The 71,686-nt window shown below is 38.3% G+C and overlaps 6 protein-coding genes across 14 annotated transcripts in view; 3 read left to right on the top strand and 3 right to left on the bottom strand.

The window, feature by feature from the left end:
* The first annotated feature begins 3,635 nt into the window (after window positions 1–3,635).
* LOC121054557 (osteocalcin 2-like) lies at window positions 3,636–4,813 on the top strand. Its single transcript, XM_040524644.1, has one exon. It carries the CDS (start codon window positions 3,814–3,816, stop codon window positions 4,510–4,512), a length of 699 nt encoding a protein of 232 aa, XP_040380578.1. The 5' UTR covers window positions 3,636–3,813; the 3' UTR covers window positions 4,513–4,813.
* A 5,143-nt stretch (window positions 4,814–9,956) lies between these two features.
* LOC102700900 (protein NRT1/ PTR FAMILY 5.1) lies at window positions 9,957–19,056 on the bottom strand. Of its 2 annotated transcripts, none has more exons than XM_015837065.2 (3): window positions 18,708–19,056; window positions 18,422–18,639; window positions 9,957–11,748 (listed from the first exon to the last, which is right to left on the bottom strand). In XM_015837065.2, the coding sequence occupies exons 1-3, from the start codon at window positions 18,823–18,825 to the stop codon at window positions 10,240–10,242; spliced, it is 1,845 nt and encodes a 614-aa protein (XP_015692551.2). In that variant the 5' UTR covers window positions 18,826–19,056; the 3' UTR covers window positions 9,957–10,239. The 2 variants fall into 2 exon arrangements, with proteins under 2 accessions (XP_015692551.2, XP_040380598.1); XM_040524664.1 differs by having other exon boundaries at window positions 18,422–18,646; window positions 18,708–18,797.
* Window positions 19,057–22,891: 3,835 nt separating this feature from the next.
* Window positions 22,892–31,801, top strand: LOC107304254. Of its 7 annotated transcripts, none has more exons than XM_040524418.1 (14): window positions 22,892–23,199; window positions 23,803–23,870; window positions 24,337–24,435; window positions 28,470–28,651; window positions 28,769–28,967; window positions 29,053–29,303; window positions 29,416–29,619; window positions 29,680–29,772; window positions 29,855–29,953; window positions 30,025–30,474; window positions 30,579–30,626; window positions 30,739–30,978; window positions 31,062–31,165; window positions 31,455–31,801. In XM_040524418.1, the coding sequence occupies exons 7-12, from the start codon at window positions 29,428–29,430 to the stop codon at window positions 30,856–30,858; spliced, it is 1,002 nt and encodes a 333-aa protein (XP_040380352.1). In that variant the 5' UTR covers window positions 22,892–23,199; window positions 23,803–23,870; window positions 24,337–24,435; window positions 28,470–28,651; window positions 28,769–28,967; window positions 29,053–29,303; window positions 29,416–29,427; the 3' UTR covers window positions 30,859–30,978; window positions 31,062–31,165; window positions 31,455–31,801. The 7 variants fall into 7 exon arrangements, with proteins under 7 accessions (XP_040380352.1, XP_040380354.1, XP_040380353.1 ...); XM_040524420.1 differs by having other exon boundaries at window positions 31,062–31,126; XM_040524419.1 differs by having other exon boundaries at window positions 31,062–31,107.
* Window positions 31,802–34,734: 2,933 nt separating this feature from the next.
* Window positions 34,735–36,756, bottom strand: LOC102713630. Of its 2 annotated transcripts, none has more exons than XM_006654208.3 (4): window positions 36,611–36,756; window positions 35,834–35,974; window positions 35,261–35,434; window positions 34,735–35,157 (listed from the first exon to the last, which is right to left on the bottom strand). In XM_006654208.3, the coding sequence occupies exons 1-4, from the start codon at window positions 36,686–36,688 to the stop codon at window positions 35,080–35,082; spliced, it is 471 nt and encodes a 156-aa protein (XP_006654271.1). In that variant the 5' UTR covers window positions 36,689–36,756; the 3' UTR covers window positions 34,735–35,079. The 2 variants fall into 2 exon arrangements, with proteins under 2 accessions (XP_006654271.1, XP_006654270.1); XM_006654207.3 differs by having other exon boundaries at window positions 34,735–35,160.
* A 15,273-nt stretch (window positions 36,757–52,029) lies between these two features.
* LOC102701174 lies at window positions 52,030–54,366 on the bottom strand. The gene is made up of 3 exons (XM_006655142.3): window positions 54,131–54,366; window positions 53,932–53,991; window positions 52,030–52,398 (listed from the first exon to the last, which is right to left on the bottom strand). The coding sequence occupies exons 1-3, from the start codon at window positions 54,353–54,355 to the stop codon at window positions 52,234–52,236; spliced, it is 450 nt and encodes a 149-aa protein (XP_006655205.3). The 5' UTR covers window positions 54,356–54,366; the 3' UTR covers window positions 52,030–52,233.
* A 16,900-nt stretch (window positions 54,367–71,266) lies between these two features.
* The window catches only part of LOC102701451 (protein NRT1/ PTR FAMILY 2.3-like), a 5,508-nt gene continuing 5,088 nt past the window's right edge, over window positions 71,267–71,686 (top strand). The window contains exon 1 of the mRNA XM_040523879.1: window positions 71,267–71,686. This exon is cut by the window's right edge and continues 127 nt beyond it. Coding sequence (XP_040379813.1) covers window positions 71,463–71,686 — 224 coding nt within the window. The 5' untranslated portion in view covers window positions 71,267–71,462.

Here is a 71,686-nt window from a genome sequence, read left to right on the forward strand (position 1 = left end):
TATTTTTATTTAAAATAATTCATGTTAGTTTTTATCTGATTTATTTATACCAGTTTTTGTATCCATCTAATAATATAAAAGGAAATAACATAGCAACATCATCCATCATAGTTTTCGTATGTACTTTTACATGGATTTATCCTCGACTTTTGTGTACACACTTTTGAACCGCTAAACGATGTGTTTTTTAAAATTACATATAGAAGTGTATCATCTCACATTTCTAATGTAGTTTTTTAACTTTACATAAATTAATTCTATCATTTGCAATATTAAATAGTTATAAAAATAAAAAAAAATCTTTTATCCTCGTGTTCATCTGAAAAAGAACCCAACACTTAAGATAATAGATGAAGTTGACCTCAGAGAAGTTTGTCCAATTAATTAATATTCTTAATGTAAATCTATTATATATTTTACACTTGTGCATTAGTTGCATATATAGCAAGAAAGAAAAGATTTAGTAGTACCAAGGACGACGAGACCACATTTTTTTAATTAGGATATCTCCGAACCGTCTGAAAACATTAATTGAGTTAATATCTTATCACCCGTTGCGGAGCGATGATTTTTTTCAAGTTCATTATCAGTACAAGATTTTATTGTGCAGTTTCAATAGTATCATATCATCAAAACATATTTGATTAATTAGGTATATGAAACAAATGCTCTCGTTATTCTAAAATTTCACCTCACGATTTTATAGGATAAAATATCTCCCTTAAATGTTGCATCCAAGTGATCAATAGGAGTTAATTTAAATACATTGAGATGAAATAAATTACTCTCGGTGGATGTTTGAATCTAGTTTTATGGTCTATGTAGTTGTGGACACCAAATTTTATCCCACGAAACTCAACTCTTTCTTTCGCTAGAAATTTTACGCCACACCAATGTTTTTATCTATGTGATGATATATGTATCATTTAATAATATTGTAACTCCTATAAAACCCCTAGGGACACCATCCTTACCCAAGAGCGATGGTTAAATAAATATATTGTTCAATGAAAAACTGTAACATTTATCTCACCGTTTTACTACCATCAGCCACACATTCACCGAGTTCATAGGTCAGTAGCAATAATGTTTTATGGAGATATCATACATATTAAATAGAGTGTAACATCGACAAAATTGCTTACCTGGTAGAGTTATTAAATGTGGGAGTTTCATGAGATGAGAGAGGAGTTTCATTCTCATAAAACTTATTACTAGTTTACATTCTTAGAAAGTATGTCATAAAACTATACATTGAGACTAGTCTTATGTCAATGCACATGAAACACATTCTGATGGATGCCGTGTCGGTGCGTAGAACGATGCTACATTAATTACCACCGCCACACTGGGAGTTATGTATTCTGGTTAGATCTCTGGTATATATGGTCAAGATAGATCTTTGTGATACAAACATATTACATTAAGTTTAATACTGGGGCTAATAATTACTAGAATATTAACTCAGTTAGTTCGCGGGCAATTTATATTCGACTCTTCAACTTGAACTATTTATGGTGATACTAAAAATAAAGTTTAATTTATTTAAGTTTAATTTGGAGCCGGTTTGACCCATGCCTATCCTTAGCTATAAGCTCATCTAAAAATAAGTATTAGAGTTAACACATACATAGGCATTTTTAGATTGTTTAGCGTTGGATTAAGGTTGAGTTGAGAAAAAAATATAGTGCCATTTAATAATGAGAGTGAATAAGGGTGAAATGTAGGTGGGAGATAAAATAACAAGAATCTTAATAAAAAGTAATTTGTGGGATAAATAGTAATATGGATAATGCTATAAATGATTATATTTTGTAACCATATTCATATACCGGAAATGATTACATTTTAAGACCGATAGAGTAATGACTTAGCTACAAGGTTGTCTTCACTATTGTTTTTCTCTCTTTCTCTCAATTATATATTTAAACCATCCGTCTTAAAACTCACCTAAAGGTAAAGGTAGCTCTTACACAAGAGTCAACACTTCTATTTTTTTAATTCTCCCATATATGCTTTGCTTGCTATAATTCCCTACATGCAAGTAGCTTTGTGGGATTTATGCTTAAAATTGGGAGGGAGGGAAAAAATGATTTGTGCGCGCGTGTGGTAAGTACATAATTTTGCTCAACATATTAAGTAACATGGCAAAATCATCTGGGTCTTCTACTTATACATTGTATTTAAGATGGTATCCAGTAGCCAGTACAATGGTAAAAATATAGGTTAGTGCATGGTCAGCATCGACAATTTCCTCACTACTTCTAGCCAGCTTTACACGTTGACACGTCTTACTTTTGGAAGAATCTCATGTATGTATGTGTTGTATATTCAACCGCATTCTTCCTAGTGTTTACATTAGTGTTTAGATTGAGAAAATTTTTAGAAGAAGTGTCACGTCAAATGTTTGACCGGATGTCGAAAGGGGTTTTCGGACACAAATGAAAAAACGAATCTCACGGCTAGCCTAGAAACCGCGAGAAGAATCTTTTGAGCCGAATTAATCCGTCATTAGCACATGTTGGTTACTGTAGCACTTATGGCTAATCATGGGCTAATTAGGCTCAAAAGATTCATCTCAAGATTTCTTTCATAACTGTGTAATTAGTTTTTTGGTTTATCTACGTTTAGTGCTTTATTTAGGTGTCCAAAAATTCGATGTGATGTTTTTGAAAAAATATTTTGGGAACTAAACAAGGCCTTATACTAGCAAGTCAAACTCCACCTTAACCAACCCACTTAATTTGCCAACCCAGACTTCGCCAGCAGGTTACATAACATCGTATATACTGTCTTCGATATTTTTTATTTCACAATATTAACTTTTAAATATATATTTGATCATTCATCTTATTTAAAAAAATATATAATTATTAATTATTTTGTTATGATTGGTATTATCATCAAAAGTACTTTAAGTATGACCTATAATTTTGTATATTTGTACAAAGTTTTTTAAAAAGATAGATAATCAAATGATCAAGAATCAACACTGTCAAATAGAAAAACAGAGGGAATGTCATATATGTATTAATTTATCAAATTTGAAGTGCAGAGTATGGTGTATTTGTGGACTACTTTTAATGTGGACTACTATAGCTAACTGTCATGTTACTTGAGAATTGTCCAACAGCTAACAAATTAGGGGAACATGCATGTTAACATGACCAAGCATTGACAATTTGATTTTATATAGTGTCGATGCGAGAGCATGTGGGTAGCTCATTGTTTGTAAGTGGATTATGATTGAAAAAAATGAAAATAAAACAGAGAATGCAATGATTCTCATCTCTCTCTACTGATCACAATAGTTGATATTAAAAACTAATCAAAAACTAACATCGATCAGGGGGTGTATACTGTACAGTAGCAGTAGCTAGGAAACTAATCCATGTACCATCATCACCAAGTGCAACCAGGTTTTGATAAATTAATTCCCAAAGTCAGAGACAGCCCTAATTCATGCATGTGCCATTTGTTCCATCTGGACCACATCATGCCTTGCCCTTAATTGCCTGCCTCTAATTATCTCTCTAATTTTTTTCTCTCCAGTTAATCACTCTCTAAATCTGATATTAATCAAAGTGCCAAACCCCACAGTGCTAAAGGCCACAAACCACAACCAGGTGAGAGGCCAAAACTGAATCTGCTACATCTATCAAAGCCATAGCCTCTCTCTCATAGAATGATAGCTAACAAAAGCTAGAAGCTCACACAGCTCTATCTCCTCTCTCTCCAGAAGTCCAAAAATCTGATCGATCTCTAATCCTGTATCGATCAAGAAGATCATCCCAGCTAAACATTTGGGTCAGGATGCTTCCGAAGATGAGCTCGAGCCAGAAGACGCTCCGAGCGGCCATGATGGAGGAGAGGGCGTCGGCGGGGACGACGAGCACGATGGCCAGCCGCCTCCTCCTCGCGGCCCCGGACGTCGCCGTCTCCAACCCGTCCTTCCGCGTCTACTACGGCGTCGCCTCCGCCGGCTCGGTGCCGTTCCTCTGGGAGTCGGCGCCCGGCACGCCCAAGAACGACGCCATCTCCGACGCCGCCCTGCCGCCGCTCACGCCGCCGCCGTCCTACTTCAGCGGCAAGAAGGGCCCCGCCGCCAACGGGAGGAAGCTCGCCAAGTCCTCGTCGTCCAAGCGGCTGCTCTCCTCCTCCAGGCAGGCGGCCAGCTTCGTCCACAGCATCATCCCCAAGCTACGCCGGAGCCACACCATGCCGTCCCCGAACTCCTCCTCGTCCTCGTCCTCGTCCTCTTCCTCGTCGTCGTCAAAGGAGACCACCGCCGGCGAGCAGGTGCAGTGCAGCGCAGGCTGGAGGAAGAGGCTGGTGACGACGGCGAGCCCGCGGTCGTCGTTCTCGTCCACGTCGAGGGGCGAGGACGACGACGGCGACGTGGCCTCGCCGACGTCCACCCTGTGCTTCCGGACGCGGCACTCCACCGGAGGCGGCGGCGGCGCCGCCCGGAGGCTGCACGGCCTCATGGCGTCCGTGGTTGGAGGTAACTAGGGTTTCCATTGATTTTTCCCGTCCATGGCGACGTCTCATTGCAAGTTTGGTAACGTTGCTGCGGCGCCACGCCATCGTCTCAGTTACACGAAAAGAAATACGTTTCTATCTCCAAAGAAGTAGAACGGATCAACGATTATCTACTGAGTGATGATTCACTCCTCTTTGTGTCCCAAACCATAAGAGATAAAATTAATAGTTGTAATGGTTACATGATATTTTTTGAGAACATGTTACATGATATATATGGGTACGAACAATGTATTAGTGTGTCGATCTAGTGTTGTACTAGGGTTTTACTCGGAGGATGCTGTGATTGTCAATGAAACAAATCAACAATAACGTGTTTGATATATACTGATCAGTTGGTGCTCATTATATTGTCTTATAATTATTCGTGGATATCACAATCCTTGGTAGGTGTTTCTTCACTTCGATTCGGATCATTTGCTCCTCCTGATAATGTTACAATAAACCCATACATGTGAACATAACTTTCTATCAATTTTTTGTATATCAAAGATATGTCGCAATAAATTGTTTGTTTCTGCAGAATTTCGATAATAATGTTCCATCAAATTAGAGATTTGCTCCGGTCCATCAAAAAGTACCTTAAGGTACCAAATCATTTCCCACCATTGAATATAGCTGAGTAGGACGTGCACTGTTAGATTCAACGATCAGAAATAATTTGGTACCGCGATGTACCGATACCTCGAGATACTTTTGTTACTTTTTATTGGACCGAAACAAATCAAATCAAATTAACGTACGACCACTTAATTGCCCCTGCACGTCTGCACCTTCACATCGTAAACCGTCGAGAGAACTTGGTAGTTGGCACAGTGCGTCATGAGACAGATTAATTATCAGGAATATGTTTATAGTTTCACACGCATACACTCTTGATCAGGTTGCTATCTGTCACGACTCATGAGCGCCTTATTTCCTACGTAAAAGAGAAATGCATCCTTGTCCATATATATATGTATGTCGCACGTATCTACATGCGGAGCTACATAGGCTGAGTATGTGGCTAGAATCTAGTTCACAAAAGGTTTTCAATATAGTTCATCTATTTTTATCATATTAATATGAGATTTGCTCTGGTCTATCTCGAGGCACTAAGTCGTTTTTCATCATTGAATCTAGCTGAGCAGGATAGATATTGTTAGATCGAACGATCAGAAACGATTTGGTACCGTGAGATACCAGTATCTCGAGTTACTCTTTGTTGGATCGGAGCAAATCTCTATTAATATCCCTAATCTAGTACTTAGACGCACCTGTAGCGATTAAACTTAGTGAAAAGCGAAGTAAAGTAAGTGAGTGGCAGTTCTCTCTATTTTATTTTAGCTCGGTCCCATATAAATATAGTGGCCGTGTTCGCAACTATAGGTTGCAGTATTAGTTATTAAAAACTTAAAAAATATATTAATCTGATTTTTTAAAAGAAACTTTGTATATGTATATGTATATATATATATATATATATATATACACACACACACACACACACACACACACACACACACACACACACACACACAACGTTAGTTTGGTAAGGGTGCGCCTCAATGGATATTTGAGAACGCCCCCTACATGGTCTCCCCCTGTCACTGCTATTTATTTCACATGTAAAGGTTGCTGCTGACGTCTCTGTGCATGCTTAAATGTTTGGTTGCAGAGTCTTCAAACTGAAGCACATGAAAACTTTCTGCCACATGCATGCATGGGTACATATAACCTCCTGAATAAGTAAGCATACTAAGTTGCCAAAATTACACTCAGAGAAGAATATTAAGTACACCAGCATACACATGTCTGAACCTTTCTAAGAAACTAAAATCCATCTTTTCCAACAAGACAAGAATCAATTGACCAATTCTCGTCAGGCTAGCATAGATAGACAGGTTGAGTAATCGATGGTTAACTTTTACTTACTAATCAGGCAGTTAATTATTATAGCTGTTTGGTGGAATCTCTCCTCTCTCTCTCTCACGCTCTCTCTCTGTATATATATATTGACCTTAAGCTGGTATGAGATGCAGTGTAAGTTAATGAACTAAGCAGATGGGATCAGATCATATGCAAGCAGGACCACGACTGCACTCATCATTTAATAATGGGGGTGATGAGTACTCCTCCATCTCTCTGCTTGCCTGTTAAGCTGTTAATGTTAATGTACTGTTTATCATTCAGAGGCCGGCTGGCCTGGTCTGAATCTGATCAGTGAAAATTTGTCCCCTCCCTGAAAAACCATTGACCAACAACACGTTGAAAATAAAAAGATTCGGTCAGTAGCTTTAAGTGCGTATGTACGTACGTATCTATGGCCTCAGGTCAGCTCTTAAATAAGGCCCTGTTTAGTTCGCGAAAAGAAAATTTTTTAGTGTCACGTTAAACGTTTGATCGGATGTTGGAAGGGGTTTTCGAACAGGAATGAAAAAAACGAATTTTATAGCTCGCCTAGAAACCGCGAGACGAATCTTTTGAGCTTAATTAATTCGCCATTACCACATGTTGGTTACTGTAGCACTTATGGCTAATCATTGACTAATTAGGCTCAAAAGATTTATCTCACAATTTCTTCTCTAACTATGCAATTAGTTTTTTCATCTATATTTAATATTTTATTTAGGTGTCTAAAGATTTGACGTGATGTTTTTGAGAAAAAATTTAGAAACTAAACAGGCCAAGTTGAAACTTTCAATCGGTTTGGAATCTTCCGTGATCGATCGGATGTTTCATATTAGTTCTTGACAAGTTTAATTGATTCCTTCTTGTTAGAGAATTGAAATTGTTCGCTGGAAAAACTTACTAGTTTTGTGATAAGAAATTGTTCACTAGAAACTTATTAGTTTTGTGGTAAAAAAAAACTATATGCCTGATTTGCCTCAAATGGAAGGATTAAATGATCTCTTATTTTGTTTCTAGCTAATGTTCATGCCTGGAGTCAATTCTTTTCTCTTTTCTCTAGATGCACAAATTTATTTTTGGAGTTACCCTTTTTGTTCTCGTCGTGCATAAGAGGACGCAATAATGGCTCTTTCGTGCAAATATTTTGATGATGGGTCCAAATGCCTTGCGAGTAGGAGCAAGTAGAATAGAAAACTCTAAATCATCTCTATAAGCACATGTATAGCAAAGAAAAATGAAAAATGAGAATGTTAGCTCACAGAGCGAGTAAAATAGGATGATGTAAGTGGACTATAAGAATTGAAGCATCATATTAGTGCTTACGTGCATAAGAGAGAAGGAAAGAGAAGAAAAATTGGCTACATATTTGTAGGCAATTGTAACCCCGGTCTTAAGAAATTGTGTGAGAGAGATGAACCATATACGTACTAATATTGTAGTACCAATATATAGTCAATTATTTTACAAATTGACTATTATATTGGCTATTGATGATGTGTTAATTTTTAGAGCTAGCTAATTAATTGGTTATATAATTGATCTTGCTTTCATGCAAGATTCTATACGTGCCCGGGTCCAAGATAAATAATTAAACATATGACTGAGAGATAAAGAGATAAGAGAGAAATAACTGAGTCAACCTTCTAGCTAATTTATTATATACCATCATCATCTTTTCGTTTTTGCTTATACTTATAAATCAAAACTTAAATTTCTAATTTTAAATTTAGAGTTAATTTTGGTGTTTTTCATCGTACTTTATCTTTAGCCTTTGTTTTTACATCTCTAAGAAAATTTACAAATTATTCTTGGTTTGCAAACATACCGAGAAAAACAATAATAACCCCCTATATGTTCAGCAACCTCCAATTACTGGCTATTTGCGAAATGAACGTTCAGCAACCACCAATTGCATGCTGATGCATATATAGGGGCCCATACATAGCAGGGATCATCTAGCAGAGAGAACCATTTGCATGCATGATTAGTCTTTAACTTTAAGACGTTGTCTCGAGCGTGTAGAGCATACATAGCAGCTAGCCCAGCAGAGAACAATCCATGATTAGTCTTTTGCTTTAAGACCGTGTTTAATTTTGGCTTGATGCTTAATGCTTTCATGCATGCTTTGGACAGAACCTAGTTAGCATTTGATTCATAGATGATGTGGTTGGTTTCAGCCAGCCAGCTTCATGCACTCACAACTTGTAGGAGCTAATACTTAATTTGGACCAGCTAATGCTTCATAGGGTACTTGAATTGAACATGACCTCATAACAGAATCCACGATCCAATGCCTCATAATTAATTAGCAAGGGTTGTTACAGGGCTTACACCTGCTTGCAACCACCATTTAATTTGGATTGTAGAATGACGAGGAAATGCATCCGGTATTATCGTAAACGTATTCCAACAAAGATGATGTGACAAAAATTGTAACAAGAACGGAAAGAAAAAAAAAGAAGCCAAACATGGATTGAACCAATTTACTCACTCAAAACGAGCTAAGTTACTATCAGTCTATCACATAATTAATTTTATACTTGGAATAAATTCTATACAAATGTTTAAACCTTAAATAAACCTTATTTTTCATTTAAGATAACTAATACGCAATTAATCGTCCACTAACTCTTAAGTAACCAATGCGACGACCTTTGTCATTTTTGACAAGTTAGGAGTGAATGTCGTATATGGTCAATTTGGATGGCACTATATACGTATACTACGTTCGTCTTTTATGGAAACTTTCAAAAAAAAAGCTACATATAACTAAAGTTTAAATACATTTTAACAATACTGTATTACGATCGATTGTGTTCTTCTCTCGTATTATTCTCAAATTATTTCTCGACATTCGTACGTACATTTCTCGAACAGCTAAATGAAAAGTTTCTATATAGAAGTTACTATCTCATCTCATAGTTATATAGTATATTTTTAACTTTTATGCTAGTTAATTTTATTATTTATACTATTAAATAACTCTTAAAATTAGATAACATTTTATTTTTTTTATCAGCAAAAGAACAGAAATCAAGGTAGTTTATAGGTAAGCCATCCATATCTATAATTACTCAGAAAGCGTCTGCGAGTTGGTGGTTAGCGGCGTGTGCTCTCACTGTTCATGTCATGAGTTCCTTCCATCTCCCGTTGCTCATGTGGATTTGTCCTATACCTCCACACAATCGTTAACTCAAGGTGATCCAACGGTCACGGATTCTTGGGAATTTGAAAATGTCAACAAATCTTTCGTATATCCGATTTGGGTTGTATAGTTATAGCTGCCCCATAAATACGTATGTAGTGGACGGTGAATCTGTCATCCTACGTACTTAGTATTATATATTTTATAAATTGCCACTTAAATTTCTTACTAAGAAATAGTGAAATCTAAATACATAACCGCATATATAATCAAATAAGGCGAATATCCCCGTAGAAACAGACGGGCATCATGTTTTATGGAAAAAAAGGTAAGTTCATTTGCTTTAGAAAATATCATATTATATTTTCTTTTACCCTTGAGGAAGCACGGACAAGTTCATGATATTTCGTTGCACTATTAAAAGATTTGCCAGACAAAGACAAATACAAAAAGTAGAAGAACAAAGAGAAAATACGGCCCAACTTATCCCGGCTGACAGCCCATCAAAACATAGTCTGGTGGCCCAATCTCAATTAATTGCGATTTGGGCCTTATCGCCAATCCTCCACGGCCTGCTCCTTCGCCTACTTAATCTCGGCCCATTATACGTATTCTCTTACATATACGTATATACTGATCTATACGAAGGTATCAATCGAAAATTATACGGCACGCGCGCCTTCCACTTCCACCTCGTCGATCACCTTGCTCCTCTCCACCACCTTCCCCTTGCCGCCGGCCATCTCCGTCTCCGGCGGCGCCGTCCCGACGACGGCGTCGTCCGACAAGTACTCCTTCTTGTACTCGTACCTCGTCGCCACCCACACGAACACCGCCAGGTTGAGCACCGCGAGCAGCAGCAGGAAGATGTAGTAGTAGTCGAGGTGCGAGTCGTTGAGGTTGTCGCCGATCCAGCTCTTCCCGCCGCCGTCGCCGCCCCTGGTGACCCGGTCGACGACGGTGACGAGCAGGCTGTTGAGGAAGTTGCCGACGCCGAGGCCGCTGGTGAAGAAGGTGGTGCCGAGGCTCTGCATCCCCTGCGGCGACTGCTCGTAGAAGAACTCGAGGATGCCGACGGAGCTGAACACGTCGCCGACGCCGATGAGGACGTACTGCGGCAGCATCCAGAAGATGCTCATCGGCACCGTGTCGTGCGCGCCGTGGGCGGAGCGGGCGCGGATCACGCGCATGCGGCGGAGCTCCACGAGGTAGGCGCACGCCACCGCCGCCGCCTGGAGCGCGCACCCGACGCCGAGGCGCTGCAGGAGGGTGATGCCGCGCGGGTCGCCGGTGCGGCGGCGGGCGAGCGGCACCAGCACGCGGTCGTACACCGGGATGGAGAGGAGCATGGAGATGGTGATGGAGCTGCCGAGGGAGGCCGCCGGGATGCGGACGCCGCCGACGGCGCGGTCCAGGGTGGTGCCCTGCTTCACGAACAGGGTGTTCACCTGCGCCCAGATGGTGCAGGGCACCAGCGTCGTCAGCCACACCACGATCATGCCGGCGATCAGCTTCACCTCCTCCACCTCCGTCACCGTGCACGCCGCCGACGGCGCTCCGACCAGCGCCGCCTTGTCCAAGAACCTGTACCCGCGCGTGCGGTGCAGCCGCCGCTTCGTCCCGGCGGCGGCGTACCACGCCGCGTCATGCTCGTGCAGCTCACCGGCGACGTCGTCGTCATGCACCTGCTGCAGCTGGCGCCTCCGGTTCGCGAACGCCGCCCGGAGCACCCTCGCTACGAGCCTCGCCGGTCCGGCGGCCGTGTCCTTGCGGACAGGCTTGTGCCGGTAGAACGGCGTGCCGACGTAGAAGAGCAGCAGCGAGAGGGCGAGCCCCACGGTGGGGATGGTGTAGCCGACCCCCCAGCCGACGTTCTCCTGGACGTAGACGAGGACGAGCACGGCGACGAGGCCGCCGGTGAAGGAGCTGAACATCCACCAGTTGAAGAAGGAGGCCTTGGTCTTGCGCTCCCGCGCGTCGAAGTCGTCGAACTGGTCCGCCCCGAACGTGGAGATGTTGGGCTTGGTGCCCCCGGCGCCGATGGCCATGGTGTAGAGCGCCGCGTAGAAGAAGGTCACCTGCGACCTCGTCGCCGGCGCGCAGCCGCCGTCGGGCGTGCACTGTGGGTGCAGCGCCTTGAGGGAGACGGACAACGTTGTCAGGACCATGCCCTGCATGTCACCCGATCGGCTTGCTGTTAGATTCGCCAAAGAGGAAAAATTGAATTCGAATTTTAAATCAAGTGTATATGGGAGCATCTGTAGGCTGAATTTGAAATGTTAAAGCTTGACGATCGACATTCGAAGAATTTTTGTAAAATGACAGTTTCGCCATCAAAAGATTCAAAATTACTAATTACCTGCATGTTCTGTTTTACATTGTACAGCCAACATGTACAGCCAATCTAAACATTACCCTTTACGATCCTCACCTTTACCCTTTGCAAGTTATCTAAATGTTTTACATAAAAGAAATATCTAGAAAATGCCGAGAACGAAATCCAGATACCAAATGATACCAATTATCTGGTATCAGATAATATATGCCAACTGATATTATCATCGTGAGGCAACACGAAGGACACGAGTGAACGAAGGGAAGAGCACCAGTGACAAAAGAGCACAGAGTAGTGGCGCCACGCACGCGAAGGAACTACATTGGAGCCTGCACAAAAAAGACTCTACAGGATTGAAGTCTGTTGTGTTGTTTTTAAGGGTAATCAAAACGCAGTTTCTCTAACCGCATGAAAAAGATGCACACTATCATCCTTAATATTCATGCAACCATGAGTACCACCTATAGGCTATGACACACATTTAAAGACAGAGAGACAATCAGAATATTCATGACTTACTAAGGTGGTGTTTGAGAAGGACTAAAGTTTAAAGTTTTTTAAGTCCCTGTCACATCGGATGTTTAGACACTAATTTGTAGTATTAAACGTAGACTATTAATAAACCCATCCATAATCTTGGGCTAATTCGCGAGACGAATCTATTGAGCCTAATTAATCCATAATTAACCTATGTGATGCTACAGTAAACATTTGCTAATTATATATTAATTAGGCTTAAAAAATTCGTCTCACGGATTAGCTCTCATTTATGAAATTAGTTTTTTATTAGTATATGTTTAATACTTTAAATTAGTGTTGAAATATCCGATGTGACATGGGGCTAAAAAGTTTAGCCCCATCTAAACCACTCCTAAATTTCTGTTAAAAGCTTACGCTCTTATGTTTTCGCTTCTGCTTATGCATATACATGAAAATTGAATTTTCAATTTTACATTTGGTGTTAATTTTAAGAATTTTTTCACAAAAGTTTGTCTTTTAGCCTTGGCTTTGGATCACTAAGAATTCATATACAAAATTTTTATTTATAAATTATTTTTCGTTTGCAAATATATCATTTGACTTTTTCCATGAAAAAGGTAAATAATCAAGCTCTTATCCTCACGTGCATATTAATATTTGTTGACATCAAGATCTAGGTCCTACTGAATGGAGCTATACAACCATGATTCTATCACTACACTCCGGTGTGTTTTTTCCTGAGGCATGCCACAAATTATGGCATCGTATATCACTCGGCATATTATTGGCAAAATCTGATATACATAGTGCTACATCCGTCTCTAAATATTTGACGTCGTTTACTTTTTTATAAATATTTGACTATTTATCTTATTCAAAAAATGTAAATCTATATATATGCATAAAAGTATTTTAATAATAAATGAAATGATATAAAAATAACTAAACCACTGATTCACCCACCATGTTAGCCCTAATTTCTTATGTTTCATGAGATCGATAAAGCCTTGAAGTGATTCTAACTTTGGGATGTGCTAATGATCCTCGTGATTGTTGAGCCATTTGAGATTTGTACCTAATACTCTTATTTGAGATGCAGAAAAAATGTAACCAACGCCGCGGATCCAGATCGAAGATAAAGTAGGGGCTAAATATCTCTCATTCAATTTTAGAAGGAACTTGAGCCATTTTTTCTATCGATGTACATATGGCATAAAATCTAGTAAGGGCTTAGAAGGGTCTCTTTAGGGCTATGGGTAAGTGCGCCATGGTAGATGCCACTGATTATATTGCATGTATGTCAACTCTTTTTTAGAGGAGTTTTGAGCAACGCATGTGTAATGTGTGAACTCCCCGCTTTCTCATAGATGTTAGAATACTTTTTAGAAATGACTTTTTGAGATAGAGTACAATCAACTGTCGAACTGCAATAATTAAAAAAAAGAGAAATTGGGTGTACTTTGGTTATAATTGATGTGGTCGATCCCTGAAAACTGCCAAATACGCTGTCACAATGCCTGTTGACTGTGGTTAGTGTGCATACCTATTGTTTCCACTGCACCATATCTATGCATTCATCTAAATTAAAGTCAGAGAGACGTTGAGACTGGCATGTGGATCTCACCGTGTATGGATTTATATACCAGCGACACGAGTTCCCCTGACTTAAAAGTTAGAGGAACCCGATCCGCATGCATACACCCATAACTATACCCTTAACCCAAGTTTAAGAAGATGGAGACCAATGGTAAATCTATACCATTAGTAAATTTCTATGAAAACTTATGCACCCAGCACCCATAATATTGATGAAGACTGCATCGAACCCTGTGTCTATGTCATACAACCATGATTTTACCGTCACAATAGCAATCCCTTTTCCTTGAATTTTTGTAATTGGACAATGGAATTTAGTAAGGAAATTTCGTAATTGGCAGGGCCAATATACAGAAGATCAATTTGAGTTAGGATAATGTCCAAGTACAATTCGTAGTCTTACGGGGCTATCTTTTAGCTTTTAAAACAAAAAGTCAAACGATATATTTACAAACAAAAAATAATTTATAAATAAAACTTTTATATACGTGTTCATAACGATATAAAAGCCACCACCGAAAAATAAACTATGATAAAAATCTCAAAATCAACTTTAAATTAAAGATTAAAATTCAAATTTTGGCTTATAAGCATAAGCAAAATAAAAAAGATGGAGGGTGTATGTTTGCCCTTTCGATCAAATCCTCCTAGCCATGATCAACCGCATTAATTCTCTCCAATAAGAATGCCCGTATTGTGACAATTCTACCTAAGACTCTAGAAGGTAATGGGTCAATTTTATGACATGTCTTTATATCATGTCAAAACTCTACACAATGAGTAGGAGGAGCAACTTTTATTTGTTGTTTCTACATCTACCACCATAGTATCTGCCTCCTCCTCCTCACAATGTAGCCACTGCCATCCTCCTCTTCCACCATAGAGGCGGTGCCATTGGTGCCTCACCACCCTACCACGGCGAATGAGCATCACTTCTTTAGATACATATGACACATGTTTAAGTTGTAATACAAGATGTTATTTTTAGAGCTTGTGCACGGCAATTCAATTTACAAGTAATCTTATTTCTAAGTATTTTTTATGTGATTTTGAGATTAGATTGTTTACTAGTGATTTAATTATGATTAGAAATCTTGGAGAGGACCATAAAGTACATGGAGTAAAGATTAAAGAAAGAGAAAACTGGTATATGCGTTCAAGTGAAAATAGAAGCCCAAGTTATCTCGAGTTTGGATCTCCTAAAGATCTAAAGGTATCTCCCACTAGATCATTTGACTAGGTTGCGTATGAACTCCGTTTTTAACATTCTACCTATTTAAGGAAAGCTAACGAGACCATCTTTCTAATGGATCTAATGCCATGTCAAAACTTCATCCGAGTCAATAGGAATCATAAAAATAAGAGAACATCCATAATCTGTCAAAGTGTTGTGTCACTGTTTTTGGGACGTAGCTTTATATTGTATTGGAGTCTCATAGAGACTTGTTGAGGGTCCTTGGCTGATCGTAAATCATTATACTCCCTCTGTTTTTTATTTGATATTGTTAACTTCTAGATTTACATTTGACTATTCGTCTTATTAAAAAATATGAGTTAATTTATTAGTATATGAACTTTAAGCATGCCTTAAAATTTTGCATATTTAGATAAAAAATTTGAATAAAACTAAAAGTCAAATGTAGATCAAAATATGACGTGAAATAAAAAAAACCAGAGAACGTATACACTGTAGCCTTTGTCGATTTAGGATTGGATTTTCTTAGATTATTTTCCCAACATAATTTCTCTGCTAGATTAGTTTGTGGACCAAAAAAATCATGAGATTAATCTTTCATATGTAATTCAGACCATGTTTTCTTCTTCTATGTGTATTTCTACGATTGTTTGCCGAAGCAAAACCTTCGTGACGAGGCATGAGTGGGAGAATGGTTTATAATGACTACACTTGCAGGTGCACTGTTGCGAGATCGCTCACCAATCGGAAGCCTTAGAACGTAAACGTCTTCATGTCGCCAAATCAAACCCCCGGTGACCTCCTCCCTAAAACCATCAACTCCACCCAATCCCTCTAACTTAATCTCTTATTCTCGCTTACCATATCTTTTCTGCTTCTACTTATTTTTAATCATAATATTTGAAGTTGATTTTGAGGTCTTTTAATTTCACCGAACTTTATTTTTCAGTCTTATCTTCTAGACGCTAAGACTACGTATATAAAAAAATTATTTATAAATAATTTTTCGTTTATAAATATGTCAATTGGCTCTTCCATAAAAAGCCATATCCCTTGGTTGAAGATTGAAGACGACTCGCTAGTTAGCAAAGGCCGGCGAATTCAATCACGTACGTCAGCGTTCCGTTTCGCCATCTGTTTTGCTTCTTGCTACGCCGGCGCTGGACGTCGTTTTCGCATCTTAAAGACCAAAATAGATCGAGTTCATACACTCGTACGCGCGGAGAACGGCGTTCAACACTAGGAGCCTCGTATATTTTCGCATTTACTCATGTTTATAAATTAAAATTTATTTTTTTTTAAACTTTAAATTTAGAGTTTACAGCTGACGTTGAGTTCTTTGGTTTATTTTGTTAGCTTTTGCATGCTTTTAAAATAATTAAGAACATTTACCTAAATGTTTTAGTCACAAATTATTTTCTGTCTATAGATACTTCATTTTGATTTTTTTTACGAGCAGCCAAAAGAGATATACAGCCACATGTATGCTGAGACAAATACGCTGTTTTGTTTTTTTTTCTGATCGATCGATCGATCTGCATGCGCACGCCAAACATCCATCAAGCCATTATTAAAGATTCCGATCGAAATAATGCTGCTGCTAACGATCGATCTGCTTTGCTTTGCGTCTTGCCGTTGCTTTCTTCTTTCTCCCTCCCAACTGAGCGGACCAGTTTTTTCCGCATGGGTCGCCGTCCTCATCCCAACTCAATCACCACGGGTCCTGTTTGGCGGCTACCAAGTGTTTTTTGAATTATCTGATTTTTCTCGTAGCTATTTAAACTTAGTAATTTAGTATTTAGAAATGTTCGAGGTGTTGATGAGAAGTTGTTATATAGATATGTTTCATGCGAGATATATCGTTTAGATGTCCGATAAACATGTAAATAGAAATCTATAATTTATAATCTATCTCAAACACAACTGAAGAGGTGCAGTGGCGAAGCTGTATACAAGAAGGGGTTCCCAAAAACCCTTCTTCGAAAAAAATTTTAACTAAAGTTTATGAATTTTTATCATATATTCATTCACCCGATTCAATTTAAATATCCATGGCACTCCTCTATTTCGCTATAGCTTTCCTCCTGACGAGCTGTAGTGGGTCTGAATTGGATGTGAATCAAAGGTGGTGCGTAGTAAAGCTACGTGACTGTGGTGGTGGCGGGGTTTGACCATTTTGTCACGTTACGCACGCGCCCCACGTAGCTAGCTTGGCCACTAGTTCCCTGCATTATTGTGCTTAACAGTAAAACTTTTGCCGACGCGCGCCAGGCAATGATGAGAGATAGCAGGTTAATTACTCCTCCACTGATGATATCTCCAATTTGGTCATGAGATTGAACTTCTCCGACTTTGTCGGTGTACGTAGAACTAGATGGACTAATTAATTAATTTGGTCTCGTGAACAGCTGTTTATTCTAGTTTTGCTATCGATCGATCCATGAGACCGTTAAAAAAAGAAAAATAATTTATAAATAAACTTATTATAACTCAGTGGTAAAAAGTACCACCCCTATTTCATAACGTATGATGTTTGACTTGTTTGGTTGTAACGTTTGACCATTCGTCTTATTCAAAATTTTAGTACAAATATAAAAATAATCTAAAAAATACCATTGATAAATGTCTAAGTCTAAGAAATACCATTGACGAATACGAGTTCTAAGAAATATCATCTTACAAATAAATTTGTCTGAGAAATACCATTGCCATTAGAGTTCCGTCCGTTTTTACCGTTAAATACATTGTTCATACTATAGCACTTAACGGAAAATTTGGACGGAACTCTAACGGCAATGGCATTTTTCAAACAAATTTATTTGTACGATGATATTTTTTAGAACTCGCATTCATCGATGGCATTTCTTAGAATTAAGTGTTTGTCAATGAATTTTTTAGTTTTTCTCATATAAAAAATGATAAGTCATGCTTAAAGTTCTTTTAATAATAATGTAAGTTACAAGCAAAATAAATGTTATTTCTATAATTTTTTCAATAAAAAAAATGACCAAAGATTGCACACGAAAAAGTCAAATATCTTAATTACGTTAGAAAACAGAGGGAATAAAAGCTAAAAAAGCAAAATACGATGAAAAATAAATAGCAAAGTCAACTGAAACTTGACGTGAAAATTAAAATTTTGATTAAAAAATAAGCGAGAAGATGATTTAGAGGCAAATAAGGCAGAGCAATCAAGAAAGGGGAGGAATTAAGGAGGACCGATAGATGCAGTACGTACGGTGAGGTAGAGGAGGGAGGAGAAGGTGAAGGTCCAGAAGCGGCCGAGGAAGGCGTCGGCGAGGTAGGCGCCGGCGATGGGGGTCATCCAGACGGAGCCCGTCCAGTTGTTGACGTTGCGCACCGACGCCACCGTCTCCTCCCGCAGCACCGTCGTCAGGTACACCACCAGGTTCGCCGCCACCCCGTAGAACGCCATCCGCTCGAACGCCTCGTACCCTGCACACTATAATCCAATCAATCCCTCTCCTCAGTTCCATTCCATCTCGAGCGAGCCAAGTACTTACCCACTAAGAAGGAGCACGCCTTCCAGCGGCCGGTGCGCGCGGCGACGGCCGGCCGGCCGCGGAGGTCGACGGAGCCGTCCTTGGTGAACTCCTGCGCGCTGCCTTCGTCTTCTTCCATCGATCTCTAGCTAGCTACCTACCTGAACCTTGCGTCAGTGAGAGCCGTGCTGTGTTTGTCTCCAGATGAACGGGGCTTTAATTTCTCGCCGGAGCAGACCAAGATTCAAGGGGAGACGATGGATCGAGCTAGATAGATCGATGCATATATATATACGGCGCGCGATGCAAGTACTACTGCTAGCTAGCTGGCTGGCCGCCTGGCCCTAGTGATGTGTATCAAGCTTTTGCGGCCACAATTGAGCTGATATGGACATGCACTATTTGGAATTGGACCTCGCTCTTGTGCTGCAATGTGGTTTATAGTACTATAGTTTAAGAGTCTGAGGAAAATAAAGGGTTGATTCGTTATGGATTATGGATGTTGGTGATTATTGTGCGCATTTTTTTATGCTTCTAATAAACGGTACATTTCTTTGTGTAAAAAAATCATCAGTGTTTCTTAAGGACATTTTAAAATCAAATTATTGACATTCTAACATTAACTTATTAGTATGTAGCCTTAAATAGTTATCGTACTCTCAGCGTTTATCCACCGTTTGTTAGCACTTAATATCACACTACTATAGTACGAATCCAATCATCAATTGTTTAGCCTGTCGGATCATTTCCCTATTTTTATCCCTACATACCACAATAGACGGTGCAAGTTTTCATATCAATATATGACAGGAACAAACTTACAAGATTACAACTCTAGGAGAGGCTATGCCTGACCGGTCACCATAAGGTCTACTGAGCACTCAGCCCAACCCTTGTTGCAACCAAAACACTATTTATATGTTACCGATCATTTGGGAGAGGGTGATAAAGAATAATATCCAGTTGCCACTCACATAAACCTGATGGTAACTCCCAAGAACATCACTAAATGCCCTATAGCTTGAAGGTCAGAAGAGGCAAGGACATAACCTACAATGATAACGTCTCTAGGTAGGTTGTGACGCTAGGAGCTAGCGCCACCACTATACCTCCCACCATACAGCTTCCGCCGGCATGTGAACTTCACCACACCATCACCCCTTTCCTAGCAGGCACCCACACGACACTTTTGTTGTGCCTATGCTCCTTCAGTGACTTCTTCACTATAATTACACCTCCGTTGGCTATGTTGGTGCTATGAAGCCCCTTGCCACCCCCTTGTTGCGGGGTCGCGTAGCTATGATGATGGGCACCTCTCCATGTCAAGGGCACCCATTGCTTATTGATGTTGTTGGCTGCTAGCACTACCAACCCCGCTAGTTGTCCATGCTACTTGTTTTAAGCACCTACCCTACACATTGATGAAGTTGCCGGTGCCTTAGACTGATGTGTTGCCATCACGGCGACCAGGTGGGGTCCCCGCTTCATTGTTGTCGCTAGCTCTTGGAATGGATTCTGGCATAGAGGTGCTACTTTCAGTTGTATCCTTCCCTTCAGCGGCATGGAGATCGCGCACAGCCATTTACACTCCAAACAACCACCACGTCGTGGCTCCTAGATCTAGTCCCTCAATACGTGAACCTGGTAGCCAATGGTTTCGTTTGGTCAACACAACATACCCTCATCATTGGTCGTGGGCTTCTTCCTCAAAGCCACCAGAGGTTTAGTAAATAAGCGAAAATACGAGCATTACAATATAGGTCATGGGCTTCTTCCTCAAAGACACCCGAGGTAAAAGGGAAAGGCACCGCTGCCGCTGTCCAGCTAGGGTTTAAATTGGTTCGGATACTTTTCGTTCGATTGGAATATTTTTTGGATTTGGATAGTTTCGGTCGGAAAGAATCAAATTTGGATATTTTTCTTCGGATACGGAAACGAATATAATTTGAGTGATATCCATTGGAAACTATCCGCTATTATATCATGTGGATATCCGAGCAATACATAAACCACTCAAAATCAGCCAATCCAAATAACCCATGCCCAACTCTATCTAGCCGAACTAGTGTACTCCAGGTCCTTAAATTTTAGTTTAAGGGGTTTCTATGTTTCGATTAATATTCATCACAATATTTGTTTTGATTCGTATTCACTCCGTATTTATATTTGATAATATTTAATTCTGTTTTTATATCTACGTTTCTAATTCCGATTTCGATTCCAGAAAAAAAAGATAACTAATATGATAGAGCTAGTTTTTTACCGTACGTATTCGATCCGTTTTCAATCCTATAGCAGCCGCACGCCTAATTTCCGTCGGCTCGTGGGACGGTAGGAGAGGGAGGGCCAGGGAGGACATATATACGGTGTCGTCGCCCCAGCTCCATGGCGACGCGGAACAGGCAGCTAATGTAAGATCATATTGCCATTTTGACCTGCAGGGCTAGCTGGTTGGTGACTGTGTTGGAAAATCGTCCCGAGTCGGTAGGTAGGCGGACAACAAATCGTCACGTACTACAGAATCGGAACTGCATTTTCTTTTGGGAATGCTCGATCTACTGACTGGCCCAGTTAAGCGGCTAATTAGTAATCACCGGTTAGTTTATTCCAAATTTTCTACTGGTCCAAACTGATGCAGTATATGCCCTTTCTTTTAGGGATGTGAACGGTATAACAAAATCCTTTATCGTTTCTGCTGCTGTTTTCATCGATTCCTGATTGTTTCAACCAGTAACAAAATTCTCGGTTATTGGGAATAGTCCCACATTAAAAGTTTAGGGGGAGTGGCACCAATTGAAAGGGGAGCGGTCCCTCACCTCATAGGCTAGCTTTTGGGGTGTAGAAAGACTTCCTTCCGGTTGGACCAGCATCTCCCAGTTTTGGGCCAACATGGGTAACGAAAATGGTAAAGAAGCACATTTTTTAACCGTTTTGTCAGTATCCTGTATTGGACAGGTAATTCACAGAAATTTCCAAAGTCCCAATTTTTTGGATAGAGCAGCCAGTAGCATGTGTTTATAGGAAGTGTCCGAAGGCCCAAAAGAAACATGGCCCATCAGTCTTGCTATGGCTAACCCTAACACCTAAACTTCCCAGACACACCTGCCAGCTGCTTAGCCTCCTAACCGCAACCATCGCAGTCTGCCACTGGCCGACCCAATTCCGCCCCGTTGTCCCCGTTGGTCATAGCGTCTGCTCAGCCCGTCCCCGTCTCCTTCCTTTTGTGTTATATCCTTTATAACATTTATAACATTGGTTACCGAACTTATTGCTAATTTATCATATAATCGAGCTTTGATTGACTATCAAACTTATTAGTTATGGGATATCTTTATGTTTTCGATTGACTATAAGTGATACAATTTTATTATTAATGATATGATGTATTGATCTTGGTATAATTGTATGAAGTTGTACCATCACCACTCATGTGTAAGCGTGGCCGAATATGCACTATTATAGTTCATCTATTTTTGACATAAGTTTTGGCTTCTGACCAATATCGAACAACTTTATTTTGAAGATTTTGGTTCCAAAGTTCTAATATTATCGATATCCTTATTGATTCAGACTATACTGCTCTCTTTCCATTTCCGTTTCTGATAAAAGTAGAAATAAAAACGAAGAGAGAGTTTTTCAAGCATTTTCATCCCTACTTTGCATGAGCCTGGGTAAAGAGCTAGATAGTAATATTATTTTTTTAAAAGAATATATTAATAACATGTTCATATCAATACTCTTTTTAAAGGAGCGGTAGTAGTTAGTGAATCTGCTATCACCTCACTCCTAGTTCCCTATTGTTTTCAAAAGTAAAACAGAAACAGCATGGGAACATGGCTTAACTGTCACTACATCACAACACCGAAATGGAGGCAGTTATGTGTTGGTATATTTTTTTTTTGTGCTAGCTCTCAATCTGCTAGGAAATATCCTGTCACAATGTCTATCGGTGAAAATTGCTTCTTTGACAAACTGTCTGTCGACAAAAATCAATGGCAGACCATCTGCCACCATTTTTTTGACAGTGGTTGTTTGTCTGTCGGCATATGTAGATGTGTCCTACTAGCCAAAATTTTGGCGCGACCTAAATAGCAAGGCACGATGAGAGGCACCGAGGGAGAAAAAGTGGCGGGGATGTGAAATTTTTTGGTTCCAAGTATATAGCACTCCCATTCTATTTTCCACTCTCTCTCTCTCTCCTCCATTCCATTTCCACAATCTGAAATCAATCCCCACACAAAACCCTAGCTAAACCTAAACTAGACCAATCCTCAGAGCAGCAGCTCTTCCCCCCATCCACAGTAGCCACAAAGCACCATCTCTGCCGCTACATCCCTCGTACGCCGCCTCCGACGACCCAAGAAAGCTCTGGACAGAGCTCCCAGTTGGCTGGATCCAAGCCCCTGAGGAAACACTGGAAACATCATCTTGTGTTGAGTGCATTGTGGCCTCGATTGATTCGTCATCATGAAGCTCGAGACGACGCTGTTGTGTCCTCTAGAGCAAGCTCAAGGTCATCTCATCTCCCTCCTGCCCCATTCCTCTCCCCTTCCTCTCACCTCTAGATGTTTTGTGTTCCTTGCATATCTTCAACTTTTACATGGGATTTTGCAGATGGAGCAGAGGATATGCTATACATCTCTGTTTGTTTGCATGCATTCATACATGATAGATAGATTTTCGATTTTGGGAAAATTTCGGAAGGGGTAAATGATTTTTTGAGAGATCTACCATCTCTAATATGTTCAGAAAACTGTAGATCCATCTTTGCAACTAAAGAAATGAATTGATCTATCTTAAAAATTGGCTTAGTGACAACTTGCTGATGTTGGATATTCTTTAAAATTTGTAACTTTGTTTTATTCAGTGAAACAATTTCATATTGCTATTAATGTAATTTAGTAATTGGCCTCCTGCATGTTACTGCTTATTATAGCACAAATACAACTAGCAAAAAAAAGAATGATTTCCTTGGTGAAATCACCTATGTAAATGATATATTTTTCTAGTTTCTAGTTTGCCCCCTTCTTTGGAAATAGTACTCTTGTTTGATTTTGGTACTTCTTTTATTGGTGTATGGCAACTATTAATCATTTTTCTGCTTTTGCCATTGCAGATCTGTCCTAAGCAATTAGGTTGGAGGTTGCTTGGTTCCTGTCTTGACCTATGCTGACATATAGCTAGGTGTGCAACTCCCCTATTTATTAGTTTATGCTTAGGAGTTCCTTCAATTTTTGTATGTCAAGGTAGCATACATGTACTTTGGTAAGATGCACGTTCAAAATTGGTCATCTGTTGAGAGCTACACAAACATTTGTGGGGTTGATCCTTTTCACAGCCTATGTTAACAAGAAAGAATTGGTGCTTTAAGCCTTTTTGTTTCTTTCTAGTACCAATTTAAAGATTAATTTGACTGACCTACATCTAGTTAGTCTATTACTCTGTAAATAAACAGGCTGACTATAGTTCCTGTTGTCATTAGTTGATGTAAATTTCCTTCATTCAGAAAACACAAAATTTTTTCTTGGACCAGAGGATTGTCATATAGTTACCCATCTTATGGCACTAATCACATTAGTATTTGATTTTTATTACAAAAGAATTAGATATTTTGCACGATTATATTTACTATTGTATATTTCTTATCCAGGAGGAATTATAATTGCTTTCTAAGTAATTAGAGCCCCAGCTACACACTTGAACAAGGTTAGAAGCAAATCAGACCGAATAACCAGCACAGAACTACAAGGTATACATGTGGTTCCCTTGTTCTCTAACTATTTCTCCCCTTGTTCATGATTTTGAATTTCTCATAGTATTTCAGTAATTGTATATGATACTCTGTTTTTTGAATGTGATTGGAATGCTTTTTGAGTAGTGAGACATGTGACATATATGCATATTTTTTATAGTACCATAACTAGCTAAGTACTGATTTGCATGGTATATCCAGATATTGCAAAATTTTGCATTTTCGCAATAAGAGACAAGCATGGATAAGGGAGGGATGGACCTTCCTAGGTACAGCACAATACTAGTATTGGATTGTTTAGCAACAATATACTTAGCCCCAACTCTAATAACACAGTATTTCAGGAACACATCTGGCTACTTACAGGGGGTCAATAATTTCATAGAGTTTGCTTTTACACATTCAGCAAAGGGAAATAAAATTTTGTGCCCTTGCAAGAAATGTGTTAATTGTTTGTGGCGGGAAACAAATATTGTAATTGAGCATTTGATATGTGAGGGATTTAAGACTGGGTACAACCTATGGATTTTTCATGGGGAAGCTCCACCCTCTTTTGCACATCGTACTGCGCATGAACAAGTTCAAGTAGAAGAGAGAGCTGATAATCACGATGAAATTCCTGAAATGCTTAGAGACATGGCACATGGTATAGATTTGATTGGGGAGGGGGATGTTGCTGATGGTAGTTCAAGGGATGGAAATAATGGTGAAGATGATTTTTACAGATTAGTAGGTGATGCAAGTAAAGAGCTATACCCTGGTTGCAAGACCTTCTCTAAATTAAGTTTCTTAGTTCGTTTGCTTCACATTAAATTTCTTGGAGGGTGGAGTGATAAAAGTTTTGACATGCTACTAGACTTGCTTAGAGAGACTTTTCCTGATGGTACAGCTCTACCCAGAAACTTATGAAGCAAAGAAAAATATTAAATCTCTAGGTCTTGGGTACATAAACATTCATGCTTGTGAGAATGATTGCATATTGTTTTGGAAACAATATGAAAATTATACATGCTGCCCAAAATGTAATACTTCTCGATGGAAGATAGAAAGAGTCTTGATGGGAAACGGTTTCACAAAGTTCCTAGAAAGGTTCTTCGATATTTTCCTGTGAAAAAGAGACTTCAAAGGTTGTACCTAAATCTAGGGACGGCCAAAAACATGAAGTAGCATGATGAGGGCCGTACAAAAGATGGATTGCTTAGACATCCAGCAGATACTCCCTATTGGAAACACTTGGACACACTCTATCCTAGTTTTGGCAATGAAACTCGTAATGTAAGATTAGCATTAGCTACCGATGGCTTTAATCCTTTCAGATCTTTGAATTCTACCCATAGTACTTGGCCAGTTCTTTTGATTCCATACAATGTTCCACCTTGGTTGTGTATGAAACAACCCAACTTCATCCTATCCTTGCTAATTCCTGGTCCAACTTCTCCTGGTAATGATATGGATGTTTACTTGGAGCTGTTAATAGATGATATGGAATTTCTCTGGTGTCAAGGCATTAGAATTTATGATGCCAATAAGGGTGATTTTTTCCAAATGCGTGCTGCAATATTGACCACCATAACTGATTATCCTGGAAAAGGATATTTGCATGGATGTGCTACTTCAGGTGAAGTAGCTTGCACCGATTGCCACATAGAAACTGGTTATACAAGACTATCAAAGGGTAGCAAAAGCTCTTACATGGGGCATCGCAGGTTCCTAGATGCCAACCATAGTTACAGATCAGATGCAAAATCATTTGATGGCACTACAAAATTTAGACCACCGCCTTGTCCCCTTTCTGGTGAGGATATCTTGGAGCCGACTGAACATTTAAATGTTGTTTTTGGTAAGGATCCAATGGGAAAGAAGCCCACAGCTAAGAGGAAAAAAGGAGACCCATCAATATTGTAGAAAAAAAGGTCTATATTTTTCAGGCTACCCTATTGGAAAGATCTACTGCTTCCACACAGTTTTGATGTTATGCACATTGAGAAAAATGTTTGTGATAACATAATAAATACACTTTTAGGAATAGATGGGAAGTCAAAAGATAACCTGAATTCTCGCTTAGACCTCCAGCTGCTAGGGATAAGGAAAGATCTTCATCCTGTTAAAGTTGGAGATAAATATTTCTTACCTCCCGCTCCATACACAATGAGTCCAGATGAGAAGAAGATGTTTTGTTAAGTGTTGAAGGGAGTGAAGTTTCCTGATGGGTATGCATCAAATATAAGCAATAATGTTTGTGTTAGTGAGAAAAGGCTAGTTGGGATGAAGAGCCATGATAACCATATTTTGCTTTAGCACCTACTTCCTATAGCTATTAGAAGGATTTTGCCTGAGAGAGTTAGTGCAGCGCTCATCCATGTAAGCAACTTTTTCAAACAAATATATTCTCCCGTGATACGCATAAGTGAGATGCAGAAGCTTGAGGCAGAAATAGCTGAAACCCAATGCATCTTAGAGACAATATTCCTACCATCATTTTTTGATATTATGGTGCACTTGATGGTTCATCTTCCTGCACAAGCACGTATTGGTGGTTCGGTGCTGTACCGCAATATGTACCCAGTTGAGAGGTAATTTTATAAAAAAAACTTTTCAATACTACATTAAATTTATTTGGAAAGGTTTGCACATATAAAGTTACCATTATCTGTAGGTTTTTGATGAGATTGAAAGGGTATGTGCGCACTAGAAGTCATCCGGAGGGATCTATAGCTAAAAGTTATATATTTGATGAGAGCCTTACCTTTTGCTCTCAATATCTACATGGTTGTGAGACTAGATATACACGGAAAGCTAGAAATGATGATGGCAGCAGGAATAGAAATTCTGGTATCAATCCATACTTTGCAAAAAATATCGGGCGAGGTTTGGTTGGAAAAAGTGCATTTACTTTAGATTACCAAGCATGGATTCAAGCTCATAGATATGTCTTATTGAACTATGATCACATAGAACCATTCCTAAAGTAAGATATCTACATTTTGCCCTCTAAATTTATTATTTTCTTTATTTATCTGTTGCAATCATCAATGAAACCTTGCAGTAAGCACTTGAAATACCTTTCAACTAGTTCCCGAAGTAACCGTGAAATTAATTGTGTGCACCATGAAACATTCCATGAGTGGTTCAGGCTTCATGTAAGTAAAAAATGAATGTAGTTATCAATGTGAATACCTTGTCACAGAAACATTTTTATATTGATAATATTATTCAATATCTACAGGTAGCTGAATTAACCATGAGCAGTGAACAAGTAAGTGATGAAGTACAGATTCTAGCTAAAGGCCCCTTATTGGTTGCAAGGAAGTACAATAGCTATTCAATAAATGGATTCAATTTTCATACAAAGGCTTATGATGAGGGTAGGTCGGTTCAAAGTAGTGGGGTAGCAATAGTAGCACAAACTTCCTATTATGTTGCAAACTGTGAAAGCCCTGTGTTTAGAAACAAGACATATTATGGGATTATTACAGAAATAATAGAGTTGGACTATTATCGCAAAGGGAATATCGTTCTTTTCAAGTGTGACTGGGTTGACAATCAGGTAGAAGGTAAATGGGTGAAGGTAGATAAATTTGATATTACTAATGTGAACTCCAAGCATTTATTCAATACTGGCGAAAATTTGGCGGATGAACCTTTCATTTTAGCATCACAAGCAATTCAATTCAGGTTTATTATGTTATGGATCCAATAGAGAAGGATTGGTGTTCTGTTGTGCAATCTAGGCCACGTGATTGCTATGAGCTAGGGGAAGTTGAAAATGAACATTTGGAGAACATTCAAGAAATACCAAACCCATGTGCTAATCTGAGCAAGTTTGCTGTTGTTGAGGATGGTAGTTATTTTAGAACAGAGTTAGGTGGTTCTATTGTTGACCCAAATGAGAAAGATAAGTAAGTGTCATTCTTTATTTCTTCTGCATTTTTTAAATCATGTTTTCACTAATTTATTTACTATGTATTACTATTGATACAAATATGTGTGCATGACTCATTACATCTGCTCACATGTAATTTTGCCTTTAGAAGGAAAAATGCAAAAAAGAGGCGGAAGTAGGGAGGCACCTTTGACTGACTATGAGAGAAGAAGGGATGACAATATTGCTGAGAACAAAATGAAAATGGCAGCTCTAAATTTAGAGTTTGCACTACAATCTTTAAGGACAGAAGGAGCTAGCTCTTCACAACAAGCTAAGAAAACTAGTATGGTATGTTGATCAGAATTATATGTTTGTTATTAATATCATCATGTATACATAATTATAACTCAGAGATCATCATTATTATTAAGTCTAAGTGCTCTAACAAGTATTTAACTATTGTAGAAAAGGAAAGCTGTCAGATCAGTACCATGTGGTGTACCAATTGAACCACGAAATCTTCGCCCTAGACTTGCTAAAATTGAGACTACAAATGAGCATGATGCTAATGATTTACGCCCTAGGCTAGCAAGCAATGGGACTATAAATGATCATGAAGGACGCGCTGAAGATCCTCAACTTATGGCTGCAGAAAACAATGGGGGTATGGTACTGAGAATTTTATTTACCATTAATTCATATCTTTCTTGACTAACAAAACTACAAATTCTTTTTTTTACAAATTTCAGATTCCAATGGAGCGCAGCCAAAGAAAAGAAATGGAAGAAAATTCACTAGAAAGGACAACATATGGTATTGAGAAGACGAGGCACTGATGAAGATGGAGTTCAATGAATTTGATCAACCAGTTGGGAAAGCAGCAGTTGAGTTTCCTAATGTTGTTGGTTCACTTGTAAGAACCAAAGGTTTCCCTCTCTGCCATGATGATTGGTGACATGTTAATGCAGATGCAAAGCAATTCATTATTGATGCTTTGGAGGTATGATAATTTATCTATTTATTTTTTACCTTTGCTCACAATCAACATTTGGTACTTGCTTTCTTTCTAAACATGTTATGAATTTCTCTTAGCTTGCTTTCATGTTTCATAGTATGTATATGAGATGGATAAACGACTTGAAAATTATTCTTTGGCCACTGCTGGGAAGAAGTGGAAGGACTACAAAGCTGATTTGAAGAAAGCTCATTTTAATGAGACAAAGACAGTGGAGGAACTTATTGCAGCTTGTGATGACAGAGTGCAACCTGAAGATTGGGTGTGGCTTGTCGATCATTGGCTATCACCAGAAGCAAAAGTAAGCTTATGATTTAACCATTAGTTATATAATTGTTTATTTAGTTATTAAGTTTTTTAGGCTCGAAGCATGAGAGGGAAAATGAATCGTGCCAAGCTGTTAACCCCACATACCTCTGGCAGCAAGTCATTTGCTCGTGCTCGACATGAATGGGTAAATCTAAGTGCAGAATTTCTTTCGCAAATGTTCACTTCCATCTAAACTTATTTGTTACATGACTATTTCTTGGGTGTAGGCTGAAAAACTTGGGTACATGCCACGTAGAGATGAGATGTATATCAAAACACATACACATAAAAACGGGACTCCATTGAGGCAAGCTGAAGCTGCAATTGTAAGTAATTAAAACTTTTCACCTTCATATATGTAGATAAGTTTTTACTAAAATTGTCTATATATTTCAAGCGAGATCTTCAAGAGGCCGTTAAAGATCATCCAGAATTAAAAGAGAAAAATGTGCATGAAGGTGATGTTTTCTCCCATGTATTTGGACGTGAGCCTAGGGGGTATGTACGCTCTGTTGGTTTTGGACCTACCCCCTCTACTTTAGGCATGCATGGGCATCGCAAGTATACTCAAACAAAGGTTCAAATGGCACTTCGTGGTCGACACAAAGCTGAGAAACAAGTTACAGTCCTTCAAGAAACGGTGGATGAACTACGTGATGAGGTTGCAGAGTTGAAGAGATTGCTCTATTCTTGTCAAGGTAGAAGAGAATCTTGCCCTAATGTTGGGAGTCCATTAGAACATGGTTCTAATCCTACCCCAAATGAGCATACAGAGGATATAAGTGAGGCTGAGTCTGAGCATGAAGTAAGTGACCAAGAAGTGAGTCCACAAGCTTACTTGCAGCAGGTATATAGAACTTCATGTTTGTCTCTTTTTTTTAAAAAAAAATAACTATTTAGCTTACAGTGAACCTTAAGGATGTGTAATTACTCAACCATATGCATGTGTAGTTACTGCGGAGGAGAGTTCCAACCATCCTAGAAAGAAGACATGAGGGGGTACAATGTCTCAAAACTTACTACTAGCAAATGTTCCTATTTTGGCTTGTCTCATGGTGATAACTTATTTTTCTGTGCTAGTTCTGTAAACATCGTGCAATATGTGTTGTAGGGAGGCCAAGAAGTCACACTACCCTCTCTAGTGACTCCTAGCAATCTTCCTGTGGCTAAGGCAACTATCCAAACAAGCAACCCAAACACATTGGTTGGTGGGACTGCTCTTGGTACATGATTTTGTGAAGTAGTCGTGAATTCTGTGATTAAAATGGATGCAGTATTACCTCGCCCATATGGACGCATACAAATTATGGGAGATGCTTATGGACAATCAATTGCTTGGCCACACACTCATGTAATGTTTAGGCTTGATTGTTTTAATTGTTACAAGCAGTGATTTGCCTCTGTATGATACTTACCAATTTTATCTTTTCACAGATTAAGTATGACGAGAATGCAACAGGGCAAACAAGGGTTTCATCAAGTATTCAATATTCTCTTGTGTAAAAAAAAACACTTTCATAGTGACCGCTTGTATTTTGGTGAAACATATATTCTCTTTCTCTCTGTTACAGAGATAGAATATGTCACTTAGTATTATTACAATTTTTTTCACAAGCTTTAGATTGGCAACAACATAGATTTTTCTAATGAAAAGTCAAAATTATATTTGGTGATCTAGCTATATATTGCTTCTTATCTTTTACATATGCTACAAGTATGATGTTTTTTATAAAAAGTTGTAAATGTAGCAAAAATTTTCTGAAATTGTTTGCCCTTCCAATTAAGATTGCATATGCAACCATGTGGCTTACTGTCTACTTTTCTCAGGCGGTGGCAATTGATGTACTACCCACATGAATGAAGACAACACGATGGATGTGCAAACTCATATGAAGTGCATTCCATACCTTTTCAATATCTAGCCGTAGCATGTAGCCTATATTTTGTACTTTTGAATTGTGCTAATTAGACTACACAAAGACATGAAGCGAAATATTTTGGCAACTGCTGTCATGGACATGTTCTGGATTTGGGTAGGATGGAGATATGAGGGTATTAGCTTTATCACTTGTGGTTGTACTCTTGATGTATTCAGTGAAAATTGAGAACAGCATTGTTATTCTTTTGTGAGGTTGAACCTGACTATTATGGGAGTTGTGGACCTTTTGATTAGTTTGCACGTTGATGTTGGTTCACCATTGTCATTTCGATTGATTTATTCTCAGTAATGGAATATTTGTGCCTGGTTGAACTTTAAATGTGAACTAAGTGAAAGTCCATAAAAAATTATGCTAAAGTAAAAGCAACAGATCAATACTATTAATGTGCATGTTGTTCTATCAAAGAAACTGTTCTATCGAACAAACTGCCGATGAAGCAAAAACAGATGCATGCAAACTGCCGGGAAATGAAAAACTGCTATTAAACCTTTAACTGTCGGTAATAATCTCATCTGCCGGGAAAAAAAAGAATTACCGTCAGACATCAGCCGGCATAAAATATATCTGTCGGTAAAAACTTTTCTCGACTGCTGGATCCTCGGCAGACGCTGGTGGCATGTTGACTGTCAGCAAATGTATTTCCCGACAGACAGTTTAACGCTAATAGCTATTTATACCGACAGACCGAGTGCTTCCATATGTAGGTCATGGTGTAGTGTGTAAACCACGCACACCAACTCTATATTTTGTGGCATAGGAAAGAACCAGTTGGGCTAAAACTATCTGTAACAATTAATATATGATACATGGTAAAAACTATAGTAATAATGGATTAATCGTAACTCTTTTAGTTAAAGTCCCATTGTAACATATGGATAATATGCTACTATGCGTATAATAAGCTAAGCTTATAAGCAAACTAATTAATATTTACATATATCATTTGTGGAATGTCAAATTATCTAGATGATTCTGAATAATCGCATTAATCGTGTATCGGAGGTGCCTTCTCCGTCGATTCATGTATGCGTTCTTAGGGAAGAGTGTGTGTGCGTTGTGAGCGTTCGCGTCATAGTGTGTTATCAAAAAACAAATTCGACTTTCAATACTATTTCAACTTTTAACAATTCGACGTTTTGCAATGGTGTTTATAGTTTGGTTACTTGCAACAGGACCTACCTTAATATGGGGCAGGCTTTGGGCTAGCACATTCTCTACTAAGCTGAACAAGAAACAACATAGTAAAATCACGGACATGGCCCATCTTGCTTCTCTCCACTGTGGACCGAATCTCTCCAAAATTCATTCCCATGGAACACAAAACTTAGCGTGACATTTTCCTCAACTCTCAGAAACAAATTTATCTCCTTTTGGGGTTTCCACCCTGGTTTTATCCCGCATGGTAATTGTTTGATATTATAATCAATGGTTTTGTTTCACATGGCAGATTCGATTTGAGCTGCATCGGCTTTGATCTCCACCATGTGGGTGAATTCTCTTCATCCGGTCATTGTATCACCTAGGTCAATATTTTCTTTGTTAGATCTAATATTCTGGTCAAACTGTATAATTGTTAGTAATTGTATCTACTCAATTTAAGTTATTTTTGTCTCTTGAATTATTATGATCAATCATTTTTAGTATTTTATATTTAATATGTTAATTCCTATCATCGGTTAAGTCTAATATATTGGGTTGCATTTATAAATAGTTGTTATTATATTGTTTTATCTTGCTCATGGTTTCACTAGAGTTCCAGCTGACAAGTTATACCTTTATTATATAAAATACATGCCATCAACTAGATTAGATCGATTTATATTTTAGGCCATACCCAAATTCTATCGATGTATTATAATTGATAGTTAACTATGGGTTGTTGAAATATTAATTTACTCTTATTAAGTATATGTCTCGGTTGGATCTGATGTATTAGGATTATTTTTAATAAAATAAATTAATTATTTTATAGATTCAAAGTTAATTACTAATATATTGCATTTGATAATTTACATAATATTTTACATGTTTATTACTTCAACACTGACGATAATATAACCGATTGGTCTGAAAATGACAACATCTATCGACAAAGCGGTCGATCGGCTAGTTCATCTAGCCAGAATTGTTTTTATCTTCTTTATAAATTAATTACAGAGCCTAAATTGACTTGCACACATTGAGCCTTCGGCATATTGGTATAAATTTTGCGTGAACAACTACATGAAACCAACTTAACCTGAAATTAGCTTCAGTGGTACCTCTGAGTTAAGATAAAATACTCACTCCATTTCACTTTCTAGCTTTGCCGGATGTTAATGAATCTATATATATATATATATATATATATATATATATATATATATATATATATATATATATATATATATTATATTTAATAATTTAATGAATTTAGACAATGTTAAAAAGTTTTACGATATAAAATAAAGATAGTATGTACGTACGTATAATGGTGGAAGCATAGTTTTCGTGAGAACGTACGTCGGAGTACTGATCCGACCGCATGCAGCCATATGTTCGTGCTAATTAATTAATTAAGCTACGAGCTAGCTAGCTTAATACTGCTAGGTTAGCTAAATATATGCATGCTCACTACCAGACTTGAGAGCAAGCCTATGGGGGAAAAACGGTAGAAAAATATCTTGCATGTAACCTGGCACGACTAACTATGCCACACTTGGTAACCAATGGTACATTTGTTAAGCAAATTAACCCAGTTATGTATATATCATATATGATATATTTACTGTACTCAGTACATCCTTTATGCCATAATGTAGCCCTAACCAATAATATTGCCTCTTCTAATTTGTATCAAATTAAATATAATGAATTTTTCTACTAGTTATCCTATCAACTAGTTATAATTAAAATTTATTGCCACCTTACTCCTCAACTTTCCTCGCACCCCTAATTAACTACCTCTTATCTAATAATTAAGGGGATCTTAGTCTTCCCCTTCATCGTTATTTCTCAAAAAAGAGGACATGGTTTCTTATATCGTGGAATGGATGGACTAGTTTGAATTATTACATTGACAGTTTTAGTCTGCGCGCGTATATATGTTTGCTACCTGGAAACTAACAAGTGTTGGAAAATAATCACAATTAACGCTAAAAGGTGAGGCACGTTGAATATTCCTCCCTAAGGACTGAAAAATACCTTCGATATATATTCATATCGACATTTTCACTACATATCACCGCCTAGCACTTATACCACACACATGACACGTACTCTTCTTGCGAGACATAACAGCATGGAGGTGCATTTAATTTAACCTCTTGACAGCATATTAATTACCCCCTAATCCTGTAGAGAGAGCAATTAGAAATCCCATTAATTTGAGCATCGGTAACCCTAATTAGAGGGCTTTAGATTGGTCATTTTGTGTTGCTCTCGTTCAATTCAGTCCTTGCTTGCTTCTCTAGCTCGATCAATTAATTAAGCAACCATACACATATGCTAGCTAGCTTGCACATCTTTTTTTTCTATTTTCCAGGAAACCTCTTGATGGCCTGGATCACCGCTAGCTCCACCGCATGTGCATCCATCACTCCATCGGCTTCCTGCTGCATGTATATAAATTAATTAATGGATCATGTATATAATTGATCAAAATTAATTTACAGAGGATTAATTAACTTATCACATTGCGTGTGTTTATGTTACCTCTGCTCCTACTGCTTGGAGTCGAAATGAGCTGGAGCATGAAGCCCTAGCCTCAAGCACGGTGAGTCCCAGCTCGTCGAAGGCTTCCAGAATGGAGGCCAGTAGACCTGCAGGGCAGATTTGGTCCATGAGCACGTTGATGAGGAAACCCTTCTCCACGACCTGAACTCTGACCTGCAGATCGATGTATGTACACCATCAATTCCGTGCCAATATTAATTAGTTGGACAACTCTCTGATGCATTTTACTGGTAGTATTACACTACTAGTAGAAGGAAAGTATTTTTATATTTTGTTAATTACTTGATTGGAATTATTTTTGTATTTTTTGCAATAAAGATCATAATAAAAGGACGATATTACCCTTTAAATTTCTACTACACCTAATATTGTTGGTAATATAATTTAATCACAGCCGTCCGATAAAAATAGATTAACGGTGTGGATTAAATTCTACTACTAGTAATTAAAATACACCGGAGTCGGCCCTAACTAGTTTCTCGTATGAGGTCATTTAATCGATGAGAGTTAATTAAATGGATGCATGACTGATCAGCACAATGTTCTAATTACCATAGGGGATGATGATGATGATTCTTCGCAGACATTAGCGTTCTGCGCCGCACATGCTAGTTCTTTGTTCAGTGCCGCAATCTTCTGCTTCAGATCTTTGATGTATGTTGATGCATCAGAGATGATAGACATTTTATTTACCTGCATGGCATGGATATATACACGAATTAAATGCACCTCAATTGAGTTTTCAGGTTACAGAATTTATATATATATGCGTAGTACTACAACTTTCCAAGAGTTTGCTTCAATCAATCATTAGCTGTGAGACAATAATTACCTAGCTAGTTTATGCATCCCCCATTAAATATATATTGACCCTTATTACATTCGCTTAGAATTGGAGTTAGCTGTATGTAGCTACTGGAAACTGTTTCAGGCATACTGAACTAATTTTTAAAAGTGAAAAGCCTAAAAGTCATTCAATGGTTTCTACCTTTTTTTCAAGGATAGAGAAAGCTATTTAAATCTATTTTCGAAGTAAAAAAAACCCTCATCTTATACGTACGAACTACAAAGAAGTTACTAAAAGGGTGAAAATCTGGTATCAAGCTGTTGCTATCTAGGTTAAATCAAACGAGAGAGAATGAGAAAATTTTCCTGCAGTACCTGACTGTTCATCAGATTAACAAGATATATATATATATATATATATATATATATATATATATATATAGGAGTTGCAAGAGGAAGTAATAAGAAACAAGTAAGGGACGAAATTAAAATGATGGGATGAAAAAGCATCGTTCTGAGAGGTAACAACAACAAATAACATACCGCATGAGAATGAGTAAGAGCTCGGAGGATCTGCAGCTTCTCGTGCATACTTGCTCTCTTCTGTTCCCTGGAGACCATCTCTCTCTCTCTCTCTCTCTAGATAACTCTCTCTCTCGTGTTGAACACCAAGCTCTCTCTCTCTCTCTCTCTCTCTCTTGTGTTGAACAACAAGCTCTCTCTCTCTTTCTCTCTCTGGTATGGTGGTGAGAAGACTACTAGAGGAGAGAGCTATTTAAAGACTTGGGCGGCAACACTACAGGAGCCTCCTGACATGAGACACGGTTTACTAGTCTAGTACCAGCTGTTAACTATTCATTGGAGCCTCGATCTTAATTTGTGATAATCTGCTGGTCAAGATAATGACCGGAGCCCGAAGCTAGTATATTTGCTCACTAGGATCATCTACTACTAATTAAATCGTAACGCGTTACATGCATGCATGCAGTCAGAAGTTAAAAATGTTCACTAAAACATATATATTGACCACATGTACGTACATGTTGAATTGAAATTGGTATATAATATCACGATCAATCGGCGCCATCTTTCATCTTCGATTATCTTATAAAAACATCTCGATCAACAACATTCTTGTGGTAAAAAAGGGCGGATAGCGACTTATAGCTATATATATATATATATATTGAGTATTACCAACCAAGGTGTGTAATTATAACCTGAGAAATTTTACCGTCATTCGTAAAGCACCATAAATACCCAATTTACAATATAAATTTTGGTACTCGTAGATACGTACTGTTTCATTTTTTTTAAAATTAAACATAAGCGAAACGACTTATTATTGATTAAAAATAATTTATGAGTAAAGATTTTATATATTTCTATTTACGATTTAAAAGTAATGGTTAACAAATAAAGTATAATATAAACCTCTCAAAATTAACTTTAAATTTAAATTTTAAAATTTAAATTACTAATTTGTATTTGGAAATAAGGTAGAATATAAGAGATGGAGGGAGAGAGAGCGGGGTTGCAATGAGTGAAGGGATGGATGGATGGAGTGGCGTCGCCGTTGTACGTCCACGTCATGCCAACTCCGGGTCGGTAAGGCTCTTGCCCCCAGGACCAAAATTGGTTCACGCACGGGCCAGCAAAAGTACAAAAGGAATGTACTTTTTCCCTCACATGACTCCTGGCCGCTCCTCGGCTACCCACCAAAACATCAAATTCCTTCCTAGCTACATTCTCTTCAATTCCTCTTAAACAAATATATATGCCTCACCATCTTGCGTTTTGTCTTCTCGTTTCTGCTTATGTTTATGCTTATAAGCTATAATTTAAATATTTAATCTTAAATTTGAAGGTGATTTTAGAGTTTTTCATCAAAGTTTATTTTTAGTCTTAAATTTAGAGTCTCATCTTTTTTTTTTGGTTTTTGGTTTATGTCATCTTTTTTTCATATTATATATATATATAAGTTTTATTCATAATTTTTCTTTGTTCATTGATATATCGTTTTCACTTTTTTTTCTGAAAAAGGACGCCAAACAATCACACACCGGATTCATTCCCCGGCCATGCATGCACTAGCTACCAACACACACAGACACACCTCCTCTCGCTTCATTCGATGGCTTGTATATATGGAGCCAAAACATATGACAAGAGAGGGTAGGGAGCCACCAACATCGATCATCGACACACTTGATCAGCTTCAATTCAATTCAATCAATAAAGTCATGCATGCGTCCTCATCACCACTTTTACTGTACATTCACTGATTAATGCTGTATCGATCAACATGCTGCTGCATATAGCTAGCACTAGTATATATCGTTAATTAGTATATATACGAGCCTCCTTTTTTTCCGATTATGTTTATACTTATAAGTCAAAATTTTAAATTTGGTATGCTTTGGGGTTTTTTTATTATAGTTTATTTGTTAGCTCTCTAAAAACACGTATATAAAAGTTTTATTTAGAAATTATTTTTTATTTCTTAATATGACATTTGGCCAATAAAGAGCCAAACAATCCCCCCTTATCTACGTTTGCATACATATATATACATCTTTGTGTGTGTGTCTGTCTCACTATATATATAATATATGTATACATATATATCTAATGCATAGTAAGTTAATCAGTAACTAGTTAGCTAGGTCTAACTTTGAGCAAGTAACATTTGAACTGCTAGGTATATAATTAACATATATACACGCACGCATGTGATACGTACAGTAGTGCTAGCAAACAAAAGCGACAGTTACATACATGTACATGTACATGTTTTCTGCCAGTTTGGAGTACGTTGGCAAGAGCAGCTATATAGCTAGCTAGGCCTCTGTCAAGCTGCACATCGATAGCAGCAGCAAGCTATAGCATGCATATGCATACATACATACCTATGGATGTGTACAAGAGCAAGCTGGGAGAGTGTTGATCACAAGCTAGATATATAGCTCGCTCAAACGTATTCTACCGGGCTACGTACATACGTGCCCTCCAGTGCTCTCGTGACGCCGTGCTTTGGCGCGTTGCATGCCTGCAGATGCATATGCCATCTCGCCCAATATATATACTCCGTACTTAGCTAGAGGTCGCCCTTCTCGTGATCTCCCCTCTCTCAGCACTCCTCTAGCTTGTCCTCGTTTCATCGGCCCTTCGACGTAGGGCTCGACAAATTCACCGAAAACTGAACATGATAACCGAAGCCGAACCAAAATAACCGATTTATACCGTTATTTTGGTTTTCGGTTTTTAATTCGGTTTTGAAAATTAGTTAGTTCAATTTTCGGTTTTTTAATCGGTTTTATTTCAGAAAATCGAAATCACCAAATTAACTGAACTAATACCTCGGTAATCTTTATTCAGTAAGCTGTCGCCTAGCCCAACCCAATAGACAAGTATGAATATGCGATGAAACCTCCACTCCTCAGTCTCATTCCGTGAGTCTATAACTATCGGTCTATTATGCAGGGTGTATTGAACTTAACTTGTCATTATCATTTTATTGGTCAAACTATAATGATTAATCTTGTAAAGACCTGTTAATAATTTTATAACCGAAATAACCTAACCGAGATAATTCTGTTATTTAGGTTTGGCTAATAATTTTTAGTGTAAATTTCGGTTTTCAATATTCAAAAACCGAAATATTAAAAGACCGGATAGATCAAACCGAATAAACCACACTAACCGATTGTCTATGCCTACTTTGATGTTTTGGGTTACGCTATAATCGTAAATGGGTCGATGTGCACGTTTTACATTCTTTTCATGATTCATATTGTTTTAAATGAAGTTGAAGTCAAACTTTTAAAACTTAAACCATTAATAACTTTAAAACTATTTAGTCTGAAGACAGTAGAATAGCTTAAACCATATATAGGTGAGTGTTTTTTTTTGTCATCCTTATTGAGAATTATCTTAAGTTAGCATAAATTTTAGTGTAAAATCCTGGTACCTTAAGATATTTTATATCTGAAGGTACTAAATTTTAAAACTGAAAAATATGGTATCTGGAGATATTTTTTTAGGATGATAGCAAAAACCTTTTGGACAAACCATAAAAAGTACATTAATAAAATATAAAAAGTTGTTTATCTATTATATAGTATATTATAATAGAACAATATAGTTAAAAATATGTTTGAAGACCGTGCTGTTGTCCAAACTATTATCAAACTAAAAGAAGTATATATATAGATTTATCAGCTAGTATGTATATAAATTTAGAAAAAGCTAACAAACATATACCTGCGTATGCATGCATGCATGCGGCGCTGCTCCCATTCTGCAGCATCGATTGCGATGATGTGCATACATATGCGCCGCCCGTGTGTGCATGCGTCGCCTGGCCGGCCATTGCTGGCGTACGTGTCTGCCAGAGTTCACGTGTGTGTACATACGTACGTACGACGTGTATCCATCGATCTGTCGGCTGGTGTGCCAATGCATATATACCAGCGGCAGCAACGAGATGGCACTAGCTAGGCGTGATTATTAACGTTATATTTTTAATTATAGACATGCTTTTAACTATCTAAGATCTCTAAGATCCAAGATCGATGAAAAAAACCCTAAAATGTATAACGGATTTAAAATTTGAGATATAAATATACGCAGCTGCGAAAAGCTATGTGACTATTGTCTGCTATTGCTAGCTACCAGCTACGTAGGATGCGCACGCGCACACGAGAAAATTGGTATTATAACATACTCAAAACGTGCATTCGCTGGTATACCATCCTCCAGTTCGCATTTTTATTTGCAGCAAAAGGAACAAATAGTATTTTGACGAGCTTGGCTAGTTTGAGAGTGGCATGTTAGCGAATGCAAACTGGAGGATGGTATTACAGCGAATGCACATTTTAAGGATGTTATAATAGCAATTTTCACTACACACAGGAAAGTAGCTAGGTACCTAGGTACCGACGACGCATGTTGCTGCTTTTCCATGAGACGATGGTGTGTTGCTGAGATCAGGATTCTCTGTGGTCAAAGGCATCATGCCTTTCTCATTGATATGTACGTCCAACAGCCCCTGCGCCCACATGTTTGTGACAAAGGCATGGTGCCTTGATTGCAGAGGATCTCAATCTGTGCTGCTGACAAGCAAGCTAGGCATAATTGGTGATTTGGAATGGTAAGCTTTGTGTATTAATTTAGCTTTGTATATACAAATTGAGGTCAATCCCAGTTAGAAATAGCTATCAGAACTGACACCGTACATAAAAGTGTGTGGCACTTTAGGGCCTTCACAGTGCGGGGCATCACGTTAGTGGCTTTAGCATGCCACTTAGAAAAAAAACAAATAAGATTTTTCTCATTTCAATGCAAGTGGCTTCATCGCAAATGTCTTAAAATGGGTTCCACCTATTTTGCAGGTGACTCTTATTCTCCCTAACTCTTTTCCTCCAAACCAGTGATTATTTTCCTCCTTCCCTGTCAAGTCTGAGCAACGGCTCGAGCGGATGGCGACAGCGGCTCCACTGGGTGCCTCCAGATCTAGGCGACGGTAGAACGAGCGGGCAAGCGGTTCGGCGGAGCAAGGCCGTGTGGCGACAACTCGAGCGGACGGCGGTGGAGCGAGGCCAGGCAACGGTGGCTCGAGGAGGTGGGCGGGCGGCGACTCAAGCAGGCAGGGAGATGGTGCACCCTCCACCCTCTCTCTCTCCTCTTCTGATGAAGCCTCGCGTGTCTTGCAGAAGCACGTGCATTTTTGCGCCTCCATCCTCTCTATCCTCCACGGGAATAACAACAGACATGGTGTGGTGAGACCACTCGTCAGATCCCCGTACTGTGAACGCCCTTAGTGGTTCTTTGAGGCAAGGAAAAGATTTGGGGACCTCGAATCAATCGAGCAGACACTAACACTTTGGGCCCTTGTATCGATTATTTTGTTTCCCATTATCTATGGCCACAAATCAGATAAAAATATAATGAAATTTCAATTGGTCATTCATGAAACTTCAAACGCTTTTCTATAGCGCTCCATCTTAAATTAGCAATTTGGTGAACTTGAAACTGATACTTTGATACAAAAATGTTGGAATAATTATGTACTTACTCCACTTTTTTATTTGACATCCTTGACTTTTGTCATGTTTGACCATTAATCTTTTTTCAAAAAACACATAATTATTAATTATTTTGTGATGATTTGATTTATTACTAAATATAATTTAAGTATGGCCTATAATTCGATATATTTGAACAAAAGATAAAATAAAATAAATAATCAAACTGTTGACGTCAAAATGTGATCGTGGTGATGTGTCACACACGAATATTTGGGAGTCAATCTTAGACAGTTCTAGTGCAGGACCTAAATTCTTAGAAGGTGCACGGGCATGCCAACCAGTTTGATCCTGCAACTAACCAGATAAATAGTGAAACAAGCCGATTGGCTATCGAGCCGATAGGTGACTAAATATATAGTCGATCGGATGTTTGTGTAGCAGCGTTTAGCCAATAGAATGGACAATCGACTGTCGAAAGCTTGGATCGGCTAGAAACTTGGTAGAAATAGACTTGAGTTAAATATTAGACCAACGTAATCCGCCAAGTTACTTATTAATCTTAGTCAATCGGACGGGCCCTTATAACCTAATCGAACCAAACATACATATATCGGACTTAACCAAGACAGTATGCAGTCGAGCACGGTATAATTATAGGAAACATAAAGATCGATAAGGCTAATAAATAAACTGATGAATTACTTGGAATAATTTAAATCAACGATAAATGCTTTGCTACGATTGGCTAAAACTAACTTGCGTGTAATTCTCATAAGCTGATGCAACATAAATAATCGCCGATCTAACTGAACCAAGCCGATTGGTATAAAAATAATGTAATAAGGCAATCAGCTACTCTATTGATGTAAATATAATAAACTTGTAGATCGACAAAGATCATCGGCTATAGATGACTAACAAACGATCAAGATTTATAAAATATCTAGCCCAAATTGCTAAGAATAATCATAGAAGGTCGGACCCAACCGAGATAGTTCAAGATTACACCTAGCAATGTCAGGACAGATACTAAATACATCTAGATCGTTATCAAGCCGATGAGTTGATGACTGATAACTTATCGGCTAGTACTCTGATAAAAGTACGAGCAAGATTCATCAATCTGACATAAACCATCTAACAAATGAAATCTACTAGATCGGACCTAACCGAGACAGTACTAGATTGAATATGTCAAATAGCAAATATCAAACCAAAGTAAATCGTCCAAAGTGGTCGACCAGATCAACCCAAGATACAGAAGTAACTAAAGTTGAAACTGATACGATAACTAGCAATCGCACAACCAGATTAGAAGATCGGACCGAACCAAGACAGTTCGTCGATGTGATTATCATGGCCTAGTGGAACGTAGGACTTACCCCTCCGTCGAAGATCGAGACGATGAAGCCCCGCATCAGGTGCCAAGTTCCGCCGGAGTTGAAACCTTGGTTAGGAGGGTGGTGATGCGCCAAGAGTAATTGATCTATTGATTGATAAGTAGATGATTTACAATGACCCCGTGCATACATATTTATACCCTCGGGTAGAGGCTAGGTCATGTTGGACACGACATACAACTCCTATTTAGACTCTATCTCTAACACATAAGTCTCGATTGGACTCTAACTCTCTTAGAGATAAAGGAAAAATCTAGACTAACTCTAATTAACAGATAAAATTAAATTACACGGACTCTGATTATTCTTGAATATATCTATAACATTTTAGGCCCAATCGGACTCTATTTCTTATCCGATCCATACTCCATCGGCTGAATCGGACTCTGTTTTCTCTCCGATTTAGTCTTTAATCACAGTTTAATATCCAACGACAAGTATCCAAAATTCTGGCTTGAACACAAACGTAGATCAAGAAGTCAATGACACCAAATAGGAAAACGGAGGGAGTAGTTTGTTGTTCACATCATGTTCTATATCTACATCAAACTTTAATTTATAATATGTACATATTATATCTTTGCCAAAGAAAATTGTGTTATTTTTTCTATTATTTTTCTACAACTGCCATCAATGGAATGGATGCGACAAACTATGTCCATTTCATAATGTAAGACTTTTTAGCACAACCTAGATTCCTATAGATGTTAACAAATCTAAACATGCATATAAACAATATATATTGATCAGATGGATCTATATATACTAAAATGTATTGCAGTATGAAACATCTTACAATATGAGACATTTGTGTGCATGTACGTGCGTAGAGAGGGACAATTGATGTATTTTGAATGGAATACATGTGTGCTATTGGCTTTTTCGGTACATTATAGGCATGTCTATTTGATGTATGTGATCTAAGGCCAGCTATAAATCAGTAAAAACTAAAATAGGTAATCAGTAAGCTATGATGGCTCCTAATCTTAAGTTGTCATAAATGAGGGGTCAACTATGATAACTCATATTTTGGGGTTGTCACATCAAAGGGGTCCCCCAATGATGTGTCACCCCCCCCCCCCAACTATGACTCCTAATTTTGAGAAGCACAGATGACAAGTATCTCTATCGGTTCTCTGGTAGTTACAACTGGTTCCACGCAACGGTGACCACAATATATAGAATAATGGCTGCCAGGCCTATTACAGATGCTAGTTTAGTGTTGTTACAGATATGTGGTTTTGTGCTATGGTTTTTTTCCCAATATATTGAACTTTTTGATTTTATAGGCCAAGGACCTTCAGTTATGGTTCTGGTTGGGCCTATATGGTTGCAAGGTCTGGTGAGACCTAGGAGCACAATAGTGTTGGGACAGGCTACACACTCTAAGTGGCAGTTTGGATCTCGGGACTTTTTTTGTAGCCTTTTGTCACATCGGATGTTTGGACGTTAATTATGAGTATTAAATATTGACCGATAATAAAAATAATTGCATAAATAAAGGCTATTTCGTTAGACAAATTTTTAAGCCTAATTAAGCCATGATTAACAAATGTTTACTGTAGCATCACATTTGCTAATCATGAACTAATTAGGCTCAATAGATTCGTCTCGTGAAATAGTCCAGAGTATGAGGTGTGTTTTATTAATAATCTATATTTAATACTTCTAATTAATGTCTAAACATTCGATGTGACAGGGACTTAAAAAAGGTAACCAGGAACCAAACATGCCCTAACAATTAGTATTAGAGTCTTAGTTTGAGAACCACAATGACTTTTTTGATGCATCAGGAGATTGTTGGGCATAGACTAAGAGTATTTTCAAGAGAATGACCATCTTACTTGTCATATTTAAATTTGGCAATTTTGCATAAAAAATGTTCTCCAAGAGAGTGGCTATTTAACTTGCCATGCCATTTGAATGGCTAAAGTTGAGTCCTCAATAACCAAATCTAGCAACTCATTCCCACACTAGCAAAATTGCTATCCGTGGGTCCCACGTGGGTGGGACCCCTTGTCATCCTCCCCTTTCCAGGATTTGAAGAGTAGGGATGGATAGTCTGTTGGAGATATTCTTAGTATTCGAGTTACCAAAACTAAAATGAATGACTAAATATCGATTTGGAGAGTCAAAATTTAGTCATTTTCTTGGAGATGCTCCAAAACAAATATTCAAGGTTACATGTATTCACTGAAATCCCAGGGAAATAGCCTAGAGGGGGGGTGAATAGGCGACCTGAAAATTCTTTTAAATTGCAGTGGTTAGTAGGGCCGGAACGTCCGGGCTCAGGGGCTGGACCGTCCGGTCGAGGCCTTCGGGTTGAGCCGAGGCCTCCGGCCGGACTGTCCGGGTATGAACACTGGACCGTTCGGTCAGTGAAAGTGAGGACTTTTCAGTCCTCCTTTCTTGGTGTGGTTTCTGCGAATGTGTAGTGTGTGTTGAAAATGAACTCAGAAAGAACACAGAAACAATGAAAAGCGAAGGAAGACACAAATATGAACCCGAGAGATTTTTACCCGAAGTTCGGATCCTTCGATCCTACTCTCCGTTGAGGTGCTCCACTAAGCGGGATCTCTCTCGATCCTTTTCCTCTCTTGGCTTCTTCACACAAGATCGACATAGGTCTCCGAATTCACTCCTATGCACTAGCAAGTCCTTGATCGACCACCAATGAAAAGATCAACCTCTTGTCTAGTCCTTGGATGCAATTCGCTCTACCCTATAACCTTCTAAGAAGAAGCTCAAGAATTCACTAGAGAACTTGCCTTTTTCCTTGCGGAGGTTAGACGCCAACCTTCACAAACTTGATCCCGGGCAATCCACAAAGCTTGGAGGCTCACGGGCGACGCCTATCCGTCTAGGAGCTCAAGCTCCAAGAGTAATAGGTCTCCACGTCTCCACATGCATCCTTTTGGTCGCTCAAGATCAAGTGATCACTCACTTGAAGGCTTAAGAACTCTCAATGTCACACACAAATCCCTCTTAACACAACCTAGGCTAGATTCTCTCTTTAATCACTCTAGGAGGTGTTGGGATTGGTGGGGGAGGCTTGGAGAGGGCTAGAACCAGCCTAGTAACCTTATGATTTGAACTGGAAGCCTCACCAACGGCTAGAATCCCGAGGTGGGTTATATAGGGTTGTCAAACGTCAGCTAGCCGTTGGATAAAGTTACATGGGCCGGACTGTCCGGGCCTAGGGGCCGGACCGTCTGGCCCACACTTGGGTTCTGGAAGCTGCCTAGAGGCCGGACTGTCCGGTCCAGGCTCTTTGGAAATTTTCTTTTCTAGCCTCAAACACTCACTAATCACTCACGGATGCATGTGTTGACTAGATGACCCCTCTTAATAGTACGGATTATCCTATGACTCAAAGCGAAAGAAAAAAATGTATTTCTAAGGCTTCAAATCCGTTCGCTTTTCATCTAGTCTAATCTTGAACCTTTCATAATAGAGGACAAGTAAAGCTTCGCTTTATTTCTCTGCAATCACAAGCGGTTAGCGCACACATGCTTTGACTAGGATTGTCATTAATCATCCAAAACCCGCTTTAAAGGCTAGATGCACTTTCATTCACTAGTACAGATTCCCTCATCTGTGACGGCCCATCACATGCCTAGTTTATTGGGCCGTTAGAACGGAGTCATCTCAATCGAGCCTAAAATGAGCATGTAGTCACACAGCCGAATCTAGATGCATATGTTTAGATCCCGTCAGATATGACACTCATTTGTGACGGGCACAAATATATGCCCGATTGAGATTGTCTCAATCATCTCAATCGGGCTGGACTATCAAGCCCGTCAGAAATGACACCCATCTCAATCAGGCCAACATTATGGCCCGTCACGGATGAGTCTCATCTCTGACGGGCTTGATGACCCTCGTCACTGATGGGCCTAAATTATGGTCCGTCACTGTGACCCTCATGTCTAACGGACCTAAATTATGGCCTGTCACAGATGACTATTTTTAAATATGACAACTTCAAACTGTATTTTTAAATACTAAATGATTTCAAATGGAAAATTATCAGCAACAAAGTTGTATAACTTACAAAGATTTATAATTTTATTTTGGTCATTTTTCTATGTAACTTTTTTGAACAATTTGAATTTGAATTTAAAAATATGACAACTTCAAAACAATATTTTCAACTACTAAATGATTTCAACTAAAAAAGTCAGCAACAACAAAGTTTTATAACTCATCAAGATCAATAACATTTATTTTTGTCATTTTCTATACAACTGTTTTTAAACAGTTTGAATTTGAATTTTAAAATATGACAACTTCAAACAATATTTTCAAATACTACATGATTTCAACTAAAAAGTCATCAACAACAAAATTGTATAACTCATCAATATCTATAACTTTTATGTTTGTCAACTTTGTTGTTATACAACTTTATTGTTGATGACTTTTTCAGTTGGAATCATTTAGTATTTGAAAAATATTGTTTGAAGTTGTGATATTTTAAAATTCAAATTGTTTAAAAAATGTTATATAATAAAAATACCAAAGTAAAGTTGTACATCTTGATGAGCTATACGTCTTTGTTGTTGATGACTTTTTCAGTTGAAATCATTTAGTATTTCAAAATGTTGTTTGAATTTGTCCAAATTCAAATTCAAACTGTTTAAGAAATGTTGTATATAAAAATAAACAAAATAAAGTTATGGATATTAATGAGTTATACAACTTTGTTGTTGATGACGTTTTCAGTTGAAATCATTTATTATTTGAAAATATTGTTTGAAGTTGTCATATTTTTAAATTCAAATTCAGTTTTTTCAAAAAATGTTATATAACAAAAATACCAAAGTAAAATTTGTATGAATGTGGTTGTGTTAAATATATTGATGGTTGTGTTTATGAATGAATGTATAAAAATAGGGGATGTTAGGACGTGACATCCTGGCCCAGGGGTTAATAGGATTAATAGAATACTTATAACAACAAATTACAATTTCTTTATTGGAAGTAATCTTCAAAGGCTATGAGGTTAAGTGTGCTTAGCCTAGAGTAATTCCTAGATGGGTGACCTACAAGGAAGACACACGAGTGAGGACAAAGACAGGCACATGAGTGAGGAAAAAGACTAACCAAATGCCCGTCAGAGATGGGTGACCTACCGGGAAGACACATGAGTGAGGGCAAAACGCAGAAAGGCTAACCAACAAATGCCCGTCAGAGATGACCAAAGGCACACATATGATAAAATTTATTTTTTTTGATTATACTCATTTATGATGGGTCATAATCTAGGCCTGTTAGATATGAGAGTCATCTGTGACGGGCCATAATCTAGGCCCGTTAGAGATGAGAGTACACAGATGATAAACTTTATTTTTTTGGATTATACTCATCTGTGACGGGCCATAATCTAGGCCCGTCAGAGATGAGAGTCATCTGTGACGGATCATAATTTAGGCCTGATTGAGATGAGTGTCATCCGTGATGATCGGATGTCCGATTGAGATATTTTCTCACATCACTGACCTTTGTTTAGTAACGGAAGTCATGCCCGATAGAGATGAAAGCCCGTTAGAGATAACCGGTTCCGTTCTAGTGATTGATATGACAAAGGATGTTGTTAGACCTAGCATGTGATTAAGTGAATCGCTGTGTCTAGTCCCCATAATAGAAATTAATTGATGATCAGAGAGCACAACTTGAAAGGTGGTACGATCCACACACATAAAATTTGTGTTCTAGATCAGGTTGTGTAGGTTGAGATCCTTAAGTTGTGGACTTATGGCTATGGATGGGCTTGCATGTTTGCAAGCACAGTAAGTCCTAAGTGGTCAATGAGTTGTTGGTGACAACATCACTTCTTTACATGCACACAACATTCCTTTAGTTGTCATGCAAGGTTCAATCTTGTGAAAATACTTGTGAAAATTTAAACTGTATTAGTTTATTACCATCCAAAGTAAAGGATACTGTAAAAGAAACCAATTTTAATTACGTAGCCCCTGTAATTGAAGCCACTTGATTTATTTGACTTGACAATGAGCAGCAAGTTGTTCTAATGAAAGGGATTTTAGGTTAACTCCCCAAAACAAAGAGAGTTCAGGTCATACAGTTTGCATCCATCTGGTTGGTTTAGCATGCATCTAGATCCAAATTAAGAACCAGCCAATGCTAACCTAGACAAATCAATGCAAAAAGCTAGCTAATTAATATGCACGTTAACCGATCTTTTCGTTTCTGCTTTGACAAATTTTGAATTTTTTTAACCTTAAATTTAGAGCAGATTTTTAGCAGAGTTTAATTTCCAGCATTGTCTTTTATATCAGTAAGCATACATATATAAATGTTTTATTTACAAATTATTTTTTTTTTACAAATACATCGTTTAATATTTTTCATTAAAGAATCAAACAATCACTGGTGTAATTGACAAGCGTCAAACAGTGGTACAGCTGAGAACGCATCCTGGGGCAGGGAATTATCTTACTGTTGCTCCAATTAAATAGGAGATTTGGGTCCAATTGAAGTGATTCTTTCAGGTGCATCGATCCAAAGACCTAAATGCCGAGAAGAGGAGGCCAAAAGCGATGGCTTCACGAGGAGAGCATACCGCATATACGTACGAGGTCACCTTCCAAAAAAAATTCCCTCACGTGCTCACATACTGCCACTTAATTTCCTTTTGCATTTCTACCTTTCGATTCGTTTCTTTATGTCGATTTGTATTATAATGTTTTCGTTCATGTTGTCGTCTGTCCTCAAGTTATACAATTTGCGTGTTCCGTTCCTGCTCAGAAATCGGCTCTAATTAAGATATATTAGTTGGTTCAACGGCAGGTGTAGCATTTGTTGTTTGTTAGCTTTTTTAAAAAACTTGTAAGAGTTGTTTTATTGGTGACAGCAAAAATTAATGTATAAACCATGATTCACTCTAGTGTATAAATGCATGATATATTGTCAGTCATTTTGGTGAAAGTTGATATGATTTATATCCCCCATGAAGTTTGAGTTCAGAAAAATGGTCTGAAACGCATAAAACACTTCATTTTCCACACTCGCTGTCTCCACCCCGGTAAAGGTACTTGCATTTGATACCCGTGAATATTATTCACATGTAGCCCTCCATTTCTTTGACCATGTATTAGTGGATGTATTTGTGGGTGTGTGAGTACAGGGTATTATACATCCGTAGTGACCTGTACGTGTTTACATTTTCCATGTAATTGCAAGAAATACATTTCCAAAATGGCAAAAAAAAACACTTAAGAAGCCAATTCTGAGTGAAAAGTAAAATGTCTAGTTTGGATATGTTGGTTTATAAAAATTAGATTTTTGTTGAATAAATTTTAGAGCCTAAGACTATCTCCAAGGGATTTTCTATAAATCTTCGTGTAGAATGTTTCCTAAAAATATTCCCTTCTTTTATATCTTTCTTTCCAACCTACTATATATTTAAATATTCCATATATGTACTTATCTTCAATAAAAATATTCCCTTCTTTTTATTTATGTTTATAAGCCAAAATTTGAATTTTTAATCTTAAATTGGAGTTGATGTTGGAGTTTTTCCATCGTAGATTATTTTCCAACCTTGACCGTTAGATTGCTAAGAACACATATATAAAAGTTTTATTTACAAATTATTTTTTATTTGTAAATATGTCATTATTAAATGGATAAAATTGTAAGGGCAATGGAGATTGGGCATCAAGAGAAGGCACCGTAACAAGAGGCTGGACAAAAGGTGGCAACTGAAGTGACTTATAAAAAGCAAAAAGGAGAAAAAAAATTGCAACTATAACATAAATCATGGACAAGGACAAAGTCAGCCCAGCGAATGGCGGGCCGACTGAAAAGGAAACGGTGGCAGTGGATAGCAATACTTTTTAAAACCATAAAATTAAAAGCTAGAAAATGGGAAGGTTTTATTTATTTTTTTTGTCCCATCGGCAATGAAGAAGAGTGGCAATAGTGGCGAGTAGTCGACACGGAAAAGGGTGAGTGAGATGGAGTTACGGAGGATTGCCAAACTTTTCGAGAATCCATAAATTTCCTTGAAGAAGTGGGGATTTAAGTAGGGAAGTCCCTTGGAGATGTTGTGACAATGTAAAACCTTTTTTGAAACACATAACAAAAACTGTGACATTGATTTTGTTTTCTTGTTCATGTGATTTGAACAAAGAAAATTCATGTTAGTCTCTAAAACTTGTTTAACAATTCTATTTTTGACAAAATCATAGATCCAATCAACCACTTAGAGTTGCAAAATATCTGGTCAATGTGACGTCCAGAAGTGCAAAACCTAAAAGTAGGCCAGTGACAGGTATGGAACCATGGAAGAGTGGCAAGAACTTGGCTCTAGCCTGATTTGGGGTTATCTTAATTGCTAAAATGGGTGGTGGTCACCTGTTGAGTGCCAAAGCAGCTATTATGATGGTAACATCTTGAACTTGCAAATAGCAAGCTTTGCGGCTTCTTCAGTTCTTTGGTTCAAAATATCTCATACTAACTAGTGTAATGGACAGGCCAGCTGAGCCATCTCAACAAATTAATATGGACCTTGAAAGCAAATTTTCAGCAACATTTTAATCAGAATACACAAGTAAAAACATCATTTCCTCCTTTGTCGGCCATAAGCTAGAACTTAAATGAACTTCCTCAAACAGCATGTCGACAAGCGGCAATAACGATAGCAAGTTATATGTATTGCAAAAATTGGAGTAGCTCTGACCAGCAGCTGATGACATGATACAGCCACTCACTCCGTGGCTTGTTCGTCGTCTTCACCTGCGACAGTGGCCACCTCCTCGTTAAAATCGTCGAAGCTGAGGCTAAGTGTTTGCAGCTTGAAGCCAGCTCCCTGGATGGCTTCTACCAGGTTTGAGGCCACTCCAGTAGCTTGCACAGTCGTCTCCTTCCTTAACTGCAACAGCAGCAAAAACAGAAGTGTAGATCGACAATATCAGTTCATCATGCTGATAGAGTGAAGATTAGAACAGAAGAAATGAGTTCATGTCGATTTGTTTGGGTTCATGAAAAGGCTTGAGATGGATAAAGATATAATGGCTGAGCTAACAGAGAAGTGCCCATATATCAGTACAGAGTTAGAGATCGTATTTTTTTTGGTTTTAATTTCTTTGTTGATGAGAAACTGAAAGTATGGTAACCTGAAGTCGGGAGTTTTATGCCCTTATGTTTTGCACGCATCTAGAATATGAAAACACAGTGTTTGAGAAGAAATGAGAAAATAGAAAATGGCGGCAAGAAAAGTATCTGTAATATGACTGATTATTAAATGATGTGGTTAATTGCCTTGGAGATTATCCCTTTCTCCAATCTTCTCGGCATATTTGTATATGACAGTGCAGAATTCAGGAATCATAATGAGAAGAGATTTTGTTAGATTAATGGAGCACTTTCTTGACCATGAGCTCAACAAATAATCGGATTTCTTAACATTTATGTGAAACTATTGGTTTGGTTGTATATGTCTACATTTTAATTGTCACCTTCTCTGATTCAAATAAATAACTGAAGTTTGGCAGGCTCAAAGAGTTTACCATTCTTTATTTAACAGAAAATGCTGCCTAAGTTAAAAATGGTCAGTTGTTCACTGTTCTTCAGTGTGGTTCTGCAGTAAGAAGTACTTCAGTTCCCGCAAATGCAGAAACCAGTATATCTCATCTTCTTGTAACTGAACAATGGTTCACCCATGAGCAATACAGTTTGGATAAACATTTTTCTTTATTGGAGAATCCTGAGAATGAGTATCACATTTTTTTTTAGAGACTAAACCTGGCTCTACATTCAAAACGGATGTAAACAGCCAAGAATGAGTATCACATAGCTTCCACGCTACTTGCTTTTAGTGTAGTACAGCGGACAGAATTTTAAAGATGTACTTAAAGTACAAATAATTGAAGGCTGACAACTACAAGACAATAAAAGGACATTGCGACCCTCTTTTGCTTCCAAGTTGAGTTGTTCTTGTTCACTAGCAACTGGTAGAGTTATCAGAGAGACCTGTCCTACTGTTACAATACACAAAAACTATATGCATCCGTATGCTAAACTATTGCATGTTGATTTTGAGCTTATTCCTGGAGACAGATAAACGACGCAAAATTGATGTTCTTGTTCCCGATTCCATACGATCGGATGAGTGCCAACCTATCACAGCACTTTATTAAAATTTCCTAAGGACGTACTTTTAGACCAAAAATAATTCAGGGGGTGGAAATTACAAGACAACCATAGGAAAATGCCACCCTGTTTTGCTTCCAAAATTCAGGATTTCATTTTGAGCAGTTTCTAGCAAGTTATGCTGTCCATTACACTTTGACCAGCTACTGTTCATGACAGACAGACAAAATAACCCACACTGATTTTGAGCTTAATGATGGACAATTATTTACCGTGCAAAACCAATCTGATTACTTCGAGATTGCCGACTTACCACAACACTTCCGATGCCTTCCTCGATGAGCACCTCCAGGTCGCCGACGCCCTCCACACCCTGCATCACAAACCACCCACATTTCATTGTTCTTCTCCATCAAATTTCATATCCACCCACGGGTGCTCTTGCCGATTCACCATTCCCCCTTCCCCTTCCCCCTCCCGCAGCACACAAATTTGCAAGAAATTGACCGAACCTCGAGGGCCTGGGTGATCTTGGGGATGGCCCTCTCCTCCATGGTGCCCTCCGCCTTGAAGTAGAGGATGAGCGAGTCGGAGGTGTAGGCCGGAGCCGCCGCCGCCGCCGCGGCCACCTCCGCGCGCACCACCCCGAGCCGGCCTCTGCTCCGAGCCGCAGCTCGGCCGGCGGCGGCGCGCGAGGGAAGGAGGCGGTGGGTGGACGCCGGCGACGACATCGTCATCGTCGTCGTCGTCATCGTCGTCGTCGTCGTCATCTCGCTCGCTCGCTCCTTCTCCAACGGCTTCTTCTTCTTCCTCCTTATCCTTGGGATGGATAGGGTGGGTGGGGGAGTTTGGTGTCTGGGCCGGGCAGGGCCAAGCCATGGCTGGGTGGCCCAACTCAGCCCGTTACTGCATTTAGCCCATGGGCCTTCGGTGGGCTGAAAATGTTAGGGATGGAACGGAGAAAGCTGTGTCTACAGGTTTTGTATTGGGATGACACCGCATTTTTTATTTCTTTTTAACCCTTTTTAAAAACAGGATACTGCTGCCTTAAGAAATACTCTCTCCAGTATTTTAACTATAGTACCGTTGAATTTTTTTATACATATTTGACTATTAGTTTTATTTAAAAAGCTTATGTAGTTATCACTTAATTTCTATTATTGCATTTACTACTAAATATATTTTAATTTTAATTTACACGTTCACATATTTGTGCAAAATTTTCTAATAAGATGAATGATCAAGAGTGTGGTAAAAAGTCAAAGACATTATCTATTAAGAGGGGGCGATAAATACAGTGGTTTGATAGATTACGAAACTATTACCTAAAATTTCTTATACCTGAGAATAAAATTTGAACCAAAAGTCTTAAATTTATTGATGGAAGGGTAGATGTTAGTAACAAATGTAGCAATCTCTTAAAACTTTTAAAATTTCAATGGTTAATTAGGAATGGCCGCTAACGAAATATGACCGGATGGACAACTACTTAAAGACTGGTCAGGATATAGTACCAGATAGTTGGGATTCATCTAAAATCAAATAGGACGAGAAACATAAATAGGGAAGCATTATCGGCGTGCTGACAGAGTTTTCATCTCAATATCTATAAACATTAAACACGATTGTGTATATAATTGTTTGCTTTAGAGGCTATAAGTTACAATTTCGCTGTTCAATGTAAAACAAGAGAAATATAGGCCGGATTCTTATGGATATTGTTGATACCAGATTTCAACGCACTTCATTTTCTGTTAGGGGCTGTTTAGTTCCAAAAAATATTCACCGAACAACATCACGTCGAATCTTTAGACACCTAAATAGAGTATTAAACATAGATAAAACCAAAAACTAATTGCACAGTTACGTAAGAAGTCGTGAGACAAATCTTTTAAGCCTAATTAGTACGTGATTAGCCATAAGTGCTACAGTAACCGACATACACTAATGACGGATTAATTAGGCTCAAAAAGTTCGTCTCGCGGTTTGCAGTCCAGCCATGAAATTCGTTTTTTTATTCGTCGCCGAAAACCTCTTCCGATCGATATCCGGTCAAATTTCTGATGACATGCAAAAATTTTCATTTCACCACCTAAACACCCCTTAAAGCATCCCCAACAACTCATCTAAATTTGATCATACATATCTTCATTTGGATGATCATTTAAACTAGTTTCATACTTCATATCTTTATGTACTCCACTAGATTATCTATACATAACATACTCTATATCTCTTTAGAGGATAAAAAGAGATCATCCAAATATGAAGGTTCTCTCTTGTAATATGGATGACATCTAAAAACAAATAATAGGATAGCCGTTCTGTTGGAGCTCAATTTGTAGAAGATAGGATAGATAAGCTGTTGAGGATGCTCTTAGTCGTTACTGTCATTGTGCGTGGTTTGTTGTCTGGGGTAATGTCATCGCAACAAACACCAAAGTCAAATCTACCCTATAGTACGCCAAGAGGTTTTACTCATTACTCATTTACTCATTGGACAGATCCAACGGCCTGAATCGATCTACGATGATCCGACGGTCGATCGGACTCCCCCTGTCACGAAGACCCAGAAACCACATCGTCGCATCCTGCGTAACCCTCTCCTCCTCCCGCAGTCCCGCCTTCCACAAACCCTAGCCGCCGCCTCCTCTACGCCCTTCCTCCGCCGCCGCCCTTGATCCCATCCCATCGTCGCAGGCTGCTGCCGCCTCATCCCTACCCCTCTCCTCCAGCCGCCTCCGCAAACCCTAGCCGCTGCCAGTGGCAGCTGCTGCCGCGCTACCAGCCGTTGGGGCTCAGGACGCTCGCCATGGTGCTCCCGGCAGAGGACCCAGCACTCGGGGAGGACGGCACTGGGACACCAAGCTCCGCCACGTGCTTCTCTTCCTCTATATCCAGTCCTACAAACGCCTCATCCAGCACACGCACAAGGAGTCACCCGTTGTCACCAACATCTGGCCATCCACCTCCGCCTTCGATGGCTACTCTGCACGCTCTCCTAGATCTAGGGTAGGTCTCGATCGATCCCTCCCCTCTCCTTCCATCCCAATGGGATCCCGTTTGTGCACAATGTTTGCATGGGTTCATGGTGGTGTCTAGCCTTACTACTCATGTACTACTCGAATTTTTTTCCAAGGTTCTATGGAAAAAAAAATCTGAGTACGTTGTTTTGTATCTACCAATAACTTTAGATGAGAAAATTCACCCTTCTTATATCTCCTGTAAGAGTTTCAATAGATATAATTTTGGAAATTATTTGCTAATTCCATCATGCATATTAATTGCCCACAGAAAGATAAATTATTTGTTTATATGAATTTCATTTCCAGCAATATTTGTTTTACATCGAAATGCACAGTTGTAAACATTCTGTATCTGTGGCTATACCTTGGTTGATGATGAAAACTCATGTATGTATTGAATTGTTGTGCTATCTGTTGTTACAAACCATGGAGACTTAAGCCGTGACCTTTCTTATAGTCATCCACTAAAGTGATTGAATTATTCAGGGTACGTGGATTTTTCCCTTCATTTTTTTTTTGCTTTGCTTTGTTGTTCCAAATTCCAAGGTAAAGAACATATGTGAGCTATCAGATCCTCATAACATCTCCTGTTTTCCCCTGTTTTCTAACTATGTGTGCTTTTACTGCCACATATTTCTTTTCTTGCGTGCGGCATATTTCAGGTTTTGGTGTCATCTATGATCTCTTGCTGCAGATACTGGTTAGACTTTAATGTCATCTAGCCCTTCTCCTTGTATTTTGGCTACTAATGGCTTGGAACTAAATCATGAAGCTGGTGACATAGATATAGAGGAAATGGTTTGCATTAATCTATATTAAGCCACACCTTCATATCTAATTTTCTGCAGTAGCAACAGTGAAGGGGAAGAATTTCTGCAGTAGCAACACTGTACTGTTTTGATTTCAGAGATGTGAAGTTTAACAAAAGCAGTGGGGTTGTGCAGCTCCAATCCCTGGAATGTTTCCTGATTGAGATATATAATGCTAGAAGTCATTAATGTTTGTAACAGAGTTATGGTTATTATTCTCCATATTTCTGTAGGCACAACATGCAGGGAAATGGTACCACTGAATTCAGTTAAAAATTTTCGCTAAAGTGTCCACCTGACTGTATCCTGCTCTCACGATCATGCATTTTTCGGTTATTGGCTCAAGCTCAACCACATGGTATTGCATTTTTTTTTCTTCGGGCTCATTTATGAACATTGTGTCCTTCACCTGTCCATCCTGCCTCTACAAGACCCCTATTCTTGCTTTGACTCGTCTCACTTCTTGCATGGATCATATTTCTGTTCTTGATATTGATAAAACTGATCTGGGAGATATAGTGTATACTTTAATACCAACTCTTAGATTATCAGAGATCACACTTTTTATTCCAAGACAGAGTAGACTGCTTCTAATAACTGATTGTGTTTATGTAATAATCAGGCGAGATGAAATAAGAATAAAGCAAGAAAAGAATGAAGTTGTGTTCCTCGTGAGACCAGGGTCCATACGAGTCTACATTTCTTTAGTTTAATGTACAACACCCTTTCTTACTGAGATATTTATAGAAATTAAATTTTACAGTCCCTCATGAGTGTTATTTAGATAAAGATACAAATTCTTCATTATTTATTTTAACATTCTGTAGCTAGAACTATTTCTCATAAATAGTACGGTCACTTTCAGCTATAGAAAGAACTATTTGTAACCTAATTTCTTATTATTTCATATGCACGCCCAAAAGTTTGTTTGCTCCAACTTTAGTGCTTTGTTTGATCCTGTACTTTCTTAGAAAAGGTGGGTCCAATTTAATTTTACTTTTATATTGTATATTAACTGCCCAAACAATTTTTTTGTGTGCTACATTTAATCCCATGTGCTGCTACCAAGCGTGTTTGATGGCAGCTCTGTGTTGGTTGCTTTGATCCAAAGTGAAGATATTATCCGCTAGCATTCACTGGTCAAGCAACATCTTGTTCAATCTATTTGCTGATGGATAATGGATGCATCATGCTACATGCTTAATGAAATATCATAGTTATGTTAAACAATATTAGAGTTTGCATGGTGTGCCTATGCTTTAGTCTCAGTAGTTCAGTTTCTATGTCTTCTACAATGCCATCTTTCAAAAAATACTACATAAGTATGATGTAACTTACTGATATTACAGTAAGTTTGGCCTTTTAGCCTTTTCTCAAGCTGCAGCGTCATCCACTAGGGCCGCGGTTGAATGAAGGAGATAAGTTAATTTATCTATGGCACGGAAAACGTAGTAATAGATTAGTATATGATTAATTAATTATTAATTATTAAAAAAATATAAAATAGATTAATATGATTTTTTAAAACAACTTTGCTTCCTCACAAATTTCTTTAAAATATGAATATTGCCTTTTCAGATACTTCAAATTTGTACAGTAGATTGGAGCAAATGTTCCTGCCGAATGAATTGACTACCTTTCTCTTTGACTACAGTCCCATTCTTCTGCCTCCTCTTACTAATCCATATTCTCTCGTTTTTCGTGCGCATGTTTTCCGAACCGTTTAATGTTGTGTTTTTTTTTGAAAATTTTCTAAAAAAATTGCTTCAAAATGATATTAATATATTTTTAAATATTTTACAACTATTAATTAATTAATTATGTACTAATCAATTGCTATCTTTTTTACCGGATTATTAATCCCCAAACGAACGCGGCCTACATATGTGCTCAAATGAGAGCAATGGTCATATTATGGCTGGCCAAACTACATTCTCGGTGTAGCTAACAGGAACTGATTATGTGCTTGCAACTCGGGAAGTTTCTCCAAGATATGAATGCCAAACACTAATTATGTTTATAGTGGTGCAGATGATATAAAGCTAATGTGTAGGTACTGACATTCTTTTTCTGCTAACATGTATAATGGGGTTTTTTCTTTAGTTAGAGGAATTATTATGAGAGTCACCGACAAATAACTCTAGCGATATATGACTTGAATCAAATAATTAAAGTGTAATTAGACATATTTTAGAAAAAGCTAATAAACATAAAATTAAATAATGTATGAATATAAATATTATGATACCGTAGTGTTAGCACGGGCATATTAGCTAGTACTCATAAATGCAGCTTATCAAATTCTTGGATAACGTTGTCTTAGCGAATGAAGACCGTTAGTCCTCAGTATGGCTCCTCCTAGGTGATACATAGTTAACTGCTGGCTATAAATTGTTTAGTCAACTGTGAGCTATAAATTGTTTATAGCTAACTTAATAGTCAATTCATACACGAGATTAGGAGGCTGCTGGCACTCGAGACGGAGGTCGATGTATATGAGTATATCCACCTAGGGGTGGTAATAAGCCTAACCATTTTGCCTATAAAATTTAAAGGTTAGGTTCAAAACAGATTTAAAATAAAATTATATAAAGTTTTAAGCTAAAATTTTTTTAAAAATTAAATAGAGTTGTGAAAGAACCCACGGGCCTTGATCCATTTCCACCCCTGTATCCACCTCCCTCAGGTTGAGCGACCGGATCCAGCCATTGTGCGTCGCCATTGTGCCCTGAGTTGGAGCTCCGCCGCTCCACAGCTATGCCCCCCTCCTCCTCCATGGACCCTGCGTCGCTGCCACCGCGGCATCAGTAGCATCGACCGCCATGGCCGCGGCGCTGCTGCTAGAGCCCAAGCTGCACCTATCGCCGCCGTCCCCGTTCGCTCCTCTGGATAACCCCCTGGAGGCGCTGCTGCAGGGCCACAGTTGCTACCGTTCCTTTCCAAGACGTACGAACATGCTGCTGATTTGTAACCCGTCTTTTAATCTCTTGTCATGCTCGCTGCTGCTGCTTCCACTTTGCTTGTGTGATGATGCTATCACGTTGGCCCTCCCCTGTTCCAACTAGTAGATGGAAGAAGGAAGTAGATGGAAACACAGTAGGTGGATGGAAAAAGCGGCGGAAGTGGTATGGTTGCAATTTGGAAAAAATTCAATGGCACGCACGTAATTTCGTGAATAGTAATGGTATTTTTTAAAATCATAAAATTTATAATGGCACGTATCCAAAACCCTTAAAATAATAGGGTGATTGTTTGTCGTTTTAATAAAAAAGGCCAAATGACATATTTACAAATGAAAAATAATTAGTGAATAAAGGTTTTATATTTGTATACTTAGCGAGCTAAAAACCAAGACTAGAAAAATAATTCAGTGAAAAAAAACCTCCAAAATCAATTCTAAATTTAATTTTGAAAATTCAAAAAGCATAAGAAGCGAATAAATGGGGGTAAATATTTTCATTAGAGATGGAAAGAGAATTTAACTAAAATGACTTTGTTGGCCTACCTTCATTCATGTCTTGTCCATCAATTCCCCTATATCTTGTTCATCATCCTTCTGTGGGCCTCGTGCCTCGACATCCAAGTCCGCCCGACATTGGTCCATCACCTTCAAGTTCAACGCAACCAGTAGCCCTAGGCATCGTCGTTAGGTTCATCGTCGATCCATCCACAAGCCCCGTCTCCCCACAGATCTAGACCCAGCGGTAGGCCTCGACCATCTCTGTGGGATGCCTGTGGACCCTGCCTCCAATGGACTCCACACCGGAACAACTTGCCCAATGTTGTTTCTTCCTGTCCGCAATTAGTGCATTGGGAAACTATTGCCCAGTAGCTGGCATGCCATATAATGCTACCCAGGGGCATATCTACCTCACCTCTAGCTCTGCACTGCTTGGCCCATCTCTGTCTAGCCTCACCCCTGACCATCTGCACTGACATTTCTTCGCTGACACTTGTCATGACCATCGCCTACCATTAGAACCTGCGTCTCTGCCACTGGACCCCGACATCCTCTTTACTAAGCTAGTCTCCACCTCCATCAGCTCCATTCCCCTTTCTCTTCATTATTATCAATTTTCGATGGGGAAGAATATGAGGGAAAATTTAACATTCTACATGGTTTCTCTCTCATCAATTGAGCGGGTATAATACTAATTTTAATGCGCTCGTTGTTTTAGAGTGTCCTTGAGCAAATTCGTGTCTTTTGCATTGTCTACGAGCAAGTGCCACACTTTGTGTTGTAGCAAAATTTACCCAATTGAGGTGAAAGAACTCATTACTCTCATCGACTACTACGGTGAATTTTGTGGTAACCTGCAGTATGGTAGCAAGGTGACGAGCCTTCTGACCGTAGTAATAGCTGGCAGGAGATTTATCTCCCTGCTAACCGAAGCTACAAGCCTTCAACAGGCTAAAGCCCATGCTTACTCCATAATACTTTAAAACATGAAAACTAATGCTAAACTTTTAAAATTTTGACTACAATAATTTAAAAGATTTACTTTAAAAGCATAGAGACTATATATACATATTAACATTAAAAGATACTTTAACAAAATAATATATTTGCTGATATTTTTTATAATATTATTGTAATAAAAGCAGTACCTTAGATATACCCCGACACCCCCCACATGTCTCTCACAGCACCCTTCTCTTACGTAATATTTATCTTCTAGTAAATAAAATGCATGAATTTCAAAAACCAGCCTCCTCTTTAGGCTTATCTTAAGTATAAGAGAAACGGTTTATTGATAATTAAAAAAATTTATGGGAAAAAACTTCTATATATTAGTTGCTATCTAGTGATTTAAAAGTAAAGACTAGAAAATAAACTATGGTGAAAAATTTCTTAAAATCAATTCCAAAATTAAGTTTAAAAAATTAAATTTTACTTCATAAGTTATAAGTATAAGAATAAGTGAATACACGAGCCTGAAAATTAACAAAAGTGCCGCTAGAGTATCATTATCGGCTCAACCGATGGATAGTATTAAAATCGACAGAGAGATTACTCCCTCCGTCCCAAAACAAATCAAATTTTCAGTTTCTAGATACAATGTTTAACTCTTCGTCTTATTCAAAAAATTTTATGATTAATAATTTTATTTTTATTAGATGATAAAATATGAATAGGATGACTAATTTTTTTAAAATTTCTCGAAAATTTCTCAAATAAGACGAATGGTCAAATGCTCAATACAATTTTTAAATAAGACGGATGGTCAAATGCTCGATAAAAAGCAGAAATGTTGGTTTTTTTGAACGAAGAAAGTACACAGTAGTGACAAACCCGGCTGATCCCGATGTATGCGAAGCTCGCCGCCGTCGTCGTCGGATCGATGACCGATGATGCTGCTGACCCCGATGTCCCATCGTACACACAAAAATAAGAAATAAATCGATCTGCTTTGGGACGTCCAAGTTAATTCATCGTAATCGTGAATTTAAATTTTTAACCTTAGATTTAGAGTAATTTTGGAGTTTTTTACCGTAATCTTAGCTCTTAAATCACTAGCAAAGAATATAAATTAGAACTTCCCTATATATATATTAGATTGATGTCCACCTCTCGAGCCCAATGGCCCAAGAGGGACCTTGACCGCACCCTGATCGGGGGTGCCCAGCCCAATGGCTGGTGGGCCACTGTCACCCTGCGCCATATAAAAGGGGGTGGAGACCAGCGTGGCACTAACAACGAGATTCGTCGTCATCGCTCTCCACCCAACAAACCCTAGCCGATCAAGGGAGGCACAGCCAGTGACGGGAAATGCAACCGCCGCGCCTCGACCTCGCCGGAGCTGCCACGACCATCGCCGTCGCCGTCAGCCCCAAGGTGCAACGAGGACAACGATGGCCGGTTCCTCTTCTTCCTCTGCAAGCGGATCCACCGGTCGGTACCCAAACCCTAATTCCCTTTTGGTACCCGTGCAAATGCTGTTCAACCATGCAAATAGAGAAACCCCAACTAGTTCTAGACCTAGATGATCAGAATGGAATCTTAACAATGGTATCAGAGCCTTTCTAGGGTTTAGTTCTGTTTTGGGATTGCAAAGAACAGAGAGAAATCGAGAGGGAATTCGATCCCCAAAAGAAAACCAAAAGAAAAGAAAAGAGACGGAAGGATGGGTGAAACCCTAACCTCCGTCCCACCGCCACTGGTCGTCGTCGACGCCACGCGGGAAGCCCTCCATCGCCACTGTCGGGTGTCGACGTCGCCGTGCGGGAGCTCGCTGCCGCCACAGCCGACGCGCACTGGCGTTTGAGCGCCGATATCCCGCAACTTTATTCTCATATTATTACTGGATTTTCATCTGCACGCTTACCGAATTAATAAATGATATGTTTTTTTTAAAAAAGTTTATATATAGAAGTTCATGATTTTACCTTTCTAAAGTAGATTTTTTTAACTTTATAATAGTTAATTCATTGTTTATACCATTTAACAGCTATAAAAAAATCAGATAATCTTTATCTTTCATATAAAAAAGAACACAGCCTTAAGTCTATCGATCCCATTATCTATAGCTCAAATATGACAGTGGGTTGATCCAGCTAGTGATCGATACCGCAATATCGGTCGTTCCATCGCATCCAAAACCAGCTAATCAAGACGGCACATATACCATACCCTATACTGGCGCTATAAACTCGTAAAGCGAAGGAAAGAGATCTTCCACTAGCAGCACACCAACTCATTGATGTCTCCCTTTATTTTATCAAGCAGAAGCTTTAGCATCGCTCTGATTCCAAATATAAGTCGTTCAACTTCGCAAGGAAGAAGAACCAATAATATCTCAAATGACTTGTGAGGAATAACATTATTTGGCAACTCCAAAAAGCATAAGAAACAGAGAGTTTTAGTTGGGGTTGCTATTGAACGTGTGATTCTATTGGCTCATTTGAAATACTCTCTCCGTATTTTTTTATTTGAAGTTGTTGACTTTTTAATTTGCGTTTGATTGTTCCTCTTATTCAAAATTTATATCTAAATATGTAAAATTATAAATCATACTTAAAGTTCCTATAATAATAAATCATATTTTAATAAAATAATTAATAATTATATTTTTTTATAAGACGAAAGGTCAAACGTGGACCTAAAAGTCAGCGACGTCATATAAAAAAAATATGGAGGCAGTATAAGATTGATATATCGCACCAATGGAAAAACGTTGCATTTCAGCATGACTTTCGGCATGACTGTAAGTGCAAAACAAATGATCAACTTAGTTATATATAATTTTGGATATAGGTTTAGAAATTAAGGCTGAAACGACTTGCAATTAATATTGCAACAATAATACAACAAATGGGTGATCGTTTTCAAGCAAAAAAGCCAAATAATATATTTGCAACCAAAAATAACTTGTGAATAACACCTTTATATACTGTTCTTGTTCTTATCAACCCAAAAAGGGTTAAAAAATAAACGACGATGAAAAAACCCTAAAATACAACACCAAATTTACGTTGTTAAAAATTTAAAATTTAACTTATAAGCATAACTGAAGCAAAAAGATGAGATCAAAATATAGGAGCAATTAGCACTAAGTAATGCCCCAACAAACAGAGTTTGTTAGTGAAATGTACATCTATAGGAGCATTTCCAACAGTGCGCCAAAGAAGTTTCCAAAAGAATTTTTTTTGGATTTACCGTAAAAAGTGATAGATACCAATATCATTCCTAAATATTCATACTCTCAATCCTAACCCAAAAGTGAATCAAATATGGTAAAGCAATCCACGTTCCCAATTGCTCATTTCGTAAAAAAGAAATTGTACTTACGGTGCATGCAAGTGTTCGTCACGCTTTTTTTTTTTTTTGGCTGAGCCGTATTTTGCTCCATCTCCGCCGACCTTACACCTACCGCGCCTAGAAGTGAGCTGGTTTTTGTCTGTAATTGCTGACATATATGACTTGAGCGTCATCTTGATGTTCCATTTTACACAAAATAGAAGAAGATCAAATATATTATTTGGTCAATTCAGACAACGAATCAACGATACGTTGAAGCAGTGGCAGATGTTGTTCGTGCGAAAGGAAGGGAGGAAGAGAGCAATCTAATAAACAGGTCTCATCTTGTTTACGTGGCCAGCGAGCTAATTATTATGATCCAATTTTTAGGTCTATACGAGAGTAGGGATAATTTTTAGCCTAATTTTCTTTCTAGAGGGCTCCAATATAAGGTCCTGAGGACTTAACTTTTAGACCTTTAACGGATGCTCTAAGTACCTACCATAAGTAAATAAATAATAATCTACTATCTCTTGGAGGTTGCAGGTCTCTGTCCCGACGTACTTTCACAGATCAGTAGCTATATAGTACAGTACTTCGTCCCATGAAAAACCAAATTTTTCGGTTTTTACGTCAAGCGTTTGACTATCCGTAAGAAATTTTAAAAAAATTAGTCATATATAAAGTACCATCCATATTTTACCATCTAATAAAAATAAAATTATTAATCATAAACTTTTTTTAACAAGACGAAAGTATAAAAACTGAAAAGCTGTTTTTTATATATTTTTTTGCGGAGAGAGTATACTCCAGCTCACACGTCCACTCACGATCCGTACCTTCCATTAATCGAGAAAATAATTATACTATAATGATTAATACTCCAGCTCACATATCGTCGCACGTACGCTTCTGTAAGTTGTTTAGTGTTAAATTCTGATTCGAGAGAACCGTGATGTGATGGTTGTGTCGATTCGAGGAGACAACCCCGATTAGATGGTAGTATCTCTGTAGTTAATTGGCACGTGATTTTATATGTTATATTAATACTTTCTTAGGTTCACTTTAATATTTTAATCAAAGCTTGTATTGTTGTAATCGATCTCACTAGTTAGTTTGATATTAGCTAGCTATATCTACTTCTTAAATTTTATTGAGCAATCACTTTGAATATTTTAATTCAGTTTAAATATTACTATTTGTTATTCTCAACGTTAGGTTGTCTCAGTTAAGTTTGATTTATAGGTTTGTTAGGATCAAATAGTGATTATTAAGATTATTTGTCGTACTCTATGTTTTGTTGGAGTTTTAGCCAACGAGTTATCTTGTTATCATATAAATGATTGTCATCAGCTCAAGACAGCGTGCTGGATACACATAGAACTACTAAGGCCACGTTCGTTGGGAGGTACGTAAGTTAACTTATCCAGCACGGAAAACTTAACAATAGATTAGTACATGATTAATTAATTATTAATTATTAAAAATATGAAATAGACTAATATGATTTTTTAAACAACTTTTCTATAAAACTTATTTTGTAAAAATACACTATTTAGCAGTTTAGAAAACATGCGTGCGAAAAATGAGGGAGATAAGATAACTTATCTTGTAAGCCGAACGCGGCCTAAGGCTATTCATTTGTTTTGGTAAATTAAAGTATGATCTTATCCTGTATCAGTTCAGACCGGTCTATAGAAATTGAATACTTGATCACTATATTTTTATATATTCTCCGTTGCTTCTCACTGATGGATGGACTACTGGTCGTTGTAGCTATATGGTTCGTAAAATGGCAAGTTTGTAAAACCAAGTTCAAGTACAACATGGGCAATAAAAACAAGTCTAAAGCGTAATTCGGACATGTGTTCAGATTGCTATCTTCGCCACAAGAAGTTTTAGCATTCCTAAAATTTGACATTGTACCGATCTAAACGCATCTCAATTATTCTATTATATCTTACCAAACAAAAATTTGATAATTTTTCTAGCTAGAAACATCTCTACATAACTCCACATTAAAATATTTGACAAGTACTACCAACCCAAACAACACCCACACACCTCTCGCGTACCAAAGTTGACTTTACAAAATTTTGGTGTTGCCAAAATTACTGTTTAATCCATTATGGTTTCAATCGTCGTCTCCATGAATATATATAGTTTCATGAAAAAAAGGAAAACATCACCCCAATAATTTTAGTGAGGCTAGAAAAATTATAGTTGGTCATCATTTTGTTTATGCTCACAAAAGAGGGGTTTTACATGGATGCGAGTGTTTTACGTGTGCTTATGCATTTTGTCTAGGGTATCTTTTCACTTATGTTTATACTTATAAGCCAAAATATTTATTTTCAACTTTATATTCGGAGTAGACTCTTAGGTTCTTTCATCATAATTTATTTTTTAGCATTAACTTTTAGATAGATAAGTACACATAGGTATATAAAAAGTTTATTCATAAATTATATTTGATTTACAAATATACCGTGTGAGTTTTTTTGCTAAATAAACAAACCAAACGCTCATTTCCTTATGATTGCAATATGTCAACTATTATAGTGCCAACTCTGTTGGTGGATCGCACTCGCAAACATGCATGCTCATGCACGCCGATCAAGAGCATTGTACGAGAGCATGCATGCGTGATAAGGGGACAGCAAGAATCGTCTGCATGCAGCTCGATATCAGTTCAGTGCTCTCTGCTCCATCTATATATATATATATATCTCCTTTTGCATATATAGGTATATCACAATGTACAGGTTTAGGCCTGTCGTTAGTTGTGGTACACTGATGCATCAATAATTCAGTTTGTGATGCCCACCATCACTAACTGCAATTAGCTAGGATATGCTAAAATAAGAATACCATTCTTTCGATCGGCACCTTTTGCTTCTTTCTCTAATTAAGTTAAATCAATCAAGACGGAATTGTATCGATCGTGCCCGTTTTCCATTTCACTGAAGTTGGTTGTGGCAACGAGGTAGATAGGGACGGCCGATAATCACTGATTTTCATTTCGGTTTCCATGTGCTCTGTGGCATAATACACCTAGCTAGTCGATTGGTAATGTTTTGGCCCGATTGTGTTTTTTTTTCCGGATCGGCCCTTTAGACTCAAGTGTTAGATTTAAGAGTTTGGTAGGTGGGATTAGTCTCACAGTTCACCACAAGTACAGTATACCTCCGAGTTGTCCTTTTAAATGACGATGATGATAAAAGTGTAAGAGGAATGCTATGTGAATGTAAGTCCGCTCATCCAGTAGAGGGGGCTATGTAGATTTCGATGTTGTATATTTCTGGGTTGAAAGGTGTTAACACCAAAATTTGGTAAATTTCTGTATTGGATTCGGATAAGGAAAGGTGGAATCGCCGATAGAAATTTTATCTGGAAGAGTTCGAGTTCAACAGGAAATCGTGAAGATCAAGGCATGGCGGCGTAATTTTATCTAGTAGTTAGAGTTAGTTAGCATTTTCTCTATAAGAGATTAGAGTCCGATCGGGACTTGTTTGTTTTCATCTATCTATTAGAAACCATGTCGTGTTAGAGATAGAGTTTGTTATTTCTTTTTATCTATTAGGAGTCATGTCCGACACGGACTAGCATCCATCCGAGGATATAAATATGTATGCCCAGGGTCATTGTAAATCATCTACACATCAATTAGATCCATTACCTTCGGCGCATCGCCACCCTCTTCACCAAGGTTTCAACTCCGACGGAACTTGGCTCCTGACGCGGGGCTGTATCGCTTCGATCTTCGGCAGAGGGGTAAGTCCTACGTTCCGCCGGGCCACGGTAATCGCATCGGCTAGATTAGGACTGTCTCGGTTCAGTCCGATCTTCTAATTTGGTTGTGCGATTGCTAGTTATCGTATTAGTTTCAGCTTGAGTTACTTTTGTATCTTGAGTGGATCTGGTCAACCAATTTGGGTAATCTATGTCGATTTGATATTTGCTGTTTGACATACTCAATGTAATATTGTCTCGGTTCGGTCCGATCTAGTAGATTGCGTTTATCAGATTGTTTATATCAGATTGATGTATTTTGCTCATCGTTTTATCGGAGTACCAGCCGATAAGTTGTTAGTCATCGGCTCGTTGGCTTGATAGCGATCTAGATTTGTTTATTATATAGCTTAACATTGCTAGGCGTAATCTTGAACAGTCTCGGTTGGGTCCGATCTTCTATAATTACTCTTAGCAATATGAGCTAGATATTTTATAGATCTTGGTCGTTTGTCAGTCGTTTATAGCCGATGATCTTTGCCGACCTACATGTTCGTTATACTCACATCAATAGAGTAGTCGATTGCCTTACTATATTATTTTTATACCAATCTGCTTCCGACAGTTATTTATGTTGCATCGGCTTATGAGAATTACATGCAAGTTAGTTTTAGCCGATCACAACACATGATTCATTGTTTATTGCAAGTAATTCGTCGGTTATTTATTAGCCTTATCGATCTTTATGTTTCCAATAATTATATCGTGCTTGATTGTATATTGTCTTGGTTAAGTCCGATATATCTATGTTTGGTTCGATCTTGTTATAGGGGTCTGTCCGATTGACTAAGAATAACATGTAACTTGGCGGATTACGTTAGTTTAATATTTAATTCAAGTCTATTTCTATCAAGTTTCTAGTCGATCTAAGCTTTTACAGCCGATCGTTCACCCTATCGGCTAACCATTGCAGCAGCAACATTCGATCGGCTAGATCTTTCGTTATCTATTGGCTCGATAGCCGATCGGCTTATTTTATTCTTCATCTTGTCAGTTGCAGGATCAAATTGACTAGCACGCTCGCGCATTCTAAGAATTTAGGTCCTGCATTAAAACTGTCTGAGATTGACTCCCAGGCCTTCATGTGTGACACGTCGGATCATATTTTCGACGTCAGCAAAAGGTAAGCGTACATCACTTTTCTATTCGCCTTGTGTTTTCTTGTAATTAAAATCCATTCCCATCTACCTATATTTGGATTTCAAACTATACTTATAATTAATGTTTAGTTATTCCACGTCTGCATTCAGGTTTTCATATACTCCCCCGAACTAATATATCTGTGTGTTTATATATATATATATATATATATATATATATATGTTCCTTTCCAAAATATGATGCTCGGCCTGGGTGGACCGGGGCAGAACAGTGCCTAAGAGTATGTATAATAGCAGGCTATAAGCCAACTAAATACTAATATGGAGGAGAAAGGGAAAGAGAAAGAGGAGAAGCATGCTGTAAGGTTAATGATGACAGACACGTGAATCATGTATTAAGATAAAAAGTTAACTACTATATGGGTGGGTTATAAAAAGACTATAAAGAGTTTTATAGCCAGTTTATTGGTTTATATTATTAGTCTTGCTCTAAGTGACAATACTGATTGGACCAACTACCTCCCCTGTATAAACTACTCCATCTTTCTCAAAACAAATCAACTTCTCAGTTTTTAGATACAATGTTTAACTTTTCGTCTTATTAAAAAAAATTATGATTAATAATTTTATTTTTATTTGATTTAAAAAATAAATTTATTTTTATTAGATGATAAAATATAAATAGTACTTTATGTGTGATTAATTTTTTTAAAATTTTTAAAATTTTTTTAAATAAGACGGATGGTCAAATGCTCGACTAAAAACCGAAAAGTTGTTTTTTTGTTGTGGGACGGAGGGAATGCGTACCAACTCATAAACTATGTGTCTAGCTGGACCAATAACAACACCCTTCTGGGAAATGTGGACTAGTCATATAAAGTATGTCACTGTGACACTGTGTGACATATTGTGGAAGAACTAATGGCACTAAAATAAAATAAATAGGAAACCAACCTCCCAGAGATTAATTATAAATAATGCACATATCAAATATATGGACCATGAAGAGTGGTAGCTAGCAGTAGCAGTGACCAGTAGTGACAGCTGAACGCACGCCAAGATTACATGACATATATGCAGCAGGTTGGCCAACTATATATATGCATGTCCATTGTTAACAATTAATTCGCCATCAAGCTCATCAGTGCAGCTACCTACACACTGTACTCTGTGCCTGCGGCTTTGCCCTAACCACCCCGTGCACAGTGCCACTCTCATCACTGACAAATCCATTGCTATTTATTTATATATATTAAACCCAGTGGTAGGATCGGTCGATCGCCATTTGGACTAATTGCATCTTGATATCATATCATATAATATCATTGGCATTCAGTGGAAGCTCTAGCAAGATCGAACACTGCAGGGAAGAAGAAGGTATGGGTAGTATGGAGGAGAGTCGTCAGGTGCATCGTTCTTCGGCGGGGTGGATGGCCGTCGACGGCGAGGCGCTGCGGCACCCGACGGCGGGGAGGAAGAAGGGCGGGTGGGTAACGTTCCCTTTCATGGCGGTGACGATGGCCGGGCTAGGGCTGGCGACGGCCGGCGCGACGGGGAACCTGGTGGTGTACCTGGTGAAGGAGTACCACGTGCCCAGCGTTGA

Source organism: Oryza brachyantha, chromosome 5, assembly GCF_000231095.2.
Source record: "Oryza brachyantha chromosome 5, ObraRS2, whole genome shotgun sequence".
Classification (NCBI taxonomy): Eukaryota; Viridiplantae; Streptophyta; class Magnoliopsida; order Poales; family Poaceae; genus Oryza; species Oryza brachyantha.

What these genes read in the sequence shown, in the direction of transcription:
- LOC121054557 (XM_040524644.1), top strand. Translation starts at nt 3,814, where the DNA reads ATGCTTCCGAAGATGAGCTCGAGCCAGAAGACGCTCCGAGCGGCCATG.
- LOC102700900 (XM_015837065.2), bottom strand. Translation starts at nt 18,825, where the DNA reads ATGGAAGAAGACGAAGGCAGCGCGCAGGAGTTCACCAAGGACGGCTCC. An exon ending in GGCGTGCTCCTTCTTAGTGG is followed by an intron (nt 18,640 to 18,707) that starts GTAAGTACTTGG and finishes TATAGTGTGCAG; the next exon opens with GGTACGAGGCGTTCGAGCGG. An exon ending in CCTCCCTCCTCTACCTCACC is followed by an intron (nt 11,749 to 18,421) that starts GTACGTACTGCA and finishes GGTGACATGCAG; the next exon opens with GGCATGGTCCTGACAACGTT.
- LOC107304254 (XM_040524414.1), top strand. Translation starts at nt 29,428, where the DNA reads ATGGATAAACGACTTGAAAATTATTCTTTGGCCACTGCTGGGAAGAAG. An exon ending in CTCGTGCTCGACATGAATGG is followed by an intron (nt 29,773 to 29,854) that starts GTAAATCTAAGT and finishes TCTTGGGTGTAG; the next exon opens with GCTGAAAAACTTGGGTACAT. An exon ending in TAGAAAGAAGACATGAGGGG is followed by an intron (nt 30,627 to 30,738) that starts GTACAATGTCTC and finishes TATGTGTTGTAG; the next exon opens with GGAGGCCAAGAAGTCACACT.
- LOC102713630 (XM_006654207.3), bottom strand. Translation starts at nt 36,688, where the DNA reads ATGGTCTCCAGGGAACAGAAGAGAGCAAGTATGCACGAGAAGCTGCAG. An exon ending in CTCTTACTCATTCTCATGCG is followed by an intron (nt 35,975 to 36,610) that starts GTATGTTATTTG and finishes CATGCCATGCAG; the next exon opens with GTAAATAAAATGTCTATCAT. An exon ending in TCCAAGCAGTAGGAGCAGAG is followed by an intron (nt 35,161 to 35,260) that starts GTAACATAAACA and finishes ATATACATGCAG; the next exon opens with CAGGAAGCCGATGGAGTGAT.
- LOC102701174 (XM_006655142.3), bottom strand. Translation starts at nt 54,355, where the DNA reads ATGACGATGTCGTCGCCGGCGTCCACCCACCGCCTCCTTCCCTCGCGC. An exon ending in AGATCACCCAGGCCCTCGAG is followed by an intron (nt 53,992 to 54,130) that starts GTTCGGTCAATT and finishes TTTGTGATGCAG; the next exon opens with GGTGTGGAGGGCGTCGGCGA. An exon ending in AAGGCATCGGAAGTGTTGTG is followed by an intron (nt 52,399 to 53,931) that starts GTAAGTCGGCAA and finishes CTGCTGTTGCAG; the next exon opens with TTAAGGAAGGAGACGACTGT.